The following is a 72,089-nucleotide window of genomic DNA, read 5'->3' as shown; positions in this document are numbered from 1 at the left end:
GGACCCTGAACCTAAACTTGACTCTGACATTACCGTCACCTTGACTCATACCTAACAACGACCCTGATCCTGAGCCTAATCCTAACCCTGACGCTGACCTAAACCTGGCCCTAACCATCACCCTGAAATGACTGTGAGCCTGACCGTAACCTTAAACCTAATGGTAACTCTAACCATGACCCTTATACAGACCCTGAATCTTCACCTCATGCTGACCCTGACCCTAACACTAACCCCTACTCTAAACCAAACATTAACCCTGTCCTTACGCTGTCTTACCCTATCCCTAAACATAACCCTACTTCTAAATCTAACCCTAACCCTAATCCCAAACCCTAACTGTGACACTGAACCGAACATTGACCCTAAACCAAAGCCTGACCCTAAACCTGACCCTGGCCCAGGACTTCACCTGACCCTGACTCTGACCCTAATCCTAACCATGACACTAACACTGACCACGATATAACCCTATCCCTGACCTGAATGTGGACTTTAAACCAATACCTGAACCTGACCCAAAACCGGACATTGGCGCTAAACTTCACCCTGACCCTGACCCAGACCATGACCATAATAAACCTAACCCTGACCCTAAGAGTGATCCCAACCCTCACCTGAACACTCAACCTGACCCTGACTGTGAGCCAGACCCTAACTCTAACCCTAAATGTAATCCTGACCCTGACACTAACACGGGCCCTCCCCCGAATCCTTTCGCTGAACCTAACCTTAACACTAACCACTAACCCTACCACGGACCTTGACCCTAACAAGTTCTAAGCCTAACCGTCAACCTAATGCTAACCCTAACACTAAGCCTAAACTTAACAATAACCCTGACCCTATACCTGACTATGACCATAACCCTAACCCTGATATTTGCCTACACAAGACCGTGAGCCTAAATTTGACTCTGGCCCTGACCCTAAACCTAAGCATGACACTAACAATGACTACTACATAACCCTGTCCCTGACACGAATGTGGACTTTAAACCAATACCTGATCCTGCCCGTAAACCTGACACTGGCCCTAGACTTCACCCTGACCCCGACCCAGGCAAAGACCCAAACCCTGACCCTAACAGTGACCCTGACCCTGACCCTAACATTAACTGTTACACTGAATGTGAGCCTGACCCTAACTCTATCCCTAAACGTAACCCTGGCCCTGACACTAACACGGGCCCTGACTCGAAACCTAACGCTGAACCTAACCCTAAAACTAACCCCTAACATTATCCCTGACACTGACCCTAACCCGGTCTAACCCCAACCCGCAACCTACCTCTAACCCTAACCCTAACCCCACTTTAACAATAACCCTGCCCTCTACGGGACCCTGATCATAACCCTAACTCTGAACTTTGCCTACGTCAGACCTTAACCTTAACCAGACCCTGGCCTTGACCTTAACACTGACCCTAGCCCTGACTGTAAACCTAAATCTGACCCCATCCCTGATCATGAGCAGTATCGTAACCCTAAAGCTCACCCTGTTTCTGAACCTACTCATAAAACAGAACCTACACCTAAAGCTGACCTTACCATAACCATGAACCTAACCCTGACCCTGACCCTATCCCTGACACTAAACCTGTGCCAAACCTATCCCTGACCCTGACATGAAACTTGCCCCCAAACCAAAACTTGAACCGGACCCTAAATCTGACCATGACCCTGCCTGAACCTAAACCTAACCGTTACCCTAACACTGACCCTGACCCTGACTCTGACCGTAACCCTAACCGTGACCCTACTGTGAGCCTGACCCTAAACCTAACCATGAACCTAACCCTAACCCTGACCCCTACCCTAAGCCTAACGCTAACCCTGACCCAAAGACGTCTAACCCTAACCGTGACCCTAAGTCTTTCTTAAACCTAACCCTAACACTAACCTGTTCTAAACCCAGCTCTGTTCCCTCTGTCAGGGACAACAGCTGCACCCAGGCCTCCCAGGGGTTTGAGGGAGGCTATATGGGGGTCACTGGATGGGCACTGCATTGAGTGGAGTGTGAGCCTTGAGCAGCTTAGGGACCAGCGGCTCAGGGAGCCCCCAGGCAGTGGTGACCACACTTCCCTGAAGACAGAGCCCAACGGAATTGGATCCGAAGTATACAGGCACCGCATAACAGAGAAAACACCCCTGCCCAGCTCATTTCCAGGCACATCCTAAATAAAGCGACATGTTCTTCTGCTGTACTGAAGCCAAAAGGATGCAGGGAGAAGAGAGCTCACCCGCCAGACACGTCCACTCCCTGGCAGGTCATATCTGGATTTCCCCAACGCCTCAGGCCCTTTGGCTAATAAAATAAAAAGGTGACACCAGGGGGCACAGAGTCAGAGAGTCCCACAACTTCTGATCCACTGGTTAGCCCTAGGTGTCTTCCCAGTCTCTGTGTGTATGTGTGTGTGTGTGCCTCTGGGTGTCTGTGTCTCTGTGTGTAAAGAGGACCTGCCCATGCCATCGTGGGTGGAGATGCCCCAAGCAGGATCAGGCTGAAGAAGGGTTAGACGTCTGGTGCGCAAGTCATGTTCACACCCCAGTTTAAGTGTGGTTAAGAGGGATCAGGTGTAGGGTCTACACCCTTCTGCCCAGGGTTTATCCTGAGACCCTGAAAGGATGGGTCCATGGCACAAGCGCGGGGCTAACCCTAACAGTAACCACTAACCCTGACTCTGACACTGATTGTGAAACATCCCCAAACACTAACCCAAGCCATGAACTAGACCCTGACCCTGACCCTGACTGTGATCTTGACCTTAACCCTAAACCTAAACCTAAGCCTGACACTGACCCTGATGTGGACCCTGAACCTAAACTTGACTCTGACATTACCGTCACCTTGACTCATACCTAACAACGACCCTGATCCTGAGCCTAATCCTAACCCTGACGCTGACCTAAACCTGGCCCTAACCATCACCCTGAAATGACTGTGAGCCTGACCGTAACCTTAAACCTAATGGTAACTCTAACCATGACCCTTATACAGACCCTGAATCTTCACCTCATGCTGACCCTGACCCTAACACTAACCCCTACCCTAAACCAAACATTAACCCTGACCTTACGCTGTCTTACCCTATCCCTAAACATAACCCTACTTCTAAATCTAACCCTAACCCTAATCCCAAACCCTAACTGTGACACTGAACCGAACATTGACCCTAAACCAAAGCCTGACCCTAAACCTGGCCCTGGCCCAGGACTTCACCTGACCCTGACTCTGACCCTAATCCTAACCATGACACTAACACTGACCACGATATAACCCTATCCCTGACCTGAATGTGGACTTTAAACCAATACCTGAACCTGACCCAAAACCGGACATTGGCGCTAAACTTCACCCTGACCCTGACCCAGACCATGACCATAATAAACCTAACCCTGACCCTAAGAGTGATCCCAACCCTCACCTGAACACTCAACCTGACCCTGACTGTGAGCCAGACCCTAACTCTAACCCTAAATGTAATCCTGACCCTGACACTAACACGGGCCCTCCCCCGAATCCTTTCGCTGAACCTAACCTTAACACTAACCACTAACCCTACCACGGACCTTGACCCTAACAAGTTCTAAGCCTAACCGTCAACCTAATGCTAACCCTAACACTAAGCCTAAACTTAACAATAACCCTGACCCTATACCTGACTATGACCATAACCCTAACCCTGATATTTGCCTACACAAGACCGTGAGCCTAAATTTGACTCTGGCCCTGACCCTAAACCTAAGCATGACACTAACAATGACTACTACATAACCCTGTCCCTGACACGAATGTGGACTTTAAACCAATACCTGATCCTGCCCGTAAACCTGACACTGGCCCTAGACTTCACCCTGACCCCGACCCAGGCAAAGACCCAAACCCTGACCCTAACAGTGACCCTGACCCTGACCCTAACATTAACTGTTACACTGAATGTGAGCCTGACCCTAACTCTATCCCTAAACGTAACCCTGGCCCTGACACTAACACGGGCCCTGACTCGAAACCTAACGCTGAACCTAACCCTAAAACTAACCCCTAACATTATCCCTGACACTGACCCTAACCCGGTCTAACCCTAACGCGCAACCTACCTCTAACCCTAACCCTAACCCCACTTTAACAATAATCCTGCCCTCTACGGGACCCTGATCATAACCCTAACTCTGAACTTTGCCTACGTCAGACCTTAACCTAAACCAGACCCTGGCCTGGACCTTAACACTGACCCTAGCCCTGACTGTAAACCTAAATCTGACCCCATTCCTGATCATGAACAGAATCGTAACCCTAAAGCTCACCCTGTTTCTGAACCTACTCATAAAACAGAACCTACACCTAAAGCTGACCTTACCATAACCATGAACCTAACCCTGACCCTGACCCTAACCCTGACACGAAACCTGTGCCAAACCTATCCCTGACCCTGACATGAAACTTGCCCCCAAACCAAAACTTGAACCGGACCCTAAATCTGACCATGACCCTGCCTGAACCTAAACCTAACCGTTACCCTAACACTGACCCTGACCCTGACTCTGACCGTAACGCTAACCGTGACCCTACTGTGAGCCTGACCCTAAACCTAACCATGAACTTAACCCTAACCCTGACCCCTACCCTAAGCCTAACGCTAACCCTGACCCAAAGACGTCTAACCCTAACCGTGACCCTAAGTCTTTCTTAAACCTAACCCTAACACTAACCTGTTCTAAACCCAGCTCTGTTCCCTCTGTCAGGGACAACAGCTGCACCCAGGCCTCCCAGGGGTTTGAGGGAGGCTATATGGGGGTCACTGGATTGGCACTGCATTGAGTGGAGTGTGAGCCTTGAGCAGCTTAGGGACCAGCGGCTCAGGGAGCCCCCAGGCAGTGGTGACCACACTTCCCTGAAGACAGAGCCCAACGGAATTGGATCCGAAGTATACAGGCACCGCATAACAGAGAAAACACCCCTGCCCAGCTCATTTCCAGGCACATCCTAAATAAAGCGACATGTTCTTCTGCTGTACTGAAGCCAAAAGGATGCAGGGAGAAGAGAGCTCACCCGCCAGACACGTCCACTCCCTGGCAGGTCATATCTGGATTTCCCCAACGCCTCAGGCCCTTTGGCTAATAAAATAAAAAGGTGACACCAGGGGGCACAGAGTCAGAGAGTCCCACAACTTCTGATCCACTGGTTAGCCCTAGGTGTCTTCCCAGTCTCTGTGTGTATGTGTGTGTGTGTGCCTCTGGGTGTCTGTGTCTCTGTGTGTAAAGAGGACCTGCCCATGCCATCGTGGGTGGAGATGCCCCAAGCAGGATCAGGCTGAAGAAGGGTTAGACGTCTGGTGCGCAAGTCATGTTCACACCCCAGTTTAAGTGTGGTTAAGAGGGATCAGGTGTAGGGTCTACACCCTTCTGCCCAGGGTTTATCCTGAGACCCTGAAAGGATGGGTCCATGGCACAAGCGCGGGGCTAACCCTAACAGTAACCACTAACCCTGACTCTGACACTGATTGTGAATCATCCCCAAACACTAACCCAAGCCATGAACTAGACCCTGACCCTGACCCTGACTGTGATCTTGACCTTAACCCTAAACCTAAACCTAAGCCTGACACTGACCCTGATGTGGACCCTGAACCTAAACTTGACTCTGACATTAGCGTCACCTTGACTCATACCTAACAACGACCCTGATCCTGAGCCTAATCCTAACCCTGACGCTGACCTAAACCTGGCCCTAACCATCACCCTGACCGTGACTGTGAGCCTGACCGTAACCTTAAACCTAATGGTAACTCTAACCATGACCCTTATACAGACCCTGAATCTTCACCTCATGCTGACCCTGACCCTAACACTAACCCCTACCCTAAACCAAACATTAACCCTGACCTTACACTGTCTTACCCTATCCCTAACCATAACCCTACTTCTAAATCTAACCCTAACCCTAATCCCAAACCCTAACTGTGACACTGAACCGAACATTGACCCTAAAGCAAAGCCTGACCCTATACCTGACCCTGGCCCTGGACTTCACCTGACCCTAACTCTGACCCTAATCCTAACCATGACACTAACACTGACCACGACATAACCCTATCCCTGACCTGAATGTGGACTTTAAACCAATACCTAACCTGACCCTACACCGGACATTGGCGCTAAACTTCACCCTGACCCTGACCCAGACCATGACCATAATAAACCTAACCCTGACCCTAAGAGTGATCCCAACCCTCACCTGAACACTCAACCTGAACCTGACTGTGAGCCAGACCCTATCTCTAACCCTAAATGTAATCCTGACCCTGACACTAACACGGGCCCTCCCCCGAATCCTTTCGCTGAACCTAACCTTAACACTAACCACTAACCCTACCACGGACCTTGACCCTAACAAGTTCTAACCCTAACCGTCAACCTAATGCTAACCCTAACACTAAGCCTAAACTTAACAATAACCCTGACCCTATACCTGACTATGACCATAACCCTAACCCTGATATTTGACTACACAAGACCGTGAGCCTAAATTTGACTCTGGCCCTGACCCTAAACCTAACCATGACACTAACAATGACTACTACATAACCCTGTCCCTGACACGAATGTGGACTTTAAACCAATACCTGATCCTGCCCGTAAACCTGTCACTGGCCCTAGACTTCACCCTGACCCCGACCCAGGCAAAGACCCAAACCCTGACCCTAACAGTGACCCTGACCCAGACCCTAACATTAACTGTTACACTGAATGTGAGCCTGACCCTATCTCTATCCCTAAACGTAACCCTGGCCCTGACACTAACACGGGCCCTGACTCGAAACCTAACGCTGAACCTAACCCTAAAACTAACCCCTAACATTATCCCTGACACTGACCCTAACCCGGTCTACCCCTAACCCGCAACCTACCTCTAACCCTAACCCTAACCCCACTTTAACAATAATCCTGCCCTCTACGGGACCCTGATCATAACCCTAACTCTGAACTTTGCCTACGTCAGACCTTAACCTTAAACCAGACCCTGGCCTTGACCTTAACACTGTCCCTAGCCCTGACTGTAAACCTAAATCTGACCCAATCCGTGATCATGAACAGAATCGTAACCCTAAAGCTCACCCTGTTCCTGAACCTACTCATAAAACAGAACCTACACCTAAAGCTGACCTTACCATAACCATGAACCTAACCCTGACCCTGACCCTAACCCTGACACTAAACCTGTGCCAAACCTATCCCTGACCCTGACATGAAACTTGCCCCCAAACCAAAACTTGAACCGGACCCTAAATCTGACCATGACCCTGCCTGAACCTAAACCTAACCGTTACCCTAACACTGACCCTGACCCTGACTCTGACCGTAACGCTAACCGTGACCATACTGTGAGCCTGAACCTAAACCTAACCATGAACCTAACCCTAACCCTGACCCCTACCCTAAGCCTAACGCTAACCCTGACCCAAAGACGTCTAACCCTAACAGTGACCCTAAGTCTTTCTTAAACCTAACCCTAACACTAACCTGGTCTAAACCCAGCTCTGTTCCCTCTGTCAGGGACAACAGCTGCACCCAGGCCTCCCAGGTGTTTGGGGGAGGCTATATGTGGGTCACTGGATGGGCACTGCATTGAGTGGCGTGTGAGCCTTGAGCAGCTAGGGACCAGCGGCTCAGGGAGCCCCCAGGCAGTGGTGACCACACTTCCCTGAAGACAGAGCCCAACGGAATTGGATCCGACGTATACAGGCACCCCATAACAGAGAAAACACCCCTGCCCAGCTCATTTCCAAGGACATCCTAAAGGAAGCGACATGTTCTTCTGCTGTACTGTAGCCAAAAGGATGCAGGGAGAAGAGAGCTCGCCCGCCAGACACGTCCCCTCCCTGGCAGGTCATATCTGGATTTCTTCAACGCCTCAGGCCCTTTGGCTAATAAAATCAAAAGGTGACACCAGGGGGCACAGAGTCAGAGAGTCCCACACCTTCTGATCCACTGGTGTAGCCCTAGGTGTCTTCACAGTCTCTGTGTGTGTGTGTGTGTGTGTGTGTGTGTGTGTGTGTGTGTGTGCCTCTGGGTGTCTGTGTCTCTGTGTTTAAAGAGGACCTGCCCATGCCATCGTGGGTGGAGATGCCCCAAGCAGGATCAGGCTGATGAGGGGTTAGACGTCTGGTGCGCAAGTCATGTTCACACCCCAGTTTAAGTGTGGTTAAGAGGGATCAGGTGTAGGGTCTACACCCTTCTGCCCAGGGTTTATCCTGAGACCCTGAAAGGATGGGTCCATGGCTCAAGCGCGGGGCTAACCCTAACAGTAACCACTAACCCTGACTCTGACACTGATTGTGAAACATCCCCAAACACTAACCCAAGCCATGAACATGACCCTGACCCTGACCCTTAATGTGATCCTGACCTTAACCCTAAACCTAAACCTAAGCCTGACACTGACCCTGATGTGGACCCTGAACCTAAACTTGACTCTAACATTACCGTCCTTTTGACTCATACCTAAAAACGACCCTGATCCTGAGCCTAATCCTAACCCTGACGCTGAACTAAACCTGGCCCTAACCATCACCCTGACCGTGACTGTGAGCCTGACCGTAACCTTAAACCTAATGGTAACTCTAACCATGACCCTTATACAGACCCTGAATCTTCTCCTCATGCTGACTCTGACCCTAACACTAACCCCTACCCTAAACCAAACATTAACCCTGACCTTACGCTGTCTTACCCTATCCCTAACCATAACCCTACTTCTAAATCTAACCCTAACACTAATCCCAAACCCTAACTGTGACACTGAACCGAACATTGACCCTAAACCAAAGCCTGACCCTAAACCTGACCCTGGCCCAGGACTTCACGTGACCCTGACTCTGACCCAAATCCTAACCATGACACTAACACTGACCACGTCATAACCCTATCCCTGACCTGAATGTGGACTTTAAACCAATACCTGAACCTGACCCTAAACCGGACATTGGCGCTAAACTTCACCCTGACCCTGACCCAGACGATGACCATAATAAACCTAACCCTGACCCTAAGAGTGATCCCAACCCTCACCTGAACACTCAACCTGAACCTGACTGTGAGCCAGACCCTAACTCTAACCCTAAATGAAACCCTGACCCTGACACTAACACGGGCCCTCCCCCGAATCCTTTCGCTGAACCTAACCTTAACACTAACCACTAACCCTACCACGGACCTTGACCCTAACAAGTTCTAACCCTAACCGTCAACCTAATGCTAACCCTAACACTAAGCCTAAACTTAACAATAACCCTGACCCTATACCTGACTATGACCATAACCCTAACCCTGATATTTGCCTACACAAGACCGTGAGCCTAAATTTGACTCTGGCCCTGACCCTAAACCTAACCATGACACTAACAATGACTACTACATAACCCTGTCCCTGACACGAATGTGGACTTTAAACCAATACCTGATCCTGCCCGTAAACCTGACACTGGCCCTAGACTTCACCCTGACCCCGACCCAGGCAAAGACCCAAACCCTGACCCTAACAGTGACCCTGACCCTGACCCTAACATTAACTGTTACACTGAATGTGAGCCTGACCCTAACTCTATCCCTAAACGTAACCCTGGCCCTGACACTAACACGGGCCCTGACTCAAAACCTAACGCTGAACCTAACCCTAAAACTAACCCCTAACATTATCCCTGACACTGACCCTAACCCGGTCTAACCCTAACCCGCAACCTACCTCTAACCCTAACCCTAACCCCACTTTAACAATAATCCTGCTCTCTACGGGACCCTGATCATAACCGTAACTCTGAACTTTGCCTATGTCAGACCTTAACCTTAAACCAGACCCTGGCCTTGACCTTAACCCTGACCCTAGCCCTGACTGTAAACCTAAATCTGACCCCATCCCTGATCATGAACAGAATCGTAACCCTAAAGCTCACCCTGTTCCTGAACCTACTCATAAAACAGAACCTACACCTAAAGCTGACCTTACCATAACCATGAACCTAACCCTGACCCTGACCCTAACCCTGACACTAAACCTCTGCCAAACCTATCCCTGACCCTGACATGAAACTTGCCCCCAAACCAAAACTTGAACCGGACCCTAAATCTGACCATGACCCTGCCTGAACCTAAACCTAATTGTTACCCTAACACTGACCCTGACCCTGACTCTGACCGTAACGCTAACCATGACCCTACTGTGAGCCTGACCCTAAACCTAACCATGAACCTAACCCTAACCCTGACCCCTACCCTAAGCCTAACGCTAACCCTGACCCAAAGGCGTCTAACCCTAACCGTGACCCTAAGTCTTCTTAAACCTAACCCTAACACTAACCTGGTCTAAACCCAGCTCTGTTCTGTCTGTCAGGGACAACAGCTGCACCCAGGCCTCCCATTGGTTTGGGGGAGGCTATATGGGGGTCACTGGATGGGCACTGCATTGAGTGGAGTGTGAGCCTTGAGCAGCTTAGGGACCAGCGGCTCAGGGAGCCCCCAGGCAGTGGTGACCACACTTCCCTGAACACAGAGCCCAACGGAATTGGATCCGACGTATACAGGCACCCCATAACAGAGAAAACACCCCTGCCCAGCTCATTTCCAGGCACATCCTAAAGGAAGCGACATGTTCTTCTGCTGTACTGAAGCCAAAAGGATGCAGGGAGAAGAGAGCTCGCCCTCTAGACACATCCCCTACCTGGCAGGTCATATCTGGATTTCCCCAACGCCTCAGGCCCTTTGGCTAATAAAATCAAAAGGTGACACCAGGGGGCACAGAGTCAGAGAGTCCCACACCTTTTGATCGACTTGTGTAGCCCTAGGTGTCTTCCCAGTCTGTGTGTGTGTGTGTGTGTGTGTGTTTGTGTGTGTGTGTGTGTGCCTCTGGGTGTCTGTGTCTCTGTGTGTAAAGAGGACCTGGCCATGCCATCGTGGGTGGAGATGCCCCAAGCAGGATCAGGCTGATGAGGGGTTAGACGTCTGGTGCGCAAGTCATGTTCACACCCCAGTTTAAGTGTGGTTAAGAGGGATCAGGTGTAGGGTCTACACCCTTCTGCCCAGGGTTTATCCTGAGACCCTGAAAGGATGGGTCCATGGCACAAGCGCGGGGCTAACCCTAACAGTAACCACTAACCCTGACTCTGACACTGATTGTGAAACATCCCCAAACACTAACCCAAGCCATGAACATGACCCTGACCCTGACCCTGACTGTGATCCTGACCTTAACCCTAAACCTAAACCTAAGCCTGACACTGACCCTGATGTGGACCCTGAACCTAAACTTGACTCTGACATTACCGTCACCTTGACTCATACCTAACAACGAACCTGATCCTGAGCCTAATCCTAACCCTGACGCTGACCTAAACCTGGCCCTAACCATCACCCTGACCGTGACTGTGAGCCTGACCGTAACCTCAAACCTAATGGTAACTCTAACCATGACCCTTATACAGACCCTGAATCTTCTCCTCATGCTGACCCTGACCCTAACACTAACCCCTACCCTAAACCAAACATTAACCCTGACCTTACGCTGTCTTACCCTATCCCTAACCATAACCCTACTTCTAAATCTTACCCTAACCCTAATCCCAAACCCTACCGCCAAATTCGAACTGTGACACTGAACCGAACATTGACCCTAAACCAAAGCCTGACCCTAAACCTGACCCTGGCCCAGGACTTCACCTGACCCTGACTCTGACCCAAATCCTAACCATGACACCTACACTGACCATGACATAACCCTATCCCTGACCTGAATGTGGACTTTAAACCAATACCTGAACCTGACCCTAAACCGGACATTGGCGCTAAACTTCACCCTGACCCTGACCCAGACGATGACCATAATAAACCTAACCCTGACCCTAAGAGTGATCCCAACCCTCACCTGAACACTCAACCTGACCCTGACTGTGAGCCAGACCCTAACTCTAACCCTAAATGTAACCCTGACCCTGACACTAACACGGGCCCTCCCCCGAATCCTTTCGCTGAACCTAACCTTAACACTAACCACTAACCCTACCACGGACCTTGACCCTAACAAGTTCTAACCCTAACCGTCAACCTAATGCTAACCCTAACACTAAGCCTAAACTTAACAATAACCCTGACCCTATACCTGACTATGACCATAACCCTAACCCTGATATTTGCCTACACAAGACCGTGAGCCTAAATTTGACTCTGGCCCTGACCCTAAACCTAACCATGACACTAACAATGACTACTACATAACCCTGTCCCTGACACGAATGTGGACTTTAAACCAATACCTGATCCTGCCCGTAAACCTGACACTGGCCCTAGACTTCACCCTGAACCCGACCCAGGCAAAGACCCAAACCATGACCCTAACAGTGACCCTGACCCTGACCCTAACATTAACTGTTACACTGAATGTGAGCCTGACCCTAACTCTATCCCTAAACGTAACCCTGGCCCTGACACTAACACGAGCCCTGACTCGAAACCTAATGCTGAACCTAACCCTAAAACTAACCCCTAACATTATCCCTGACACTGACCCTAACCCGGTCTACCCCTAACCCGCAACCTACCTCTAACCCTAACCCTAACCCCACTTTAACAATAATCCTGCCCTCTACGGGACCCTGATCATAACCCTAACTCTGAACTTTGCCTATGTCAGTCTTTAACCTTAAACTAGACAATGGCCTTGACCTTAGCACTGACCCTAGCCCTGACTGTAAACCTAAATCTGACCCCATCCCTGATCATGAACAGAATCGTAACCCTAAAGCTCACCCTGTTTCTGAACCTACTCATAAAACAGAACCTACACCTAAAGCAGACCTTACCATAACCATGAACCTAACCCTGACCCTGACCCTAACCCTGACACTAAACCTGTGCCAAACCTAATCCTGACCCTGACATGAAACTTGCCCCCAAACCAAAACTTGAACCGGACCCTAAATCTGACCATGACCCTGCCTGAACCTAAACCTAACTGTTACCCTAACACTGACCCTGACCCTGACTCTGACCGTAACGGTAACCGTGAACCTACTGTGAGCCTGACACTAAACCTAACCATGAAACTAACCCAACCTTGACCCCTACCCTAAGCCTAACGCTAACCCTGACCCAAAGATGTCTAACCCTAACCGTGACCCTAAGTCTTTCTTAAACTTAACCCTAACACTAACCTGGTCTAAACCCAGCTCTGTTCCCTCTGTCAGGGACAACAGCTGCACCCAGGCCTCCCAGGGGTTTGGGGGATGCTATATGTGGGTCACTGGATGGGCACTGCATTGTGTGGAGTGTGAGCCTTGAGTAGGTTAGGGACCAGCGGCTCAGGGAGCCCCCAGGCAGTGGTGAACACACTTCCCTGAAGACAGAGCCCAACGGAATTGGATCCGACGTATACAGGCACCCCATAACAGAGAAAACACCCGTGCCCAGCTCATTTCCAGGCACATCCTAAAGGAAGCGACATGTTCTTCTGCTGTACTGAACCCAAAAGGATGCAGGGAGAAGAGAGCTTGCCTGCCAGACACATCCCCTCCCTGGCAGGTCATATCTGGATTTCCCCAACGCCTCAGGCCCTTTGGCTAATAAAATCAAAAGGTGACACCAGAGGGCACAGAGTCAGAGAGTCCCACACCTTCTGATCCACTGGTTAGCCCTAGGTGTCTTCCAAGTCTCTCTCTCTGTGTGTGTGTGTGTGTGTGTGTGTGTGTGTGTGTGCCTCTGGGTGTCTGTGTCTCTGTGTGTAAAGAGGACCTGTCCATGCCATCGTGGGTGGAGATCCCCGAAGCAGGATCAGGCTGATGAGGGGTTAGACGTCTGGTGCGCAAGTCATGTTCACACCCCAGTTTAAGTGTGGTTAAGAGGGATCAGGTGTAGGGTCTACACCCTTCTGCCCAGGGTTTATCCTGAGACCCTGAAAGGATGGGTCCATGGCACAAGCGCGGGGCTAACCCTAACAGTAACCACTAACCCTGACTCTGACACTGATTGTGAAACATCCCCAAACACTAACCCAAGCCATGAACATGACCCTGACCCTGACCCTGACTGTGATCCTGACCTTAACCCTAAACCTAAACCTAAGCCTGACACTGACCCTGATGTGGACCCTGAACCTAAACTTGACTCTGACATTACCGTCCTTTTGACTCATACCTAAAAACGACCCTGATCCTGAGCCTAATCCTAACCTTGACGCTGAACTAAACCTGGCCCTAACCATCACCCTGACCGTGACTGTGAGCCTGACCGTAACCTTAAACCTAATGGTAACTCTAACCATGACCCTTATACAGACCCTGAATCTTCACCTCATGCTGACCCTGACCCTAACACTAACCCCTACCCTAAACCAAACATTAACCCTGACCTTACGCTGTCTTCCCCTATCCCTAACCATAACCCTACTTCTAAATCTTACCCTAACCCTAATCCCAAACCCTACCGCCAAAACCGAACTGTGACACTGAACCGAACATTGACCCTAAACCAAAGCCTGACCCTAAACCTGACCCTGGCCCAGGACTTCACCTGACCCTGACTCTGACCCAAATCCTAACCATGACACTAACACTGACCACGACATAACCCTATCCCTGACTTGAATGTGGACTTTAAACCAATACCTGAACCTGACCCTAAACCGGACATTGGCGCTAAACTTCACCCTGACCCTGACCCAGACGATGACCATAATAAACCTAACTCTGACACTAAGAGTGATCCCAACCCTCACGTGAACACTCAACCTGACCCTGACTGTGAGCCAGACCCTAACTCTAACCCTAAATGTAACCCTGACCCTGACACTAACACGGGCCCTCCCCCGAATCCTTTCGCTGATCCTAACCTTAACACTAACCACTAACCCTACCACGGACCTTGACCCTAACAAGTTCTAACCCTAACCGTCAACCTAATGCTAACCCTAACACTAAGCCTAAAATTAACAATAACCCTGACCCTATACCTGACTATGACCATAACCCTAACCCTGATATTTGCCTACACAAGACCGTGAGCCTAAATTTGACTCTGGCCCTGACCCTAAACCTAACCATGACACTAACAATGACTACTACATAACCCTGTCCCTGACACGAATGTGGACTTTAAACCAATACCTGATCCTGCCCGTAAACCTGACACTGGCCCTAGACTTCACCCTGACCCCGAACCAGGCAAAGACCCAAACCCTGACCCTAACATTGACCCTGACCCTGACCCTAACATTAACTGTTACACTGAATGTGAGCCTGACCCTAACTCTATCCCTAAACGTAACCCTGGCCCTGACACTAACACGGGCCCTGACTCGAAACCTAACGCTGAACCTAACCCTAAAACTAACCCCTAACGTTATCCCTGACACTGACCCTAACCCGGTCTACCCCTAACCCGCAACCTACCTCTAACCCTAACCCTAACCCCACTTTAACAATAATCCTGCCCTCTACGGGACCCTGATCATAACCCTAACTCTGAACTTTGCCTATGTCAGACCTTAACGTTAAACCAGACCCTGGCCTTGACCTTAGCACTGACCCTAGCCCTGACTGTAAACCTAAATCTGACCCCATCCCTGATCATGAACAGAATCGTAACCCTAAAGCTCACCCTGTTTCTGAACCTACTCATAAAAAAGAACCTACACATAAGCAGACCTTACAATAACCATGAACCTAACCCTGACCCTGACCCTAACCCTGACACTAAACCTGTGCCAAACCTATCCCTGACCCTGACATGAAACTTGCCCCCAAACCAAAACTTGAACCGGACCCTAAATCTGACCATGACCCTGCCTGAACCTAAACCTAACTGTTACCCTAACACTGATCCTGACCCTGACTCTGACCGTAACGGTAACCGTGAACCTACTGTGAGCCTGACACTAAACCTAACCATGAAACTAACCCAACCTTGACCCCTACCCTAAGCCTAACGCTAACCCTGACCCAAAGATGTCTAACCCTAACCGTGACCCTAAGTCTTTCTTAAACTTAACCCTAACACTAACCTGGTCTAAACCCAGCTCTGTTCCCTCTGTCAGGGACAACAGCTGCACCCAGGCCTCCCAGGGGTTTGGGGGATGCTATATGTGGGTCACTGGATGGGCACTGCATTGTGTGGAGTGTGAGCCTTGAGCAGGTTAGGGACCAGCGGCTCAGGGAGCCCCCAGGCAGTGGTGACCACACTTCCCTGAAGACAGAACCCAAAGGAATTGGATCCGACGTATACAGGCACCCCATAACAGAGAAAACACCCGTGCCCAGCTCATTTCCAGGCACATCCTAAAGGAAGCGACATGTTCTTCTGCTGTACTGAACCCAAAAGGATGCAGGGAGAAGAGAGCTTGCCTGCCAGACACATCCCCTCCCTGGCAGGTCATATCTGGATTTCCCCAACGCCTCAGGCCCTTTGGCTAATAAAATCAAAAGGTGACACCAGGGGGCACAGAGTCAGAGAGTCCCACACCTTCTGATCCACTGGTTAGCCCTAGGTGTCTTCCAAGTCTCTCTCTCTCTGTGTGTGTGTGGGTGTGTGTGTGTGTGTGTGTGTGTGTGTGCCTCTGGGTGTCTGTGTCTCTGTGTGTAAAGAGGACCTGGCCATGCCATCGTGGGTGGAGATCCCCGAAGCAGGATCAGGCTGATGAGGGGTTAGACGTCTGGTGCGCAAGTCATGTTCACACCCCAGTTTAAGTGTGGTTAAGAGGGATCAGGTGTAGGGTCTACACCCTTCTGCCCAGGGTTTATCCTGAGACCCTGAAAGGATGGGTCCATGGCACAAGCGCGGGGCTAACCCTAACAGTAACCACTAACCCTGACTCTGACACTGATTGTGAAACATCCCCAAACACTAACCCAAGCCATGAACATGACCCTGACCCTGACCCTGACTGTGATCCTGACCTTAACCCTAAACCTAAACCTAAGCCTGACACTGACCCTGATGTGGACCCTGAACCTAAACTTGACTCTGACATTACCGTCCTTTTGACTCATACCTAAAAACGACCCTGATCCTGAGCCTAATCCTAACCCTGATGCTGACCTACCTGGCCCTAACCATCACCCTGACCGTGACTGTGAGCCTGACCGTAACCTTAAACCTAATGGTAACTCTAACCATGACCCTTATACAGACCCTGAATCTTCACCTCATGCTGACCCTGACCCTAACACTAACCCCTACCCTAAACCAAACATTAACCCTGACCTTACGCTGTCTTCCCCTATCCCTAACCATAACCCTGCTTCTAAATCTTACCCTAACCCTAATCCCAAACCCTACCGCCAAAACCTAACTGTGACACTGAACCGAACATTGACCCTAAACCAAAGCCTGACCCTAAACCTGACCCTGGCCCATGACTTCACCTGACCCTGACTCTGACCCAAATCCTAACCATGACACTAACACTGACCACGACATAACCCTATCCCTGACCTGAATGTGGACTTTAAACCAATACCTGAACCTGACCCTAAACCGGACATTGGCGCTAAACTTCACCCTGACCCTGACCCAGACGATGACCATAATAAACCTAACCCTGACCCTAAGAGTGATCCCAAGCCTCACCTGAACACTCAACCTGACCCTGACTGTGAGCCAGACCTTAACTCTAACCCTAAATGTAACCCTGACCCTGACACTAACACGGGCCCTCCCCCAAATCCTTTCGCTGAACCTAACCTTAACACTAACCACTAACCCTACCACGGACCTTGACCCTAACAAGTTCTAACCCTAACCGTCAACCTAATGCTAACCCTAACACTAAGCCTAAACTTAACAATAACCCTGACCCTATACCTGACTATGACCATAACCCTAACCCTGATATTTGCCTACACAAGACCGTGAGCCTAAATTTGATTCTGGCCCTGACCCTAAACCTAACCATGACACTAACAATGACTACTACATAACCCTGTCCCTGACACGAATGTGGACTTTAAACCAATACCTGATCATGCCCGTAAACCTGACACTGGCCCTAGACTTCACCCTGAACCCGACCCAGGCAAAGACCCAAACCCTGACCCTAACAGTGACCCTGACCCTGACCCTAACATTAACTGTTACACTGAATGTGAGCCTGACCCTAACTCTATCCCTAAACGTAACCCTGGCCCTGACACTAACACGAGCCCTGACTCGAAACCTAACGCTGAACCTAACCCTAAAACTAACCCCTAACGTTATCCCTGACACTGACCCTAACCCGGTCTACCCCTAACCCGCAACCTACCTCTAACCCTAACCCTAACCCCACTTTAACAATAATCCTGCCCTCTACGGGACCCTGATCATAACCCTAACTCTGAACTTTGCCTATGTCAGACCTTAACGTTAAACCAGACCCTGGCCTTGACCTTAGCACTGACCCTAGCCCTGACTGTAAACCTAAATCTGACCCCATCCCTGATCATGAACAGAATCGTAACCCTAAAGCTCACCCTGTTTCTGAACCTACTCATAAAACAGAACCTACACCTAAAGCAGACCTTACCATAACCATGAACCTAACCCTGACCCTGACCCTAACCCTGACACTAAACCTGTGCCAAACCTATCCCTGACCCTGACATGAAACTTGCCCCCAAACCAAAACTTGAACCGGACCCTAAATCTGACCATGACCCTGCCTGAACCTAAACCTAACTGTTACCCTAACACTGACCCTGACCCTGACTCTGACCGTAACGGTAACCGTGAACCTACTGTGAGCCTGACACTAAACCTAACCATGAAACTAACCCAACCTTGACCCCTACCCTAAGCCTAACGCTAACCCTGACCCAAAGATGTCTAACCCTAACCGTGACCCTAAGTCTTTCTTAAACTTAACCCTAACACTAACCTGGTCTAAACCCAGCTCTGTTCCCTCTGTCAGGGACAACAGCTGCACCCAGGCCTCCCAGGGGTTTGGGGGATGCTATATGTGGGTCACTGGATGGGCACTGCATTGTGTGGAGTGTGAGCCTTGAGCAGGTTAGGGACCAGCGGCTCAGGGAGCCCCCAGGCAGTGGTGACCACACTTCCCGGAAGACAGAGCCCAACGGAATTGGATCCGACGTATACAGGCACCCCATAACAGAGAAAACACCCGTGCCCAGCTCATTTACAGGCACATCCTAAAGGAAGCGACATGTTCTTCTGCTGTACTGAACCCAAAAGGATGCAGGGAGAAGAGAGCTTGCCTGCCAGACACATCCCCTCCCTGGCAGGTCATATCTGGATTTCCCCAACGCCTCAGGCCCTTTGGCTAATAAAATCAAAAGGTGACACCAGGGGGCACAGAGTCAGAGAGTCCCACACCTTCTGATCCACTGGTGTAGCCCTAGGTGTCTTCCCAGTCTCTGTGTGTGTGTGTGTGTGTGTGTGTGTGTGTGTGTGTGCCTCTGGGTGTCTGTGTCTCTGTGTGTAAAGAGGACCTGGCCATGCCATCGTGGGTGGAGATCCCCGAAGCAGGATCAGGCTGATGAGGGGTTAGACGTCTGGTGCGCAAGTCATGTTCACACCCCAGTTTAAGTGTGGTTAAGAGGGATCAGGTGTAGGGTCTACACCCTTCTGCCCAGGGTTTATCCTGAGACCCTGAAAGGATGGGTCCATGGCACAAGCGCGGGGCTAACCCTAACAGTAACCACTAACCCTGACTCTGACACTGATTGTGAAACATCCCCAAACACTAACCCAAGCCATGAACATGACCCTGACCCTGACCCTGACTGTGATCCAGACCTTAACCCTAAACCTAAACCTTAGCCTGACACTGACCCTGATGTGGACCCTGAACCTAAACTTGACTCTGACATTACCGTCACCTTGACTCATACCTAAAAACGACCCTGATCCTGAGCCTAATCCTAACCCTGACGCTGACCTAAACCTGGCCCTAACCATCACCCTGACCATGACTGTGAGCCTGACCTTAACCTTAAACCTAATGGTAACTCTAACCATGGCCCTTATACAGAACCTGAATCTTCACCTCATGCTGACCCTGACCCTAACACTAACCCCTACCCTAAACCAAACATTAACCCTGACCTTACGCTGTCTTCCCCTATCCCTAACCATAACCCTACTTCTAAATCTAACCCTAACACTAATCCCAAACCCTAACTGTGACACTGAACCGAACATTGACCCTAAACCAAAGCCTGACCCTAAACCTGACCCTGGCCCAGGACTTCACCTGACCCTGACTCTGACCCTAATCCTAACCATGACACTAACACTGACCACGACATAACCCTATCCCTGACCTGAATGTGGACTTTAAACCAATACCTGAACCTGACCCTAAACCGGACATTGGCGCTAAACTTCACCCTGACCCTACCCAGACGATGACCATAATAAACCTAACCCTGACCCTAAGAGTGATCCCAACCCTCACCTGAACACTCAACCTGACCCTGACTGTGAGCCAGACCCTAACTCTAACCCTAAATGTAACCCTGACCCTGACACTAACACGGGCCCTCCCCCGAATACTTTCGCTGAACCTAACCTTAACACTAACCACTAACCCTACCACGGACCTTGACCCTAACAAGTTCTAACCCTAACCGTCAACCTAATGCTAACCCTAACACTAAGCCTAAACTTAACAATAACCCTGACCCTATACCTGACTATGACCATAACCCTAACCCTGATATTTGCCTACACAAGACCGTGAGCCTAAATTTGACTCTGGCCCTGACCCTAAACCTAACCATGAAACTAACAATGACTACTACATAACTCTGTCCCTGACACGAATGTGGACTTTAAACCAATACCTGATCCTGCCCGTAAACCTGACACTGGCCCTAGACTTCACCCTGACCCCGACCCAGGCAAAGACCCAAACCCTGACCCTAACAGTGACCCTGACCCTGACCCTAACATTAACTGTTACACTGAATGTGAGCCTGACCCTAACTCTATCCCTAAACGTAACCCTGGCCCTGACACTAACACGGGCCCTGACTCGAAATCTAACGCTGAACCTAACCCTAAAACTAACCCCTAACATTATCCCTGACACTGACCCTAACCCGGTCTACCCCTAACCCGCAACCTACCTCTAACCCTAACCCTAACCCCACTTTAACAATAATCCTGCACTCTACGGGACCCTGATCATAACCCTATATCTGAACTTTGTCTATGTCAGACCTTAACCTTAAACCAGACGCTGGTCTTGACCTTAACACTGACCCTAGCCCTGACTGTAAACCTAAATCAGACCCCATCCCTGATCATGAACAGAATCGTAAACCTAAAGCTCACCCTGTTTCTGAACCTACTCATAAAACAGAACCTACACCTAAAGCTGACCTTACCATAACCATGAACCTAACCCTGACCCTGACCCTAACCCTGACACTAAACCTGTGCCAAACCTATCCCTGACCCTGACATGAAACTTGCCCCCAAACCAAAACTTGAACCGAACCCTAAATCTGACCATGACCATGCCTGAACCTAAACCTAACCGTTACCCTAACACTGACCCTGACCCTGACTCTGACCGTAACGCTAACCGTGACCCTACTGTGAGCCTGACACTAAACCTAACCATGAACCTAACCATAAACCTGACCCCTACCCTAAGCCTAACGCTAACCCTGACCCAAAGACGTCTAACCCTAACCGTGACCTTAAGTCTTTCTTAAACCTAACCCTAACACTAACCTGGTCTAAACCCAGCTCTGTTCCCTCTGTCAGGGACAACAGCTGCACCAAGGCCTCCCAGGGGTTTGGGGGAGGCTATATGGGGGTCACTGGATGGGCACTGCATTGAGTGGCGTGTGAGCCTTGAGCAGCTTAGGGACCAGCGGCTCAGGGAGCCCCCAGGCAGTGGTGACCACACTTCCCTGAAGACAGAGCCCAACGGAATTGGATCCGATGTATACAGGCACCCCATAACAGAGAAAACACCCCTGCCCAGCTCATTTCCAGGCACATCCTAAAGGAAGCGACATGTTCTTCTGCTGTAATGAAGCCAAAAAGATGCAGGGAGAAGAGAGCTCGCCCGCCAGACACATCCCCTCCCTGGCAGGTCATATCTGGATTTCCTCAACGCCTCAGGCCCTTTGGCTAATAAAATCAAAAGGTGACACCAGGGGGCACAGAGTCAGAGAGTCCCACACCTTCTGATCCACTGGTGTAGCCCTAGGTGTCTTCCCAGTCTCTGTGTGTGTGTGTGTGTGTGTGTGTGTGTGTGTGTGCCTCTGGGTGTCTGTATCTCTGTGTGTAAAGAGGACCTGGCCATGCCATCGTGGGTGGAGATGCCCCAAGCAGGATCAGGCTGATGAGGGGTTAGACGTCTGGTGCGCAAGTCATGTTCACACCGCAGTTTAAGTGTGGTTAAGAGGGATCAGGTGTAGGGTCTACACCCTTCTGCCCAGGGTTTATCCTGAGACCCTGAAAGGATGGGTCCATGGCACAAGCGCGGGGCTAACCCTAACAGTAACCACTAACCCTGACTCTGACACTGATTGTGAAACATCCCCAAACACTAACCCAAGCCATGAACATGACCCTGACCCTGACCCTGACTGTGATCCTGACCTTAACCCTAAACCTAAACCTAAGCCTGACACTGACCCTGATGTGGACCCTGAACCTAAACTTGACTCTGACATTACCGTCACCTTGACTCATACCTAACAACGACCCTGATCCTGAGCCTAATCCTAACCCTGACGATGACCTAAACCTGGCCCTAACCATCACCCTGAACATGACTGTGAGCCTGACCGTAACCTTAAACCTAATGGTAACTCTAACCATGACCCTTATACAGACCCTGAATCTTCACCTCATGCTGACCCTGACCCTAACACTAACCCCTACCCTAAACCAAACATTAACCCTGACCTTACGCTGTCTTACCCTATCCCTAAATATAACCCTACTTCTAAATCTAACCCTAACCCTAATCCCAAACCCTAACTGTGACACTGAACCGAACATTGACCCTAAACCAAAGCCTGACCCTAAACCTGACCCTGGCCCAGGACTTCACCTGACCATGACTCTGACCCTAATCCTAACCATGACACTAACACTGACCACGACATAACCCTATCCCTGACCTGAATGTGGACTTTAAACCAATACCTGAACCTGACCCTAAACCGGACATTGGAGCTAAACTTCACCCTGACCCTGACCCAGACCATGACCATAATAAAACTAACCCTGACCCTAAGAGTGATCCCAACCCTCACCTGAACACTCAACCTGACCCTGACTGTGAACCAGACCCTAACTCTAACCCTAAATGTAATCCTGACCCTGACACTAACACGGGCCCTCCCCCGAATCCTTTCGCTGAACCTAACCTTAACACTAACCACTAACCCTACCACGGACCTTGACCCTAACAAGTTCTAAGCCTAACCGTCAACCTAATGCTAACCCTAACACTAAGCCTAAACTTAACAATAACCCTGACCCTATACCTGACTATGACCATAACCCTAACCCTGATATTTGCCTACACAAGACCGTGAGCCTAAATTTGACTCTGGCCCTGACCCTAAACCTAACCATGACACTAACAATGACTACTACATAACCCTGTCCCTGACACGAATGTGGACTTTAAACCAATACCTGATCCTGCCCGTAAACCTGACACTGGCCCTAGAATTCACCCTGACCCCGACCCAGGCAAAGACCCAAACCCTGACCCTAACAGTGACCCTGACCCTGACCCTAACATTAACTGTTACACTGAATGTGAGCCTGACCCTAACTCTATCCCTAAACGTAACCCTGGCCCTGACACTAACACGGGCCCTGACTCGAAACCTAACGCTGAACCTAACCCTAAAACTAACCCCTAACATTATCCCTGACACTGACCCTAACCTGGTCTACCCCTAAGCCGCAACCTACCTCTAACCCTAACCCTAACCCCACTTTAACAATAATCCTGCCCTGTACGGGACCCTGATCATAACCCTAACTCTGAACTTTGCCTATTTCAGACCTTAACCTTAAACCAGACCCTGGCCTTGACCTTAACACTGACCCTAGCCCTGACTGTAAACCTAAATCTGACCCCATCCCTGATCATGAACAGAATCGTAACCCTAAAGCTCACCCTGTTTCTGAACCTACTCATAAAACAGAACCTACACCTAAAGCTGACCTTACCATAACCATGAACCTAACCCTGACCCTGACCCTAACCCTGACACTAAACCTGTGCCAAACCTATCCCTGACCCTGACATGAAACTTGCCCCCAAACCAAAACTTGAACCGGACCCTAAATCTGACCATGACCCTGCCTGAACCTAAACCTAACCGTAACCCTAACACTGACCCTGACCCTGACTCTGACCGTAACGCTAACCGTGACCCTACTGTGAGCCTGACCCTAAACCTAACCATGAACCTAACCCTAACCCTGACCCCTACCCTAAGCCTAACGCTAACCCTGACCCAAAGACGTCTAACCCTAACCGTGACCCTAAGTCTTTCTTAAACCTAACCCTAACACTAACCTGGTCTAAACCCAGCTCTGTTCCCTCTGTCAGGGACAACAGCTGCACCCAGGCCTCCCAGGGGTTTGAGGGAGGCTATATGGGGGTCACTGGATGGGCACTGCATTGAGTGGAGTGTGAGCCTTGAGCAGCTTAGGGACCAGCGGCTCAGGGAGCCCCCAGGCAGTGGTGACCACACTTCCCTGAAGACAGAGCCCAACGGAATTGGATCCGACGTATACAGGCACCCCATAACAGAGAAAACACCCCTGCCCAGCTCATTTCCAGGCACATCCTAAAGCAAGCGACATGTTCTTCTGCTGTACTGAAGCCAAAAGAATGCAGGGAGAAGAGAGCTCGCCCGCCAGACACGTCCCCTCCCTGGCAGGTCATATCTGGATTTCCCCAACGCCCCAGGCCCTTTGGCTAATAAAATAAAAAGGTGACACCAGGGGGCACAGAGTCAGAGAGTCCCACACCTTCTGATCCACTGGTTAGCCCTAGGTGTCTTCCCAGTCTCTGTGTGTGTGTGTGTGTGTGTGTGTGTGTGTGTGCCTCTGGGTGTCTGTGTCTCTGTGTGTAAAGAGGACCTGCCCATGCCATCGTGGGTGGAGATGCCCCAAGCAGGATCAGGCTGATGAGGGGTTAGACGTCTGGTGCGCAAGTCATGTTCACACCCCAGTTTAAGTGTGGTTAAGAGGGATCAGGTGTAGGTTCTACACCCTTCTGCCCAGGGTTTATCCTGAGACCCTGAAAGGATGGGTTCATGGCACAAGCGCGGGGCTAACCCTAACAGTAACCACTAACCCTGACTCTGACACTGATTGTGAAACATCCCCAAACACTAACCCAAGCCATGAACATGACCCTGACCCTGACCCTGACTGTGATCCTGACCTTAACCCTAAACCTAAACCTAAGCCTGACACTGACCCTGATGTGGACCCTGAACCTAAACTTGACTCTGACATTACCGTCACCTTGACTCATACCTAACAACGACCCTGATCCTGAGCCTAATCCTAACCCTGACGATGACCTAAACCTGGCCCTAACCATCACCCTGAACATGACTGTGAGCCTGACCGTAACCTTAAACCTAATGGTAACTCTAACCATGACCCTTATACAGACCCTGAATCTTCACCTCATGCTGACCCTGACCCTAACACTAACCCCTACCCTAAACCAAACATTAACCCTGACCTTACGCTGTCTTACCCTATCCCTAAATATAACCCTACTTCTAAATCTAACCCTAACCCTAATCCCAAACCCTAACTGTGACACTGAACCGAACATTGACCCTAAACCAAAGCCTGACCCTAAACCTGACCCTGGCCCAGGACTTCACCTGACACTGACTCTGACCCTAATCCTAACCATGACACTAACACTGACCACGACATAACCCTATCCCTGACCTGAATGTGGACTTTAAACCAATACCTGAACCTGACCCTAAACCGGACATTGGAGCTAAACTTCACCCTGACCCTGACCCAGACCATGACCATAATAAAACTAACCCTGACCCTAAGAGTGATCCCAACCCTCACCTGAACACTCAACCTGACCCTGACTGTGAACCAGACCCTAACTCTAACCCTAAATGTAATCCTGACCCTGACACTTACACGGGCCCTCCCCCGAATCCTTTCGCTGAACCTAACCTTAACACTAACCACTAACCCTACCACGGACCTTGACCCTAACAAGTTCTAAGCCTAACCGTCAACCTAATGCTAACCCTAACACTAAGCCTAAACTTAACAATAACCCTGACCCTATACCTGACTATGACCATAACCCTAACCCTGATATTTGCCTACACAAGACCGTGAGCCTAAATTTGACTCTGGCCCTGACCCTAAACCTAACCATGACACTAACAATGACTACTACATAACCCTGTCCCTGACACGAATGTGGACTTTAAACCAATACCTGATCCTGCCCGTAAACCTGACACTGGCCCTAGAATTCACCCTGACCCCGACCCAGGCAAAGACCCAAACCCTGACCCTAACAGTGACCCTGACCCTGACCCTAACATTAACTGTTACACTGAATGTGAGCCTGACCCTAACTCTATCCCTAAACGTAACCCTGGCCCTGACACTAACACGGGCCCTGACTCGAAACCTAACGCTGAACCTAACCCTAAAACTAACCCCTAACATTATCCCTGACACTGACCCTAACCTGGTCTACCCCTAAGCCGCAACCTACCTCTAACCCTAACCCTAACCCCACTTTAACAATAATCCTGCCCTCTACGGGACCCTGATCATAACCCTAACTCTGAACTTTGCCTATTTCAGACCTTAACCTTAAACCAGACCCTGGCCTTGAACTTAACACTGACCCTAGCCCTGACTGTAAACCTAAATCTGACCCCATCCCTGATCATGAACAGAATCGTAACCCTAAAGCTCACCCTGTTTCTGAACCTACTCATAAAACAGAACCTACACCTAAAGCTGACCTTACCATAACCATGAACCTAACCCTGACCCTGACCCTAACCCTGACACTAAACCTGTGCCAAACCTATCCCTGACCCTGACATGAAACTTGCCCCCAAACCAAAACTTGAACCGGACCCTAAATCTGACCATGACCCTGCCTGAACCTAAACCTAACCGTTACCCTAACACTGACCCTGACCCTGACTCTGACCGTAACGCTAACCGTGACCCTACTGTGAGCCTGACCCTAAACCTAACCATGAACCTAACCCTAACCCTGACCCCTACCCTAAGCCTAACGCTAACCCTGACCCAAAGACGTCTAACCCTAACCGTGACCCTAAGTCTTTCTTAAACCTAACCCTAACACTAACCTGGTCTAAACCCAGCTCTGTTCCCTCTGTCAGGGACAACAGCTGCACCCAGGCCTCCCAGGGGTTTGAGGGAGGCTATATGGGGGTCACTGGATGGGCACTGCATTGAGTGGAGTGTGAGCCTTGAGCAGCTTAGGGACCAGCGGCTCAGGGAGCCCCCAGGCAGTGGTGACCACACTTCCCTGAAGACAGAGCCCAACGGAATTGGATCCGACGTATACAGGCACCCCATAACAGAGAAAACACCCCTGCCCAGCTCATTTCCAGGCACATCCTAAAGCAAGCGACATGTTCTTCTGCTGTACTGAAGCCAAAAGAATGCAGGGAGAAGAGAGCTCGCCCGCCAGACACGTCCCCTCCCTGGCAGGTCATATCTGGATTTCCCCAACGCCCCAGGCCCTTTGGCTAATAAAATAAAAAGGTGACACCAGGGGGCACAGAGTCAGAGAGTCCCACACCTTCTGATCCACTGGTTAGCCCTAGGTGTCTTCCCAGTCTCTGTGTGTGTGTGTGTGTGTGTGTGTGTGTGTGCCTCTGGGTGTCTGTGTCTCTGTGTGTAAAGAGGACCTGCCCATGCCATCGTGGGTGGAGATGCCCCAAGCAGGATCAGGCTGATGAGGGGTTAGACGTCTGGTGCGCAAGTCATGTTCACACCCCAGTTTAAGTGTGGTTAAGAGGGATCAGGTGTAGGTTCTACACCCTTCTGCCCAGGGTTTATCCTGAGACCCTGAAAGGATGGGTTCATGGCACAAGCGCGGGGCTAACCCTAACAGTAACCACTAACCCTGACTCTGACACTGATTGTGAAACATCCCCAAACACTAACCCAAGCCATGAACATGACCCTGACCCTGACCCTGACTGTGATCCTGACCTTAACCCTAAACCTAAACCTAAGCCTGACACTGACCCTGATGTGGACCCTGAACCTAAACTTGACTCTGACATTACCGTCACCTTGACTCATACCTAACAACGACCCTGATCCTGAGCCTAATCCTAACCCTGACGATGACCTAAACCTGGCCCTAACCATCACCCTGAACATGACTGTGAGCCTGACCGTAACCTTAAACCTAATGGTAACTCTAACCATGACCCTTATACAGACCCTGAATCTTCACCTCATGCTGACCCTGACCCTAACACTAACCCCTACCCTAAACCAAACATTAACCCTGACCTTACGCTGTCTTACCCTATCCCTAAATATAACCCTACTTCTAAATCTAACCCTAACCCTAATCCCAAACCCTAACTGTGACACTGAACCGAACATTGACCCTAAACCAAAGCCTGACCCTAAACCTGACCCTGGCCCAGGACTTCACCTGACCATGACTCTGACCCTAATCCTAACCATGACACTAACACTGACCACGACATAACCCTATCCCTGACCTGAATGTGGACTTTAAACCAATACCTGAACCTGACCCTAAACCGGACATTGGAGCTAAACTTCACCCTGACCCTGACCCAGACCATGACCATAATAAAACTAACCCTGACCCTAAGAGTGATCCCAACCCTCACCTGAACACTCAACCTGACCCTGACTGTGAACCAGACCCTAACTCTAACCCTAAATGTAATCCTGACCCTGACACTTACACGGGCCCTCCCCCGAATCCTTTCGCTGAACCTAACCTTAACACTAACCACTAACCCTACCACGGACCTTGACCCTAACAAGTTCTAACCCTAACCGTCAACCTAATGCTAACCCTAACACTAAGCCTAAACTTAACAATAACCCTGACCCTATACCTGACTATGACCATAACCCTAACCCTGATATTTGCCTACACAAGACCGTGAGCCTAAATTTGACTCTGGCCCTGACCCTAAACCTAACCATGACACTAACAATGACTACTACATAACCCTGTCCCTGACACGAATGTGGACTTTAAACCAATACCTGATCCTGCCCGTAAACCTGACACTGGCCCTAGAATTCACCCTGACCCCGACCCAGGCAAAGACCCAAACCCTGACCCTAACAGTGACCCTGACCCTGACCCTAACATTAACTGTTACACTGAATGTGAGCCTGACCCTAACTCTATCCCTAAACGTAACCCTGGCCCTGACACTAACACGGGCCCTGACTCGAAACCTAACGCTGAACCTAACCCTAAAACTAACCCCTAACATTATCCCTGACACTGACCCTAACCTGGTCTACCCCTAAGCCGCAACCTACCTCTAACCCTAACCCTAACCCCACTTTAACAATAATCCTGCCCTCTACGGGACCCTGATCATAACCCTAACTCTGAACTTTGCCTATTTCAGACCTTAACCTTAAACCAGACCCTGGCCTTGAACTTAACACTGACCCTAGCCCTGACTGTAAACCTAAATCTGACCCCATCCCTGATCATGAACAGAATCGTAACCCTAAAGCTCACCCTGTTTCTGAACCTACTCATAAAACAGAACCTACACCTAAAGCTGACCTTACCATAACCATGAACCTAACCCTGACCCTGACCCTAACCCTGACACTAAACCTGTGCCAAACCTATCCCTGACCCTGACATGAAACTTGCCCCCAAACCAAAACTTGAACCGGACCCTAAATCTGACCATGACCCTGCCTGAACCTAAACCTAACCGTTACCCTAACACTGACCCTGACCCTGACTCTGACCGTAACGCTAACCGTGACCCTACTGTGAGCCTGACCCTAAACCTAACCATGAACCTAACCCTAACCCTGACCCCTACCCTAAGCCTAACGCTAACCCTGACCCAAAGACGTCTAACCCTAACCGTGACCCTAAGTCTTTCTTAAACCTAACCCTAACACTAACCTGGTCTAAACCCAGCTCTGTTCCCTCTGTCAGGGACAACAGCTGCACCCAGGCCTCCCAGGGGTTTGAGGGAGGCTATATGGGGGTCACTGGATGGGCACTGCATTGAGTGGAGTGTGAGCCTTGAGCAGCTTAGGGACCAGCGGCTCAGGGAGCCCCCAGGCAGTGGTGACCACACTTCCCTGAAGACAGAGCCCAACGGAATTGGATCCGACGTATACAGGCACCCCATAACAGAGAAAACACCCCTGCCCAGCTCATTTCCAGGCACATCCTAAAGCAAGCGACATGTTCTTCTGCTGTACTGAAGCCAAAAGAATGCAGGGAGAAGAGAGCTCGCCCGCCAGACACGTCCCCTCCCTGGCAGGTCATATCTGGATTTCCCCAACGCCCCAGGCCCTTTGGCTAATAAAATAAAAAGGTGACACCAGGGGGCACAGAGTCAGAGAGTCCCACACCTTCTGATCCACTGGTTAGCCCTAGGTGTCTTCCCAGTCTCTCTGTGTGTGTGTGTGTGTGTGTGTGTGTGCCTCTGGGTGTCTGTGTCTCTGTGTGTAAAGAGGACCTGCCCATGCCATCGTGGGTGGAGATGCCCCAAGCAGGATCAGGCTGATGAGGGGTTAGACGTCTGGTGCGCAAGTCATGTTCACACCCCAGTTTAAGTGTGGTTAAGAGGGATCAGGTGTAGGGTCTACACCCTTCTGCCCAGGGTTTATCCTGAGACCCTGAAAGGATGGGTTCATGGCACAAGCGCGGGGCTAACCCTAACAGTAACCACTAACCCTGACTCTGACACTGATTGTGAAACATCCCCAAACACTAACCCAAGCCATGAACATGACCCTGACCCTGACCCTGACTGTGATCCTGACCTTAACCCTAAACCTAAACCTAAGCCTGACACTGACCCTGATGTGGACCCTGAACCTAAACTTGACTCTGACATTACAGTCACCTTGACTCATACCTAACAACGACCCTGATCCTGAGCCTAATCCTAACCCTGACGATGACCTAAACCTGGCCCTAACCATCACCCTGACCGTGACTGTGAGCCTGACCGTAACCTTAAACCTAATGGTAACTCTAACCATGACCCTTATACAGACCCTGAATCTTCACCTCATGCTGACCCTGACCCTAACACTAACCACTACCCTAAACCAAACATTAACCCTGACCTTACGCTGTCTTACCCTATCCCTAAATATAACCCTACTTCTAAATCTAACCCTAACCCTAATCCCAAACCCTAACTGTGACACTGAACCGAACATTGACCCTAAACCAAAGCCTGACCCTAAACCTGTCCCTGGCCCAGGACTTCACCTGACCCTGACTCTGACCCTAATCCTAACCATGACACTAACACTGACCACGACATAACCCTATCCCTGACCTGAATGTGGACTTTAAACCAATACCTGAACCTGACCCTAAACCGGACATTGGAGCTAAACTTCACCCTGACCCTGACCCAGACCATGACCATAATAAAACTAACCCTGACTCTAAGAGTGATCCCAACCCTCACCTGAACACTCAACCTGACCCTGACTGTGAGCCAGACCCTAACTCTAACCCTAAATGTAATCCTGACCCTGACACTAACACGGGCCCTCCCCCGAATCCTTTCGCTGAACCTAACCTTAACACTAACCACTAACCCTACCACGGACCTTGACCCTAACAAGTTCTAAGCCTAACCGTCAACCTAATGCTAACCCTAACACTAATCCTAAACTTAATAATAACCCTGACCCTATACCTGACTATGACCATAACCCTAACCCTGATATTTGCGTACACAAGACCGTGAGCCTAAATTTGACTCTGGCCCTGACCATAAACCTAACCATGACACTAACAATGACTACTACATAACCCTGTCCCTGACACGAATGTGGACTTTAAACCAATACCTGATCCTGCCCGTAAACCTGACACTGGCCCTAGAATTCACCCTGACCCCGACCCAGGCAAAGACCCAAACCCTGACCCTAACAGTGACCCTGAACCTGACCCTAACATTAACTGTTTCACTGAATGTGAGCCTGACCCTAACTCTATCCCTAAACGTAACCCTGACCCTGACACTAACACGGGCCCTGACTCGAAACCTAACGCTGAACCTAACCCTAAAACTAACCCCTAACATTATCCCTGACACTGACCCTAACCTGGTCTACCCCTAAGCCGCAACCTACCTCTAACCCTAACCCTAACCCCACTTTAACAATAATCCTGCCCTGTACGGGACTCTGATCATAACCCTAACTCTGAACTTTGCCTATTTCAGACCTTAACCTTAAACCAGACCCTGGCCTTGATCTTAACACTGACCCTAGCCCTGACTGTAAACCTAAATCTGACCCCATCCCTGATCATGAACAAAATCGTAACCCTAAAGCTCACCCTGTTTCTGAACCTACTCATAAAACAGAACCTACACCTAAAGCTGACCTTACCATAACCATGAACGTAACCCTGACCCTGACCCTAACCCTGACACTAAACTTGTGCCAAACCTATCCCTGACCCTGACATGAAACTTGCCCCCAAACCAAAACTTGAACCGAACCCTAAATCTGACCATGACCCTGCCTGACCCTAAACCTAACCGTTACCCTAACACTGACCCTGACCCTGACTCTGACCGTAACGCTAACCGTGACCCTACTGTGAGCCTGACCCTAAACCTAACCATGAACCTAACCCTAACCCTGACCACTACCCTAAGCCTAACGCTAACCCTGACCCAAAGACGTCTAACCCTAACCGTGACCCTAAGTCTTTCTTAAACGTAACCCTAATACTAACCTGGTCTAAAGCCAGCTCTGTTCCCTCTGTCAGGGACAACAGCTGCACCCAGGCCTCCCAGGGGTTTGAGGGAGGCTATATGTGGGTCACTGGATGGGCACTGCATTGAGTGGAGTGTGAGCCTTGAGCAGCTTAGGGACCAGCGGCTCAGGGAGCCCCCAGGCAGTGGTGACCACACTTCCCTGAAGACAGAGCCCAACGAAATTGGATCCGACGTATACAGGCACCCCATAACAGAGAAAACACCCCTGCCCAGCTCATTTCCAGGCACATCCTAAAGCAAGCGACATGTTCTTCTGATGTACTGAAGTCAAAAGGATGCAGGGAGAAGAGAGCTCGCCCGCCAGACACGCCCCCTCCCTGGCAGGTCATATCTGGATTTCCCCAACGCCCCAGGCCCTTTGGCTAATAAAATAAAAAGGTGACAGCAGGGGGCACAGAGTCAGAGAGTCCCACACCTTCTGATCCACTGGTTAGCCCTAGGTGTCTTCCCAGTCTCTCTGTGTGTGTGTGTGTGTGTGTGTGTGCCTCTGGGTGTCTGTGTCTCTGTGTGTAAAGAGGACCTGCCCATGCCATCGTGGGTGGAGATGCCCCAAGCAGGATCAGGCTGATGAGGGGTTAGACGTCTGGTGCGCAAGTCATGTTCACACCCCAGTTTAAGTGTGGTTAAGAGGGATCAGGTGTAGGGTCTACACCCTTCTGCCCAGGGTTTATCCTGAGACCCTGAAAGGATGGGTCCATGGCACAAGCGCCGGGCTAACCCTAACAGTAACCACTAACCCTGACTCTGACACTGATTGTGAAACATCCCCAAACACTAACCCAAGCCATGAACATGACCCTGACCCTGACCCTGACTGTGATCCTGACCTTAACCCTAAACCTAAACCTAAGCCTGACACTGACCCTGATGTGGACCCTGAACCTAAACTTGACTCTGACATTACCGTTCCCTTGACTCATACCTAAAAACGACCCTGATCCTGAGCCTATTCCTAACCATGACGCAGACCTAAACCTGGCCCTAACCATCACCCTGACCGTGACTGTGAGCCTGACCGTAACCTTAAACCTAATGGTAACTCTAACCATGACCCTTATACAGACCCTGAATCTTCACCTCATGCTGACCCTGACCCTAACACTAACCCCTACCCTAAACCAAACATTAACCCTGACCTTACGCTGTCTTACCCTATCCCTAACCATAACCCTACTTCTAAATCTAACCCTAACCCTAATCCCAAAACGTAACAGTGACACTGAACCGAACATTGACCCTAAACCAAAGCCTGACCCTAAACCTGACCCTGGCCCAGGACTTCACCTGACCCTGACTCTGACCCAAATCCTAACCATGACACTAACACTGACCACGACATAACCCTATCCCTGACCTGAATGTGGACTTTAAACCAATACCTGAACCTGACCCTAAACCGGACATTGGCGCTAAACTTCACCCTGACCCTGACCCAGACGATGACCATAATAAACCTAACCCTGACCCTAAGAGTGATCCCAACACTCACCTGAACACTCAACCTGACCCTGACTGTGAACCAGACCCTAACTCTAACCCTAAATGTAACCCTGACCCTGACACTAACACGGGCCCTCCCCCGAATCCTTTCGCTGAACCTAACCTTAACACTAACCACTAACCCTACCACGGACCTTGACCCTAACAAGTTCTAACCCTAACCGTCAACCTAATGCTAACTCTAACACTAAGCCTAAACTTAACAATAACCCTGACCCTATACCTGACTATGACCATAACCCTAACCCTGATATTTGCCTACACAAGACCGTGAGCCTAAATTTGACTCTGGCCCTGACCATAAACCTAACCATGACACTAACAATGACTACTACATAACCCTGTCCCTGACACGAATGTGGACTTTAAACCAATACCTGATCCTGCCCGTAAACCTGACACTGGCCCTAGACTTCACCCTGACCCCGACCCAGGCAAAGACCCAAACCCTGACCCTAACAGTGACCCTGACCCTAACATTAACTGTTACACTGAATGTGTGCCTGACCCTAACTCTATCCCTAAACGTAACCCTGGCCCTGACACTAACACGGGCCCTGATTCGAAACCTAACGCTGAACCTAACCCTAAAACTAACCCCTAACGTTATCCCTGACACTGACCCTAACCCCGTCTACCCCTAACCCGCAACCTACCTCTAACCCTAACCCTAACCCCACTTTAACAATAATCCTGCCCTCTACGGGACCCTGATCATAACCCTAACTCTGAACTTTGCCTATGTCAGACCTTAACGTTAAACCAGACCCTGGCCTTGACCTTAGCACTGACCCTAGCCCTGACTGTAAACCTAAATCTGACCCCATCCCTGATCATGAACAGAATCGTAACCCTAAAGCTCACCCTGTTTCTGAACCTACTCATAAAACAGAACCTACACATAAGCAGACCTTATAATAACCATGAACCTAACCCTGACCCTGACCCTAACCCTGACACTAAACCTGTGCCAAACCTATCCCTGACCCTGACATGAAACTTGCCCCCAAACCAAAACTTGAACCGGACCCTAAATCTGACCATGACCCTGCCTGGACCTAAACCTCACTGTTACCCAAACACTGACCCTGACCCTGACTCTGACCGTAACGGTAACCGTGAACCTACTGTGAGCCTGACACTAAACCTAACCATGAAACTAACCCAACCTTGACCCCTACCCTAAGCCTAACGCTAACCCTGACCCAAAGATGTCTAACCCTAACCGTGACCCTAAGTGTTTCTTAAACTTAACCCTAACACTAACCTGGTCTAAACCCAGCTCTGTTCCCTCTGTCAGGGACAACAGCTGCACCCAGGCCTCCCAGGGGTTTGGGGGATGCTATATGTGGGTCAATGGATGGGCACTGCATTGTGTGGAGTGTGAGCCTTGAGCAGCTTAGGGACCAGCGGCTCAGGGAGCCCCCAGGCAGTGGTGACTTCACTTCCCTGAAGACAGAGCCCAACGGAATTGGATCCGACGTATACAGGCACCCCATAACAGAGAAAACACCCCTGCCCAGCTCATTTCCAGGCACATCCTAAAGCAAGCGACATGTTCTTCTGATGTACTGAAGTCAAAAGGATGCAGGGAGAAGAGAGCTCGCCCGCCAGACACGCCCCCTCCCTGGCAGGTCATATCTGGATTTCCCCAACGCCCCAGGCCCTTTGGCTAATAAAATAAAAAGGTGACAGCAGGGGGCACAGAGTCAGAGAGTCCCACACCTTCTGATCCACTGGTTAGCCCTAGGTGTCTTCCCAGTCTCTCTGTGTGTGTGTGTGTGTGTGTGTGTGCCTCTGGGTGTCTGTGTCTCTGTGTGTAAAGAGGACCTGCCCATGCCATCGTGGGTGGAGATGCCCCAAGCAGGATCAGGCTGATGAGGGGTTAGACGTCTGGTGCGCAAGTCATGTTCACACCCCAGTTTAAGTGTGGTTAAGAGGGATCAGGTGTAGGGTCTACACCCTTCTGCCCAGGGTTTATCCTGAGACCCTGAAAGGATGGGTCCATGGCACAAGCGCCGGGCTAACCCTAACAGTAACCACTAACCCTGACTCTGACACTGATTGTGAAACATCCCCAAACACTAACCCAAGCCATGAACATGACCCTGACCCTGACCCTGACTGTGATCCTGACCTTAACCCTAAACCTAAACCTAAGCCTGACACTGACCCTGATGTGGACCCTGAACCTAAACTTGACTCTGACATTACCGTTCCCTTGACTCATACCTAAAAACGACCCTGATCCTGAGCCTATTCCTAACCATGACGCAGACCTAAACCTGGCCCTAACCATCACCCTGACCGTGACTGTGAGCCTGACCGTAACCTTAAACCTAATGGTAACTCTAACCATGACCCTTATACAGACCCTGAATCTTCACCTCATGCTGACCCTGACCCTAACACTAACCCCTACCCTAAACCAAACATTAACCCTGACCTTACGCTGTCTTACCCTATCCCTAACCATAACCCTACTTCTAAATCTAACCCTAACCCTAATCCCAAAACGTAACAGTGACACTGAACCGAACATTGACCCTAAACCAAAGCCTGACCCTAAACCTGACCCTGGCCCAGGACTTCACCTGACCCTGACTCTGACCCAAATCCTAACCATGACACTAACACTGACCACGACATAACCCTATCCCTGACCTGAATGTGGACTTTAAACCAATACCTGAACCTGACCCTAAACCGGACATTGGCGCTAAACTTCACCCTGACCCTGACCCAGACGATGACCATAATAAACCTAACCCTGACCCTAAGAGTGATCCCAACACTCACCTGAACACTCAACCTGACCCTGACTGTGAGCCAGACCCTAACTCTAACCCTAAATGTAACCCTGACCCTGACACTAACACGGGCCCTCCCCCGAATCCTTTCGCTGAACCTAACCTTAACACTAACCACTAACCCTACCACGGACCTTGACCCTAACAAGTTCTAACCCTAACCGTCAACCTAATGCTAACTCTAACACTAAGCCTAAACTTAACAATAACCCTGACCCTATACCTGACTATGACCATAACCCTAACCCTGATATTTGCCTACACAAGACCGTGAGCCTAAATTTGACTCTGGCCCTGACCATAAACCTAACCATGACACTAACAATGACTACTACATAACCCTGTCCCTGACACGAATGTGGACTTTAAACCAATACCTGATCCTGCCCGTAAACCTGACACTGGCCCTAGACTTCACCCTGACCCCGACCCAGGCAAAGACCCAAACCCTGACCCTAACAGTGACCCTGACCCTAACATTAACTGTTACACTGAATGTGTGCCTGACCCTAACTCTATCCCTAAACGTAACCCTGGCCCTGACACTAACACGGGCCCTGATTCGAAACCTAACGCTGAACCTAACCCTAAAACTAACCCCTAACGTTATCCCTGACACTGACCCTAACCCCGTCTACCCCTAACCCGCAACCTACCTCTAACCCTAACCCTAACCCCACTTTAACAATAATCCTGCCCTCTACGGGACCCTGATCATAACCCTAACTCTGAACTTTGCCTATGTCAGACCTTAACGTTAAACCAGACCCTGGCCTTGACCTTAGCACTGACCCTAGCCCTGACTGTAAACCTAAATCTGACCCCATCCCTGATCATGAACAGAATCGTAACCCTAAAGCTCACCCTGTTTCTGAACCTACTCATAAAACAGAACCTACACATAAGCAGACCTTATAATAACCATGAACCTAACCCTGACCCTGACCCTAACCCTGACACTAAACCTGTGCCAAACCTATCCCTGACCCTGACATGAAACTTGCCCCCAAACCAAAACTTGAACCGGACCCTAAATCTGACCATGACCCTGCCTGGACCTAAACCTCACTGTTACCCAAACACTGACCCTGACCCTGACTCTGACCGTAACGGTAACCGTGAACCTACTGTGAGCCTGACACTAAACCTAACCATGAAACTAACCCAACCTTGACCCCTACCCTAAGCCTAACGCTAACCCTGACCCAAAGATGTCTAACCCTAACCGTGACCCTAAGTGTTTCTTAAACTTAACCCTAACAATAACCTGGTCTAAACCCAGCTCTGTTCCCTCTGTCAGGGACAACAGCTGCACCCAGGCCTCCCAGGGGTTTGGGGGATGCTATATGTGGGTCAATGGATGGGCACTGCATTGTGTGGAGTGTGAGCCTTGAGCAGCTTAGGGACCAGCGGCTCAGGGAGCCCCCAGGCAGTGGTGACTTCACTTCCCTGAAGACAGAGCCCAACGGAATTGGATCCGACGTATACAGGCACCCCATAACAGAGAAAACACCCCTGCACAGCTCATTTCCAGGCACATCCTAAAGGAAGCGACATGTTCTTCTGCTGTACTGAACCCAAAAGAATGCAGGGAGAAGAGAGCTCGCCTGCCAGACACATCCCATCCCTGGCAGGTCATATCTGGATTTCCCCAACGCCTCAGGCCCTTTGACTAATAAAATCAAAAGGTGACACCAGGGGACACAGAGTCAGAGAGTCCCACACCTTCTGATCCACTGGTGTAGCCCTAGGTGTCTTCCCAGTCTCTGTGTGTGTGTGTGTGTGTGTGTGTGTGTGTGTGTGTGTGCCTCTGGTTGTCTGTGTCTCTGTGTGTAAAGAGGACCTGCCCATGCCATCGTGGGTGGAGATGCCCCAAACAGGATCAGGCGGATGAGGGGTTAGACGTCTGGTGCGCAAGTCATGTTCACACCCCAGTTTAAGTGTGGTTAAGAGGGATCAGGTGTAGAGTCTACACCCTTCTGCCCAGGGTTTATCCTGAGACCCTGAAAGGATGGGTCCATGGCACAAGCGCGGGGCTAACCCTAACAGTAACCACTAACCCTGACTCTGACACTGATTGTGAAACATCCCCAAACACTAACCCAAGCCATGAACATGACCCTGACCCTGACCCTGACTGTGATCCAGACCTTAACCCTAAACCTAAACCTATGCCTGACACTGACCCTGATGTGGACCCTGAACCTAAACAAGACTCTGACATTACCGTCACCTTGACTCATACCTAAAAACGACCCTGATCCTGAGCCTAATCCTAACCCTGACGCTGACCTAAACCTGGCCCTAACCATCACCCTGACCGTGACTGTGAGCCTGACCGTAACCTTAAACCTAATAGTAACTCTAACCATGACCCTTATACAGACCCTGAATCTTCACCTCATGCTGACCCTGACCCTAACACTAACCCCTACCCTAAACCAAACATTAACCCTGACCTTACGCTGTCTTACCCTATCCCTAAATATAACCCTACTTCTAAATCTAACCCTAACCCTAATCCCAAACCCTAACTGTGACACTGAACCGAACATTGACCCTAAACCAAAGCCTGACCCTAAACCTGTCCCTGGCCCAGGACTTCACCTGACCCTGACTCTGACCCTAATCCTAACCATGACACTAACACTGACCACGACATAACCCTATCCCTGACCTGAATGTGGACTTTAAACCAATACCTGAACCTGACCCTAAACCGGACATTGGAGCTAAACTTCACCCTGACCCTGACCCAGACCATCACCATAATAAAACTAACCCTGACCCTAAGAGTGATCCCAACCCTCACCTGAACACTCAACCTGACCCTGACTGTGAGCCAGACCCTAACTCTAACCCTAAATGTCATCCTGACCCTGACACTAACATGGGCCCTCCCCCGAATCCTTTCGCTGAACCTAACCTTAACACTAACCACTAACCCTACCACGGACCTTGACCCTAACAAGTTCTAAGCCTAACCGTCAACCTAATGCTAACCCTAACACTAAGCCTAAACTTAACAATAACCCTGACCCTATACCTGACTATGACCATAACCCTAACCTGATATTTGCCTACACAAGACCGTGAGGCTAAATTTGACTCTGGACTGACCCTAAACCTAACCATGACACTAACAATGACTACTACATAACTCTGTCCCTGACACGAATGTGGACTTTAAACCAATACCTGATCCTGCCCGTAAACCTGACACTGGCCCTAGACTTCACCCTGACCCCGACCCAGGCAAAGACCCAAACCCTGACCCTAACAGTGACCCTGACCCTAACATTAACTGTTACACTGAATGTGTGCCTGACCCTAACTCTATCCCTAAACGTAACCCTGGCCCTGACACTAACACGGGCCCTGATTCGAAACCTAACGCTGAACCTAACCCTAAAACTAACCCCTAACGTTATCCCTGACACTGACCCTAACCCCGTCTACCCCTAACCCGCAACCTACCTCTAACCCTAACCCTAACCCCACTTTAACAATAATCCTGCCCTCTACGGGACCCTGATCATAACCCTAACTCTGAACTTTGCCTATGTCAGACCTTAACGTTAAACCAGACCCTGGCCTTGACCTTAGCACTGACCCTAGCCCTGACTGTAAACCTAAATCTGACCCCATCCCTGATCATGAACAGAATCGTAACCCTAAAGCTCACCCTGTTTCTGAACCTACTCATAAAACAGAACCTACACATAAGCAGACCTTATAATAACCATGAACCTAACCCTGACCCTGACCCTAACCCTGACACTAAACCTGTGCCAAACCTATCCCTGACCCTGACATGAAACTTGCCCCCAAACCAAAACTTGAACCGGACCCTAAATCTGACCATGACCCTGCCTGGACCTAAACCTCACTGTTACCCAAACACTGACCCTGACCCTGACTCTGACCGTAACGGTAACCGTGAACCTACTGTGAGCCTGACACTAAACCTAACCATGAAACTAACCCAACCTTGACCCCTACCCTAAGCCTAACGCTAACCCTGACCCAAAGATGTCTAACCCTAACCGTGACCCTAAGTGTTTCTTAAACTTAACCCTAACAATAACCTGGTCTAAACCCAGCTCTGTTCCCTCTGTCAGGGACAACAGCTGCACCCAGGCCTCCCAGGGGTTTGGGGGATGCTATATGTGGGTCAATGGATGGGCACTGCATTGTGTGGAGTGTGAGCCTTGAGCAGCTTAGGGACCAGCGGCTCAGGGAGCCCCCAGGCAGTGGTGACTTCACTTCCCTGAAGACAGAGCCCAACGGAATTGGATCCGACGTATACAGGCACCCCATAACAGAGAAAACACCCCTGCACAGCTCATTTCCAGGCACATCCTAAAGGAAGCGACATGTTCTTCTGCTGTACTGAACCCAAAAGAATGCAGGGAGAAGAGAGCTCGCCTGCCAGACACATCCCATCCCTGGCAGGTCATATCTGGATTTCCCCAACGCCTCAGGCCCTTTGACTAATAAAATCAAAAGGTGACACCAGGGGACACAGAGTCAGAGAGTCCCACACCTTCTGATCCACTGGTGTAGCCCTAGGTGTCTTCCCAGTCTCTGTGTGTGTGTGTGTGTGTGTGTGTGTGTGTGTGTGTGTGCCTCTGGTTGTCTGTGTCTCTGTGTGTAAAGAGGACCTGCCCATGCCATCGTGGGTGGAGATGCCCCAAACAGGATCAGGCGGATGAGGGGTTAGACGTCTGGTGCGCAAGTCATGTTCACACCCCAGTTTAAGTGTGGTTAAGAGGGATCAGGTGTAGAGTCTACACCCTTCTGCCCAGGGTTTATCCTGAGACCCTGAAAGGATGGGTCCATGGCACAAGCGCGGGGCTAACCCTAACAGTAACCACTAACCCTGACTCTGACACTGATTGTGAAACATCCCCAAACACTAACCCAAGCCATGAACATGACCCTGACCCTGACCCTGACTGTGATCCAGACCTTAACCCTAAACCTAAACCTATGCCTGACACTGACCCTGATGTGGACCCTGAACCTAAACAAGACTCTGACATTACCGTCACCTTGACTCATACCTAAAAACGACCCTGATCCTGAGCCTAATCCTAACCCTGACGCTGACCTAAACCTGGCCCTAACCATCACCCTGACCGTGACTGTGAGCCTGACCGTAACCTTAAACCTAATAGTAACTCTAACCATGACCCTTATACAGACCCTGAATCTTCACCTCATGCTGACCCTGACCCTAACACTAACCCCTACCCTAAACCAAACATTAACCCTGACCTTACGCTGTCTTACCCTATCCCTAAATATAACCCTACTTCTAAATCTAACCCTAACCCTAATCCCAAACCCTAACTGTGACACTGAACCGAACATTGACCCTAAACCAAAGCCTGACCCTAAACCTGTCCCTGGCCCAGGACTTCACCTGACCCTGACTCTGACCCTAATCCTAACCATGACACTAACACTGACCACGACATAACCCTATCCCTGACCTGAATGTGGACTTTAAACCAATACCTGAACCTGACCCTAAACCGGACATTGGAGCTAAACTTCACCCTGACCCTGACCCAGACCATCACCATAATAAAACTAACCCTGACCCTAAGAGTGATCCCAACCCTCACCTGAACACTCAACCTGACCCTGACTGTGAGCCAGACCCTAACTCTAACCCTAAATGTCATCCTGACCCTGACACTAACATGGGCCCTCCCCCGAATCCTTTCGCTGAACCTAACCTTAACACTAACCACTAACCCTACCACGGACCTTGACCCTAACAAGTTCTAAGCCTAACCGTCAACCTAATGCTAACCCTAACACTAAGCCTAAACTTAACAATAACCCTGACCCTATACCTGACTATGACCATAACCCTAACCTGATATTTGCCTACACAAGACCGTGAGGCTAAATTTGACTCTGGACTGACCCTAAACCTAACCATGACACTAACAATGACTACTACATAACTCTGTCCCTGACACGAATGTGGACTTTAAACCAATAACTGATCCTGCCCGTAAACCTGACACTGGCCCTAGACTTCACCCTGACCCCGACCCAGGCAAAGACCCAAACCCTGACCCTAACAGTGACCCTGACCCTGACCCTAACATTAACTGTTACACTGAATGTGAGCCTGACCCTAACTCTATCCCTAAACGTTATCCTGGCCCTGACATTAACACGGGCCCTGACTCGAAACCTAACGCTGAACCTAACCCTAAAACTAACCCCTAACATTATCCCTGACACTGACCCTAACCCAATCTACCCCTAACCCGCAACCTACCTCTAACCCTAACCCTAACCCCACTTTAACAATAATCCTGCACTCTACGGGACCCTGATCATAACCCTAACTCTGAACTTTGCCTATGTCAGACCTTAACCTTAAACCAGACGCTGGCCTTGACCTTAACACTGACCCTAGCCCTGACTGTAAACCTAAATCTGACCCCATCCCTGATCATGAACAGAATCGTAACCCTAAAGCTCACCCTGTTTCTGAACCTACTCATAAAACAGAACCTACACCTAAAGCTGACCTTACCATAACCATGAACCTAACCCTGACCCTGACCCTAACCTTGACACTAAACCTGTGCCAAACCTATCCCTGACCCTGACATGAAACTTGCCCCCAAACCAAAACTTGAACCGAACCCTAAATCTGACCATGACCCTGCCTGAACCTAAACCTAACCGTTACCCTAACACTGACCCTGACCCTGACTCTGACCGTAACGCTAACCGTGACCCTACTGTGAGCCTGACACTAAACCTAACCATGAACCTAACCCTAACCCTGACCCCTACCCTAAGCCTAACGCTAACCCTGACCCAAAGACGTCTAACCCTAACCGTGACCCTAAGTCTTTCTTAAACCTAACCCTAACACTAACCTGGTCTAAACCCAGCTCTGTTCCCTCTGTCAGGGACAACAGCTGCACCCAGGCCTCCCAGGGGTTTGGGGGAGGCTATATGGGGGTCACTGGATGGGCACTGCATTGAGTGGCGTGTGAGCCTTGAGCAGCTTAGGGACCAGCGGCTCAGGGAGCCCCCAGTTAGTGGTAACCACACTTCCCTGAAGACAGAGCCCAACGGAATTGGATCCGACGTATACAGGCACCCCATAACAGAGAAAACACCCCTGCCCAGCTCATTTCCAGGCACATCCTAAAGGAAGCGACATGTTCTTCTGCTGTAATGAAGCCAAAAGGATGCAGGGAGAAGAGAGCTCGCCCGCCAGACACATCCCCTCCCTGGCAGGTCATATCTGGATTTCCCCAACGCCTCAGGCCCTTTGGCTAATAAAATCAAAAGGTGACACCAGGGGGCACAGAGTCAGAGAGTCCCACACTTCTGATCCACTGGTGTAGCCCTAGGTGTCTTCCCAGTCTCTCTCTCTGTGTGTGTGTGTGTGTGTGTGTGTGTGTGTGCCTCTGGGTGTCTGTGTCTCTGTGTGTAAAGAGGACCTGCCCATGCCATCGTGGGTGGAGATGCCCCAAGCAGGATCAGGCTGATGAGGGGTTAGACGTCTGGTGCGCAAGTCATGTTCACACCCCAGTTTAAGTGTGGTTAAGAGGGATCAGGTGTAGAGTCTACATTCTTCTGCCCAGGGTTTATCCTGAGACCCTGAAAGGATGGGTCCATGGCACAAGCGCGGGGCTAACCCTAACAGTAACCACTAACCCTGACTCTGACACTGATTGTGAAACATCCCCAAACACTAACCCAAGCCATGAACATGACCCTGACCCTGACCCTGACTGTGATCCTGACCTTAACCCTAAACCTAAACCTAAGCCTGACACTGACCCTGATGTGGACCCTGAACCTAAACTTGACTCTGACATTACCGTCACCTTGACTCATACCTAACAACGACCCTGATCCTGAGCCTAATCCTAACCCTGACGCTGACCTAAACCTGGCCCTAACCATCACCCTGAACATGACTGTGAGCCTGACCGTAACCTTAAACCTAATGGTAACTCTAACCATGACCCTTATACAGACCCTGAATCTTCACCTCATGCTGACCCTGACCCTAACACTAACCCCTACCCTAAACCAAACATTAACCCTGACCTTACGCTGTCTTACCCTATCCCTAAATATAACCCTACTTCTAAATCTAACCCTAACCCTAATCCCAAACCCTAACTGTGACACTGAACCGAACATTGACCCTAAACCAAAGCCTGACCCTAAACCTGACCCTGGCCCAGGACTTCACCTGACCCTGACTCTGACCCTAATCCTAACCATGACACTAACACTGACCACGACATAACCCTATCCCTGACCTGAATGTGGACTTTAAACCAATACCTGAACCTGACCCTAAACCGGACATTGGAGCTAAACTTCACCCTGACCCTGACCCAGACCATCACCATAATAAAACTAACCCTGACCCTAAGAGTGATCCCAACCCTCACCTGAACACTCAACCTGACCCTGACTGTGAGCCAGACCCTAACTCTAACCCTAAATGTCATCCTGACCCTGACACTAACACGGGCCCTCCCCCGAATCCTTTCGCTGAACCTAACCTTAACACTAACCACTAACCCTACCACGGACCTTGACCCTAACAAGTTCTAAGCCTAACCGTCAACCTAATGCTAACCCTAACACTAAGCCTAAACTTAACAATAACCCTGACCCTATACCTGACTATGACCATAACCCTAAACTGATATTTGCCTACACAAGACCGTGAGCCTAAATTTGACTCTGGCCCTGACCCTAAACCTAACCATGACACTAACAATGACTACTACATAACTCTGTCCCTGACACGAATGTGGACTTTAAACCAATAACTGATCCTGCCCGTAAACCTGACACTGGCCCTAGACTTCACCCTGACCCCGAACCAGGCAAAGACCCAAACCCTGACCCTAACAGTGACCCTGACCCTGACCCTAACATTAACTGTTACACTGAATGTGAGCCTGACCCTAACTCTATCCCTAAACGTTACCCTGGCCCTGACACTAACACGGGCCCTGACTCGAAACCTAACGCTGAACCTAACCCTAAAACTAACCCCTAACATTATCCCTGACACTGACCCTAACCCGGTCTACCCCTAACCCGCAACCTACCTCTAACCCTAACCCTAACCCCACTTTAACAATAATCCTGCACTCTACGGGACCCTGATCATAACCCTAACTCTGAACTTTGCCTATGTCAGACCTTAACCTTAAACCAGACGCTGGCCTTGACCTTAACACTGACCCCTAGCCCTGACTGTAAACCTAAATCTGACCCCATCCCTGATCATGAACAGAATCGTAACCCTAAAGCTCACCCTGTTTCTGAACCTACTCATAAAACTGAACCTACACCTAAAGCTGACCTTACCATAACCATGAAGCTAACCCTGACCCTGACCCTAACCCTGACACTAAACCTGTGCCAAACCTATCCCTGACCCTGACATGAAACTTGCCCCCAAACCAAAACTTGAACCGAACCCTAAATCTGACCATGACCCTGCCTGAACCTAAACCTAACCGTTACCCTAACACTGACCCTGACCCTGACTCTGACCGTAACGCTAACCGTGACCCTACTGTGAGCCTGACCCTAAACCTAACCATGAACCTAACCCTAACCCTGACCCCTACCCTAAACCTAACGCTAACCCTGACCCAAAGACGTCTAACCCTAACCGTGACCCTAAGTCTTTCTTAAACGTAACCCTAATACTAACCTGGTCTAAACCCAGCTCTGTTCCCTCTGTCAGGGACAACAGCTGCACCCAGGCCTCCCAGGTGTTTGGGGGAGGCTATATGGGGGTCACTGGATGGGCACTGCATTGAGTGGAGTGTGAGCCTTGAGCAGCTTAGGGACCAGCGGCTCAGGGAGCCCCCAGGCAGTGGTGACCACACTTCCCTGAAGACAGAGCCCAACGGAATTGGATCCGACGTATACAGGCACCCCATAACAGAGAAAACACCCCTGCCCAGCTCATTTCCAGGCACATCCTAAAGGAAGCGACATGTTCTTCTGCTGTACTGAAGCCAAAAGAATGCAGGGAGAAGAGAGCTCGCCCGCCAGACACGTCCCCTCCCTGGCAGGTCATATCTGGATTTCCCCAATGCCCCAGGCCCTTTGGCTAATAAAATAAAAAGGTGACACCAGGGGGCACAGAGTCAGAGAGTCCCACACCTTCTGATCCACTGGTTAGCCCTAGGTGTCTTCCAAGTCTGTGTGTGTGTGTGTGTGTGTGTGTGTGTGTGTGTGCCTCTGGGTGTCTGTGTCTCTGTGTGTAAAGAGGACCTGCCCATGCCATCGTGGGTGGAGATGCCCCAAGCAGGATCAGGCTGATGAGGGGTTAGACGTCTGGTGCGCAAGTCATGTTCACACCCCAGTTTAAGTGTGGTTAAGAGGGATCAGGTGTAGGGTCTACACCCTTCTGCCCAGGGTTTATCCTGAGACCCTGAAAGGATGGGTCCATGGCACAAGCGCGGGGCTAACCCTAACAGTAACCACTAACCCTGACTCTGACACTGATTGTGAAACATCCCCAAACACTAACCCAAGCCATGAACATGACCCTGACCCTGACCCTGACTGTGATCCTGACCTTAACCCTAAACCTAAACCTAAGCCTGACACTGACCCTGATGTGGACCCTGAATCTAAACTTGACTCTGACATTACCGTTCCCTTGACTCATACCTAAAAACGACCCTGATCCTGAGCCTAATCCTAACCATGACGCAGACCTAAACCTGGCCCTAACCATCACCCTGTCCGTGACTGTGAGCCTGACCGTAACCTTAAACCTAATAGTAACTCTAACCATGACCCTTATACAGACCCTGAATCTTCACCTCATGCTGACCCTGACCCTAACACTAACCCCTACCCTAAACCAAACATTAACCCTGACCTTACGCTGTCTTACCCTATCCCTAAATATAACCCTACTTCTAAATCTAACCCTAACCCTAATCCCAAACCCTAACTGTGACACTTCACCGAACATTGACCCTAAACCAAAGCCTGACCCTAAACCTGTCCCTGTCCCAGGACTTCACCTGACCCTGACTCTGACCCTAATCCTAACCATGACACTAACACTGACCACGACATAACCCTATCCCTGACCTGAATGTGGACTTTAAACCAATACCTGAACCTGACCCTAAACCGGACATTGGAGCTAAACTTCACCCTGACCCTGACCCAGACCATGACCATAATAAAACTAAACCTGACACTAAGAGTGATCCCAACCCTCACCTGAACACTCAACCTGACCCTGACTGTGAGCCAGACCCTAACTCTAACCCTTAATGTAATCCTGACCCTGACACTAACACGGGCCCTCCCCCGAATCCTTTCGCTGAACCTAACCTTAACACTAACAACTAACCCTACCACGGACCTTGACCCTAACAAGTTCTAAGCCTAACCGTCAACCTAATGCTAACCCTAACACTAAGCCTAAATTAACAATAACCCTGACCCTATACCTGACTATGACCATAACCCTAACCCTGATATTTGCCTACACAAGACCGTGAGCCTAAATTTGACTCTGGCCCTGACCATAAACCTAACCATGACACTAACAATGACTACTACATAACCCTGTCCCTGACACGAATGTGGACTTTAAACCAATACCTGATCCTGCCCGTAAACCTGACACTGGCCCTAGAATTCACCCTGACCCCGACCCAGGCAAAGACCCAAACCCTGACCCTAACAGTGACCCTGACCCTGACCCTAACATTAACTGTTACACTGAATGTGAGCCTGACCCTAACTCTATCCCTAAACGTAACCCTGGCCCTGACACTAACACGGGCCCTGACTCGAAACCTAACGCTGAACCTAACCCTAAAACTAACCCCTAACATTATCCCTGACACTGACCCTAACCTGGTCTACCCCTAAGCCGCAACCTACCTCTAACCCTAACCCTAACCCCACTTTAACAATAATCCTGCCCTCTACGGGACCCTGATCATAACCCTAACTCTGAACTTTGCCTATTTCAGACCTTAACCTTAAACCAGACCCTGGCCTTGACCTTAACACTGACCCTAGCCCTGACTGTAAACCTAAATCTGACCCCATCCCTGATCATGAACAGAATCGTAACCCTAAAGCTCACCCTGTTTCTGAACCTACTCATAAAACAGAACCTACACCTAAAGCTGACCTTACCATAACCATGAACCTAACCCTGACCCTGACCCTAACCCTGACACTAAACCTGTGCCAAACCTATCCCTGACCCTGACATGAAACTTGCCCCCAAACCAAAACTTGAACCGAACCCTAAATCTGACCATGACCCTGCCTGAACCTAAACCTAACCGTTACCCTAACACTGACCCTGACCCTGACTCTGACCGTAACGCTAACCGTGACCCTACTGTGAGCCTGACCCTAAACCTAACCATGAACCTAACCCTAACCCTGACCCCTACCCTAAGCCTAACGCTAACCCTGACCCAAAGACGTCTAACCCTAACCGTGACCCTAAGTCTTTCTTAAACGTAACCCTAATACTAACCTGGTCTAAACCCAGCTCTGTTCCCCTGTCAGGGACAACAGCTGCACCCAGGCCTCCCAGGGGTTTGAGGGAGGCTATATGTGGGTCACTGGATGGGCACTGCATTGAGTGGAGTGTGAGCCTTGAGCAGCTTAGGGACCAGCGGCTCAGGGAGCCCCCAGGCAGTGGTGACCACACTTCCCTGAAGACAGAGCCCAACGGAATTGGATCCGACGTATACAGGCACCCCATAACAGAGAAAACACCCCTGCCCAGCTCATTTCCAGGCACATCCTAAAGGAAGCGACATGTTCTTCTGCTGTACTGAAGCCAAAAGGATGCAGGGAGAAGAGAGCTCGCCCGCCAGACACGTCCCCTCCCTGGCAGGTCATATCTGGATTTCCCCAACGCCCCAGGCCCTTTGGCTAATAAAATCAAAAGGTGACACCAGGGGGCACAGAGTCAGAGAGTCCCACACCTTCTGATCCACTGGTTAGCCCTAGGTGTCTTCCCAGTCTCTGTGTGTGTGTGTGTGTGTGTGTGTGCCTCTGGGTGTCTGTGTCTCTGTGTGTAAAGAGGACCTGCCCATGCCATCGTGGGTGGAGATGCCCAAGCAGGATCAGGCTGATGAGGGGTTAGACGTCTGGTGCGCAAGTCATGTTCACACCCCAGTTTAAGTGTGGTTAAGAGGGATCAGGTGTAGGGTCTACATTCTTCTGCCCAGGGTTTATCCTGAGACCCTGAAAGGATGGGTCCATGGCACAAGCGCGGGGCTAACCCTAACAGTAACCACTAACCCTGACTCTGACACTGATTGTGAAACATCCCCAAACACTAACCCAAGCCATGAACATGACCCTGACCCTGACCCTGACTGTGATCCTGACCTTAACCCTAAACCTAAACCTAAGCCTGACACTGACCCTGATGTGGACCCTGAACCTAAACTTGACTCTGACATTACCGTTCCCTTGACTCATACCTAAAAACGACCCTGATCCTGAGCCTAATCCTAACCATGACGCAGACCTAAACCTGGCCCTAACCATCACCCTGACCGTGACTGTGAGCCTGACCGTAACCTTAAACCTAATGGTAACTCTAACCATGACCCTTATACAGACCCTGAATCTTCACCTCATGCTGACCCTGACCCTAACACTAACCCCTACCCTAAACCAAACATTAACCCTGACCTTACGCTGTCTTACCCTATACCTAAATGTAACCCTACTTCTAAATCTAACCCTAACCCTAATCCCAAACCCTAACTGTGACACTGAACTGAACATTGACCCTAAACCAAAGCCTGACCCTAAACCTGTCCCTGGCCCAGGACTTCACCTGACCCTGACTCTGACCCTAATCCTAACCATGACACTAACACTGACCACGACATAACCCTATCCCTGACCTGAATGTGGACTTTAAACCAATACCTGACCTGACCCTAAACCGGACATTGGAGCTAAACTTCACCCTGACCCTGACCCAGACCATGACCATAATAAAACTAACCCTGACACTAAGAGTGATCCCAACCCTCACCTGAACACTCAACCTGACCCTGACTGTGAGCCAGACCCTAACTCTAACCCTTAATGTAATCCTGACCCTGACACTAACACGGGCCCTCCCCCGAATCCTTTTGCTGAACCTAACCTTAACACTAACCACTATCCCTACCACGGACCTTGACCCTAACAAGTTCTAAGCCTAACCGTCAACCTAATGCTAACCCTAACACTAAGCCTAAATTAACAATAACCCTGACCCTATACCTGACTATGACCATAACCCTAACCCTGATATTTGCCTACACAAGACCGTGAGCCTAAATTTGACTCTGGCCCTGACCATAAACCTAACCATGACACTAACAATGACTACTACATAACCCTGTCCCTGACACGAATGTGGACTTTAAACCAATACCTGATCCTGCCCGTAAACCTGACACTGGCCCTAGAATTCACCCTGACCCCGACCCAGGCAAAGACCCAAACCGTGACCCTAACAGTGACCCTGACCCTGACCCTAACATTAAATGTTACACTGAATGTGAGCCTGACCCTAACTCTATCCCTAAACGTAACCCTGGCCCTGACACTAACACGGGCCCTGACTCGAAACCTAACACTGAACCTAACCCTAAAACTAACCCCTAACATTATCCCTGACACTGACCCTAACCTGGTCTACCCCTAAGCCGCAACCTACCTCTAACCCTAACCCTAACCCCACTTTAACAATAATCATGCCCTCTACGGGACCCTGATCATAACCCTAACTCTGAACTTTGCCTATTTCAGACCTTAACCTTAAACCAGACCCTGGCCTTGACCTTAACACTGACCCTAGCCCTGACTGTAAACCTAAATCTGACCCCATCCCTGATCATGAACAGAATCGTAACCCTAAAGCTCACCCTGTTTCTGAACCTACTCATAAAACAGAACCTACACCTAAAGCTGACCTTACCATAACCATGAACCTAACCCTGACCCTGACCCTAACCTTGACACTAAACCTGTGCCAAACCTATCCCTGACCCTGACATGAAACTTGCCCCCAAACCAAAACTTGAACCGAACCCTAAATCTGACCATGACCCTGCCTGAACCTAAACCTAACCGTTATCCTAACACTGACCCTGACCCTGACTCTGACCGTAACGCTAACCGTGACCCTACTGTGAGCCTGACACTAAACCTAACCATGAACCTAACCCTAACCCTGACCCCTACCCTAAGCCTAACGCTAACCCTGACCCAAAGACGTCTAACCCTAACCGTGACCCTAAGTCTTTCTTAAACCTAACCCTAACACTAACCTGGTCTAAACCCAGCTCTGTTCCCTCTGTCAGGGACAACAGCTGCACCCAGGCCTCCCAGGGGATTGGGGGAGGCTATATGGGGGTCACTGGATGGGCACTGCATTGAGTGGCGTGTGAGCCTTGAGCAGCTTAGGGACCAGCGGCTCAGGGAGCCCCCAGGCAGTGGTGACCACACTTCCCTGAAGACAGAGCCCAACGGAATTGGATCCGACGTATACAGGCACCCCATAACAGAGAAAACACCCCTGCCCAGCTCATTTCCAGGCACATCCTAAAGGAAGCGACATGTTCTTCTGCTGTAATGAAGCCAAAAGGATGCAGGGAGAAGAGAGCTCGCCCGCCAGACACATCCCCTCCCTGGCAGGTCATATCTGGATTTCCCCAACGCCTCAGGCCCTTTGGCTAATAAAATCAAAAGGTGACACCAGGGGGCACAGAGTCAGAGAGTCCCACACCTTCTGATCCACTGGTGTAGCCCTAGGTGTCTTCCCAGTCTCTGTGTGTGTGTGTGTGTGTGTGTGTGTGCCTCTGGGTGTCTGTGTCTCTGTGTGTAAAGAGGACCTGCCCATGCCATCGTGGGTGGAGATGCCCCAAGCAGGATCAGGCTGATGAGGGGTTAGACGTCTGGTGCGCAAGTCATGTTCACACCCCAGTTTAAGTGTGGTTAAGAGGGATCAGGTGTAGAGTCTACACCCTTCTGCCCAGGGTTTATCCTGAGACCCTGAAAGGATGGGTCCATGGCACAAGCGCGGGGCTAACCCTAACAGTAACCACTAACCCTGACTCTGACACTGATTGTGAAACATCCCCAAACACTAACCCAAGCCATGAACATGACCCTGACCCTGACCCTGACTGTGATCCTGACCTTAACCCTAAACCTAAACCTAAGCCTGACACTGACCCTGATGTGGACCCTGAACCTAAACTTGACTCTGACATTACCGTCACCTTGACTCATACCTAACAACGACCCTGATCCTGAGCCTAATCCTAACCCTGACGCTGACCTAAACCTGGCCCTAACCATCACCCTGAACATGACTGTGAGCCTGACCGTAACCTTAAACCTAATGGTAACTCTAACCATGACCCTTATACAGACCCTGAATCTTCACCTCATGCTGACCCTGACCCTAACACTAACCCCTACCCTAAACCAAACATTAACCCTGACCTTACGCTGTCTTACCCTATCCCTAAATATAACCCTACTTCTAAATCTAACCCTAACCCTAATCCCAAACCCTAACTGTGACACTGAACCGAACATTGACCCTAAACCAAAGCCTGACCCTAAACCTGACCCTGGCCCAGGACTTCACCTGACCCTGACTCTGACCCTAATCCTAACCATGACACTAACACTGACCACGACATAACCCTATCCCTGACCTGAATGTGGACTTTAAACCAATACCTGAACCTGACCCTAAACCGGACATTGGAGCTAAACTTCACCCTGACCCTGACCCAGACCATGACCATAATAAAACTAACCCTGACCCTAAGAGTGATCCCAACCCTCACCTGAACACTCAACCTGACCCTGACTGTGAGCCAGACCCTAACTCTAACCCTAAATGTCATCCTGACCCTGACACTAACACGGGCCCTCCCCCGAATCCTTTCGCTGAACCTAACCTTAACACTAACCACTAACCCTACCACGGACCTTGACCCTAACAAGTTCTAAGCCTAACCGTCAACCTAATGCTAACCCTAACACTAAGCCTAAACTTAACAATAACCCTGACCCTATACCTGACTATGACCATAACCCTAAACTGATATTTGCCTACACAAGACCGTGAGCCTAAATTTGACTCTGGCCCTGACCCTAAACCTAACCATGACACTAACAATGACTACTACATAACTCTGTCCCTGACACGAATGTGGACTTTAAACCAATAACTGATCCTGCCCGTAAACCTGACACTGGCCCTAGACTTCACCCTGACCCCGAACCAGGCAAAGACCCAAACCCTGACCCTAACAGTGACCCTGACCCTGACCCTAACATTAACTGTTACACTGAATGTGAGCCTGACCCTAACTCTATCCCTAAACGTTACCCTGGCCCTGACACTAACACGGGCCCTGACTCGAAACCTAACGCTGAACCTAACCCTAAAACTAACCCCTAACATTATCCCTGACACTGACCCTAACCCGGTCTACCCCTAACCCGCAACCTACCTCTAACCCTAACCCTAACCCCACTTTAACAATAATCCTGCACTCTACGGGACCCTGATCATAACCCTAACTCTGAACTTTGCCTATGTCAGACCTTAACCTTAAACCAGACGCTGGCCTTGACCTTAACACTGACCCCTAGCCCTGACTGTAAACCTAAATCTGACCCCATCCCTGATCATGAACAGAATCGTAACCCTAAAGCTCACCCTGTTTCTGAACCTACTCATAAAACAGAACCTACACCTAAAGCTGACCTTACCATAATCATGAACCTAACCCTGACCCTGACCCTAACCCTGACACTAAACCTGTGCCAAACCTATCCCTGACCCTGACATGAAACTTGCCCCAAAACCAAAACTTGAACCGAACCCTAAATCTGACCATGACCCTGCCTGAACCTAAACCTAACCGTTACCCTAACACTGACCCTGACCCTGACTCTGACCGTAACGCTAACCGTGACCCTACTGTGAGCCTGACCCTAAACCTAACCATGAACCTAACCCTAACCCTGACCCCTACCCTAAACCTAACGCTAACCCTGACCCAAAGACGTCTAACCCTAACCGTGACCCTAAGTCTTTCTTAAACGTAACCCTAATACTAACCTGGTCTAAACCCAGCTCTGTTCCCTCTGTCAGGGACAACAGCTGCACCCAGGCCTCCCAGGTGTTTGAGGGAGGATATATGGGGGTCACTGGATGGGCACTGCATTGAGTGGAGTGTGAGCCTTGAGCAGCTTAGGGACCAGCGGCTCAGGGAGCCCCCAGGCAGTGGTGACCACACTTCCCTGAAGACAGAGCCCAACGGAATTGGATCCGACGTATACAGGCACCCCATAACAGAGAAAACACCCCTGCCCAGCTCATTTCCAGGCACATCCTAAAGGAAGCGACATGTTCTTCTGCTGTACTGAAGCCAAAAGGATGCAGGGAGAAGAGAGCTCGCCCGCCAGACACGTCCCCTCCCTGGCAGGTCATATCTGGATTTCCCCAACGCCCCAGGCCCTTTGGCTAATAAAATCAAAAGGTGACACCAGGGGGCACAGAGTCAGAGAGTCCCACACCTTCTGATCCACTGGTTAGCCCAGGTGTCTTCCCAGTCTCTGTGTGTGTGTGTGTGTGTGTGTGTGTGCCTCTGGGTGTCTGTGTCTCTGTGTGTAAAGAGGACCTCCCCATGCCATCGTGGGTGGAGATGCCCCAAGCCGGATCAGGCTGATGAGGGTTTAGACGTCTGGTGCGCAAGTCATGTTCACACCCCAGTTTAAGTGTGGTTAAGAGGGATCAGGTGTAGGGTCTACATTCTTCTGCCCAGGGTTTATCCTGAGACCCTGAAAGGATGGGTCCATGGCACAAGCGCGGGGCTAACCCTAACAGTAACCACTAACCCTGACTCTGACGCTGATTGTGAAACATCCCCAAACACTAACCCAAGCCATGAACATGACCCTGACCCTGACCCTGACTGTGATCCTGACCTTAACCCTAAACCTAAACCTAAGCCTGACACTGACCCTGATGTGGACCCTGAACCTAAACTTGACTCTGACATTACCGTTCCCTTGACTCATACCTAAAAACCACCCTGATCCTGAGCCTAATCCTAACCATGACGCAGACCTAAACCTGGCCCTAACCATCACCCTGACCGTGACTGTGAGCCTGACCGTAACCTTAAACCTAATGGTAACTCTAACCATGACCCTTATACAGACCCTGAATCTTCACCTCATGCTGACCCTGACCCTAACACTAACCCCTACCCTAAACCAAACATTAACCCTGACCTTACGCTGTCTTACCCTATCCCTAAATATAACCCTACTTCTAAATCTAACCCTAACCCTAATCCCAAACCCTAACTGTGACACTGAACCGAACATTGACCCTAAACCAAAGCCTGACCCTAAACCTGTCCCTGGCCCAGGACTTCACCTGACCCTGACTCTGACCCTAATCCTAACCATGACACTAACACTGACCACGACATAACCCTATCCCTGACCTGAATGTGGACTTTAAACCAATATCTGAACCTGACCCTAAACCGGACATTGGAGCTAAACTTCACCCTGACCCTGACCCAGACCATGACCATAATAAAACTAACCCTGACACTAAGAGTGATCCCAACCCGCACCTGAACACTCAACTTGACCCTGACTGTGAGCCAGACCCTAACTCTAACCCTAAATGTAACCCTGACCCTGACACTAACACGGGCCCTCCCCCGAATCCTTTCGCTGAACCTAACCTTAACACTAACCACTAACCCTACCACGGACCTTGACCCTAACAAGTTCTAAGCCTAACCGTCAACCTAATGCTAACCCTAACACTAAGCCTAAATTAACAATAACCCTGACCCTATACCTGACTATGACCATAACCCTAACCCTGATATTTGCCTACACAAGACCGTGAGCCTAAATTTGACTCTGGCCCTGACCATAAACCTAACCATGACACTAACAATGACTACTACATAACCCTGTCCCTGACACGAATGTGGACTTTAAACCAATACCTGATCCTGCCCGTAAACCTGACACTGGCCCTAGACTTCACCCTGACCCCGACCCAGGCAAAGACCCAAACCCTGACCCTAACAGTGACCCTGACCCATGACCCTAACATTAACTGTTACACTGAATGTGAGCCTGACCCTAACTCTATCCCTAAACGTAACCCTGGCCCTGACACTAACACGGGCCCTGACTCGAAACCTAACGCTGAACCTAACCCTAAAACTAACCCCTAACATTATCCCTGACACTGACTCTAACCTGGTCTACCCCTAAGCCGCAACCTACCTCTAACCCTAACCCTAACCCCACTTTAACAATAATCATGCCCTCTACGGGACCCTGATCATAACCCTAAACTGAACTTTGCCTATTTCAGACCTTAACCTTAAACCAGACCCTGGCCTTGACCTTAACACTGACCCTAGCCCTGACTGTAAACCTAAATCTGACCCCATCCCTGATCATGAACAGAATCGTAACCCTAAAGCTCACCCTGTTTCTGAACCTACTCATAAAACAGAACCTACACCTAAAGCAGACCTTACCATAACCATGAACCTAACCCTGACCCTGACCCTAACCCTGACACTAAACCTGTGCCAAACCTATCCCTGACCCTGACATGAAACTTGCCCCCAAACCAAAACTTGAACCGAACCCTAAATCTGACCATGACACTGCCTGAACCTAAACCTAACCGTTACCCTAACACTGACCCTGACCCTGACTCTGACCGTAACGCTAACCGTGACCCTACTGTGAGCCTGACCCTAAACCTAACCATGAACCTAACCCTAACCCTGACCCCTACCCTAAGCCTAACGCTAACCCTGACCCAAAGACGTCTAACCCTAACCGTGACCCTAAGTCTTTCTTAAACGTAACCCTAATACTAACCTGGTCTAAACCCAGCTCTGTTCCCTCTGTCAGGGACAACAGCTGCACCCAGGCCTCCCAGGGGTTTGAGGGAGGCTATATGTGGGTCACTAGATGGGCACTGCATTGAGTGGAGTGTGAGCCTTGAGCAGCTTAGGGACCAGCGGCTCAGGGAGCCCCCAGGCAGTGGTGACCACACTTCCCTGAAGACAGAGCCCAACGGAATTGGATCCGACGTATACAGGCACCCCATAACAGAGAAAACACCCCTGCCCAGCTCATTTCCAGGCACATCCTAAAGGAAGCGACATGTTCTTCTGCTGTAATGAAGCCAAAAGGATGCAGGGAGAAGAGAGCTCGCCCGCCAGACACGTCCCCTCCCTGGCAGGTCATATCTGGATTTTCCCAACGCCTCAGGCCCTTTGGCTAATAAAATCAAAAGGTGACACCAGGGGGCACAGAGTCAGAGAGTCCCACACCTTCTGATCCACTGGTTAGCCCTAGGTGTCTTCCCAGTCTCTGTGTGTGTGTGTGTGTGTGTGTGTGTGCCTCTGGGTGTCTGTGTCTCTGTGTGTAAAGAGGACCTGCCCATGCCATCGTGGGTGGAGATGCCCCAAGCAGGATCAGGCTGATGAGGGGTTAGACGTCTGGTGCGCAAGTCATGTTCACACCCCAGTTTAAGTGTGGTTAAGAGGGATCAGGTGTAGGGTCTACACCCTTCTGCCCAGGGTTTATCCTGAGACCCTGAAAGGATGGGTCCATGGCACAAGCGCGGGGCTAACCCTAACAGTAACCACTAACCCTGACTCTGACACTGATTGTGAAACATCCCCAAACACTAACCCAAGCCATGAACATGACCCTGACCCTGACCCTGACTGTGATCCTGACCTTAACCCTAAACCTAAACCTAAGCCTGACACTGACCCTGATGTGGACCCTGAACCTAAACTTGTCTCTGACATTACCGTCACCTTGACTCATACCTAAAAACGACCCTGATCCTGAGCCTAATCCAAACCCTGACGCTGACCTAAACCTGGCCGTAACCATCACCCTGACCGTGACTGTGAGCCTAACCGTAACCTTAAACCTAATGGTAACTCTAACCATGACCCTTATACAGACCCTGAATCTTCACCTCATGCTGACCCTGACCCTAACACTAACCCCTACCCTAAACCAAACATTAACCCTGACCTTACGCTGTCTTACCCTTTCCCTAACCATAACCCTACTTCTAAAAATAACCCTAACCCTAATCCAAAACTCTAACTTGACACTGAACCGAACATTGACCCTAATCCAAAGCCTGACCCTAAACCTGACCCTGGCCCAGGACTTCACCTGACCCTGACTCTGACCCTAATCCTAACCATGACACTAACACTGACCACGACATAACCCTATCCCTGACCTGAATGTGGACTTTAAACCAATACCTGAACCTGACCCTAAACCGGACATTGGCGCTAAACTTCACCCTGACCCTGACCCAGTCCATGACCATAATAAACCTAACCCTGACCCTAAGAGTGATCCCAACCCTCACCTGAACACTCAACCTGACCGTGACTGTGAGCCAGACCCTAACTCTAACCCTAAATGTAATCCTGACCCTGACACTAACACGGGCCCTCCCCCGAAACCTTTCGCTGAACCTAACCTTAACACTAACCACTAACGCTACCACGGACCTTGACCCTAACAAGTTCTAACCCTAACCGTCAACCTAATGCTAACCCTAACACTAAGCCTAAACTTAACAATAACCCTGACCCTATACCTGACTATGACCATAACCCTAACCCTGATATTTGACTACACAAGACCGTGAGCCTAAATTTGACTCTGGCCCTGACCCTAAACCTAACCATGACACTAACAATGACTACTACATAACCCTGTCCCTGACACGAATGTGGACTTTAAACCAATACCTGATCCTGCCCGTAAACCTGACACTGGCCCTAGATTACACCCTGACCCCGACCCAGGCAAAGACTCAAACCCTGACCCTAAGAGTGACCCTGACCCTGACCCTAACATTAACTGTTACACTGAATGTGAGCCTGACCCTAACTCTATCCCTAAACGTAACCCTGGCCCTGACACTAACACGGGCCCTGACTCGAAACCTAACGCTGAACCTAACCCTAAAACTAACCCCTAACATTATCCCTGACACTGACCCTAACCCGGTCTAACCCTAACCCACAACCTACCTCTAACCCTAACTCTAACCACACTTTAACAATAATCCTGCTCTCTACGGGACCCTGATCATAACCCTAACTCTGAACTTTGCCTATGTCAGACCTTAACCTTAAACCAGACCCTGGCCTTGACCTTAACACTGACCCTAGCCCTGACTGTAAACCTAAATCTGACCCAATCCGTGATCATGAACAGAATCGTAACCCTAAAGCTCACCCTGTTCCTGAACCTACTCATAAAACAGAACCTACACCTAAAGCTGACCTTACCATAGCCATGAAACTAACCCTGACCCTGACCCTAACCCTGACACTAAACCTGTTCCAAACCTATCCCTGACCCTGACATGAAACTTGCCCCCAAACCAAAACTTGAACCGGACCCTAAATCTGACCATGACCCTGTCTGAACCTAAACATAACCGTTACCCTAACACGGACCCTGACCCTGACTCTGACCGTAACGCTAACCGTGACCCTACTGTGAGCCTGACCCTAAACCTAACCATGAACCTAACCCTAACCCTGACCCCTACCCTAAGCCTAACGCTAACCCTGACCCAAAGACGTCTAACCCTAACCGTGACCCTAAGTCTTTCTTAAACCTAACCCTAACACTAACCTGGTCTAAACCCAGCTCTGTTCCCTCTGTCCGGGACAACAGCTGCACCCAGGCCTCCCAGGGGTTTGGGGGAGGCTATATGGGGGTCACTGGATGGGCACTGCATTGAGTGGAGTGTGAGCCTTGAGCAGCTTAGGGACCAGCGGCTCAGGGAGCCCCCAGGCAGTGGTGACCACACTTCCCTGAAGACAGAGCCCAACGGAATTGGATCCGACGTATACAGGCACCCCATAACAGAGAAAACACCCCTGCCCAGCTCATTTCCAGGCACATCCTGAAGGAAGCGACATGTTCTTCTGCTGTACTGAAGCCAAAAGGATGCAGGGAGAAGAGAGCTCGCCCGCCAGACACGTCCCCTCCCTGGCAGGTCATATCTGGATTTCCCCAACGCCTCAGGCCCTTTGGCTAATAAAATCAAAAGGTGACACCAGGGGGCACAGAGTCAGAGAGTCCCACACCTTCTGATCCACTGGTGTAGCCCTAGGTGTCTTCCCAGTCTCTCTCTGTGTGTGTGTGTGTGTGTGTGTGTGTGTGTGTGCGCCTCTGGGTGTCTGTGTCTCTGTGTGTAAAGAGGACCTGGCCATGCCATCGTGGGTGGAGATGCCCCAAGCAGGATCAGGCTGATGAGGGGTTAGACGTCTGGTGCACAAGTCATGTTCACACCCCAGTTTAAGTGTGGTTAAGAAGGATCAGGTGTAAGGTCTACACCCTTCTGCCCAGGGTTTATCCTGAGACCCTGAAAGGATGGGTCCATGGCACAAGCGCGGGGCTAACCCTAACAGTAACCACTAACCCTGACTCTGACACTGATTGTGAAACATCCCCAATCACTAACCCAAGCCATGAACATGACCCTGACCCTGACCCTGACTGTGATCCTGACCTTAACCCTAACCCTAAACCTAAGCCTGACACTGACCCTGATGTGGACCCTGAACCTAAACTTGACTCTGACATTACCGTCACCTTGACTCATACCTAAAAACGACCCTGATCCTGAGCCTAATCCTAACCCTGATGCTGAACTAAACCTGGCCCTAACCATCACCCTGACCGTGACTGTAAGCCTGACCGTAACCTTAAACCTAATGGTAACTCTAACCATGACCCTTATACAGACCCTGAATCTTCACCTCATGCTGACTCTGACCCTAACACTAACCCCAACCCTAAATCAAACATTAACCGTGACCTTACGCTGTCTTACCCTTTCCCTAACCATAACCCTACTTCTAAATCTAACCCTAACCCTAATCCCAAACCCTAACTGTGACACTGAACCGAACATTGACCCTAAACCAAAGACTGACTCTAAACCTGACCATGGCCCAGGACTTCACCTGACCCTGACTCTGACCCTAATCCTAACCATGACACTAACACTGACCACGACATAACCCTATCCCTGACCTGAATGTGGACTTTAAACCAATACCTGAACCTGACCCTAAACCGGACATTGGAGCTAAACTTCACCCCAACCCTGACCCAGACCATGACCATAATAAAACTAACCCTGACCCTAAGAGTGATCCCAACCCTCACCTGAACACTCAACCTAACCCTGACTGTGAGCCAGACCCTAACTCTAACCCTAAATGTAATCCTGACCCTGACACTAACACGGGCCCTCCCCCGAAACCTTTCGCTGAACCTAACCTTAACACTAACCACTAACCCTACCACGGACCTTGACCCTAACAACTTCTAACCCTAACCGTCAACCTAATGCTAACCCTAACACTAAGCCTAAACTTAACAATAACCCTGACCCTATACCTGACTATGACCATAACCCTAACCCTGATATTTGACTACACAAGACCGTGAGCCTAAATTTGACTCTGGCCCTGACCCTAAACCTAACCATGACACTAACAATGACTACTACATAACCCTGTCCCTGACACGAATGTGGACTTTAAACCAATACCTGATCCTGCCCATAAACCTGACACTGGCCCTAGACTTCACCCTGACCCTGACCCAGGCAAAGACCCAAACCCTGACCCTAACAGTGACCCTGACCCTGACCCTAACATTAACTGTTACACTGAATGTGAGCCTGACCCTAACTCTATCCCTAAACGTAACCCTGGCCCTGACACTAACACGGGCCCTGACTCGAAACCTAACGCTGAACCTAACCCTAAAACTAACCCCTAACATTATCCCTGACACTGACCCTAACGCGGTCTAACCCTAACCCGCAACCTACCTCTAACCCTAACCCTAACCCCACATTAACAATAATCCTGCCCTCTACGGGACCCTGATCATAACCCTAACTCTGAACTTTGCCTATGTCAGAACTTAACCTTCAACCAGACCCTGGCCTTGAACTTAACACTGACCCTAGCCCTGACTGTAAACCTAAATCTGACCCCATCCCTGATCATTAACAGAATCGTAACCCTAAAGCTCACCCTGTTTCTGAACCTACTCATAAAACAGAACCTACACCTAAAGCTGACCTTACCATAGCCATGAAACTAACCCTGACCCTGACCCTAACCCTGACACTAAACCTGTTCCAAACCTATCCCTGACCCTGACATGAAACTTGCCCCCAAACCAAAACTTGAACCGGACCCTAAATCTGACCATGACCCTGTCTGAACCTAAACATAACCGTTACCCTAACACGGACCCTGACCCTGACTCTGACCGTAACGCTAACCGTGACCCTACTGTGAGCCTGACCCTAAACCTAACCATGAACCTAACCCTAACCCTGACCCCTACCCTAAGCCTAACGCTAACCCTGACCCAAAGACGTCTAACCCTAACCGTGACCCTAAGTCTTTCTTAAACCTAACCCTAACACTAACCTGGTCTAAACCCAGCTCTGTTCCCTCTGTCAGGGACAACAGCTGCACCCAGGCCTCCCAGGGGTTTGGGGGAGGCTATATGGGGGTCACTGGATGGGCACTGCATTGAGTGGAGTGTGAGCCTTGAGCAGCTTAGGGACCAGCGGCTCAGGGAGCCCCCAGGCAGTGGTGACCACACTTCCCTGAAGACAGAGCCCAACGGAATTGGATCCGACGTATACAGGCACCCCATAACAGAGAAAACACCCCTGCCCAGCAAATTTCCAGGAACATCCTAAAGGAAGCGACATGTTCTTCTGCTGTACTGAAGCCAAAAGGATGCAGGGAGAAGAGAGCTCGCCCGCCAGACACGTCCCCTCCCTGGCAGGTCATATCTGGATTTCCCCAACGCCTCAGGCCCTTTGGCTAATAAAATAAAAAGGAGACACCAGGGGGCACAGAGTCAGAGAGTCCCACACCTTCTGATCCACTGGTTAGCCCTAGGTGTCTTCCCAGTCTCTGTGTGTGTGTGTGTGTGTGTGTGTGTGTGTGTGTGTGCGCCTCTGGGTGTCTGTGTCTCTGTGTGTAAAGAGGACCTGCCCATGCCATCGTGGGTGGAGATGCCCCAAGCAGGATCAGGCTGATGAGGGGTTAGACGTCTGGTGCGCAAGTCATGTTCACACCCCAGTTTAAGTGTGGTTAAGAGGGATCAGGTGTAGGGTCTACACCCTTCTGCCCAGGGTTTATCCTGAGACCCTGAATGGATGGGTCCATGGCACAAGCGCGGGGCTAACCCTAACAGTAACCACTAACCCTGACTCTGACACTGATTGTGAAACATCCCCAAACACTAACCCAAGCCATGAACATGACCCTGACCCTGACCCTGACTGTGATCCTGACCTTAACCCTAAACCTAAACCTAAGCCTGACACTGACCCTGATGTGGACCCTGAACCTAAACTTGACTCTGACATTACCGTCACCTTGACTCATACCTAACAACGACCCTGATCCTGAGCCTAATCCTAACCCTGACGCTGACCTAATCCTGGCCCTAACCATCACCCTGAACATGACTGTGAGCCTGACCGTAACCTTAAACCTAATGGTAACTCTAACCATGACCCTTATACAGACCCTGAATCTTCACCTCATGCTGACCCTGACCCTAACACTAACCCGTACCCTAAACCAAACATTAACCCTGTCCTTACGCTGTCTTACCCTATCCCTAAACATAACCCTACTTCTAAATCTAACCCTAACCCTAATCCCAAACCCTAACTGTGACACTGAACCGAACATTGACCCTAAACCAAAGCCTGACCCTAAACCTGACCCTGGCCCAGGACTTCACCTGACCCTGACTCTGACCCTAATCCTAACCATGACACTAACACTGACCACGACATAACCCAATCCTGACCTGAATGTGGACTTTAAACCAATACCTGAACCTGACCCTAAACCGGACATTGGCGCTAAACTTCACCCTGACCCTGACCCAGACCATGACCATAATAAAACTAACCCTGACCCTAAGTGTGATCCCAACCCTCACCTGAACACTCAACCTGACCCTGACTGTGAGCCAGACCCTAACTCTAACCCTAAATGTAATCCTGACCCTGACACTAACACAGGCCCTCCCCCGAATCCTTTCGCTGAACCTAACCTTAACACTAACCACTAACCCTACCACGGACCTTGACCCTAACAAGTTCTAACCCTAACCGTCAACCTAATGCTAACCCTAACACTAAGCCTAAACTTAACAATAACCCTGACCCTATACCTGACTATGACCATAACCCTAACCCTGATATTTGCCTACACAAGACCGTGAGCCTAAATTTGACTCTGGCCCTGACCCTAAACCTAACTATGACACTAACAATGACTACTACATAACCCTGTCCCTGACACGAATGTGGACTTTAAACCAATACCTGATCCTGCCCGTAAACCTGACACTGGCCCTAGATTACACCCTGACCCCGACCCAGGCAAAGACTCAAACCCTGACCCTACGAGTGACCCTGACCCTGACCCTAACATTAACTGTTACACTGAATGTGAGCCTGACCCTAACTCTATCCCTAAACGTAACCCTGGCCCTGACACTAACACGGGCCCTGACTCGAAACCTAACGCTGAACCTAACCCTAAAACTAACCCCTAACATTATCCCTGACACTGACCCTAACGCGGTCTAACCCTAACCCGCAACCTACCTCTAACCCTAACCCTAACCCCACATTAACAATAATCCTGCCCTCTACGGGACCCTGATCATAACCCTAACTCTGAACTTTGCCTATGTCAGAACTTAACCTTCAACCAGACCCTGGCCTTGAACTTAACACTGACCCTAGCCCTGACTGTAAACCTAAATCTGACCCCATCCCTGATCATGAACAGAATCGTAACCCTAAAGCTCACCCTGTTTCTGAACCTACTCATAAAACAGAACCTACACCTAAAGCTGACCTTACCATAACCATGACCCTAACCCTGACCCTGACCCTAACCCTGACACTAAACCTGTGCCAAACCTATCCCTGACCCTGACATTAAACTTGCCCCAAACCAAAACTTGAACCGGACCCTAAATCTGACCATGACCCTGCCTGAACCTAAACCTAACCATTACCCTAACACTGACCTTGACCCTGACTCTGACCGTAACGCTAACCATGACTCTACTGTGAGCCTGATCCTAAACCTAACCATGAACCTAATCCTAACCCTGACCCCTACCCTAAGCCTAACGCTAACCCTGACCCAAAGACGTCTAACCCTAACCGTGACCCTAAGTCTTTCTTAAACCTAACCCTAACACTAACCTGGTCTAAACCCAGCTCTGTTCCCTCTGTCAGGGACAACAGCTGCACCCAGGCCTCCCAGGGGTTTGAGGGAGGGTATATGGGGGTCACTGGATGGGCACTGCATTGAGTGGAGTGTGAGCCTTGAGCAGCTTAGGGACCAGCGGCTCAGGGAGCCCCCAGGCAGTGGTGACCACACTTCCCTGAAGACAGAGCCCAACGGAATTGGATCCGACGTATACAGGCACCCCATAACAGAGAAAACACCCCTGCCCAGCTCATTTCCAGGCACATCCTGAAGGAAGCGACATGTTCTTCTGCTGTACTGAAGCCAAAAGGATGCAGGGAGAAGAGAGCTCGCCCGCCAGACACGTACCCTCCCTGGCAGGTCATATCTGGATTTCCCCAACGCCTCAGGCCCTTTGGCTAATAAAATCAAAAGGTGACACCAGGGGGAACAGAGTCAGAGAGTCCCACACCTTCTGATCCACTGGTTAGCCCTAGGTGTCTTCCCAGTCTCTGTGTGTGTCTGTGTGTGTGTGCGCCTCTGGGTGTCTGTGTCTCTGTGTGTAAAAAGGACCTGGCCATGCCATCTTGGGTGGAGATGCCCCAAGCAGGATCAGGCTGATGAGGGGTTAGACGTCTGGTGCGCAAGTCATGTTCACACCCCAGTTTAAGTGTGGTTAATAGGGATCAGGTGTAGGGTCTACACCCTTCTGCCCAGGGTTTATCCTGAGACCCTGAAAGGATAGGTCCATGGCACAAGCGCGGGGCTAACCCTAACAGTAACCACTAACCCTGACTCTGACACTGATTGTGAAACATCCCCAATCACTAACCCAAGCCATGAACATGACCCTGACCCTGACCCTGACTGTGATCCTGACCTTAACCCTAACCCTAAACCTAAGCCTGACACTGACCCTGATGTGGACCCTGAACCTAAACTTGACTCTGACATTACCGTCACCTTGACTCATACCTAAAAACGACCCTGATCCTGAGCCTAATCCTAACCCTGATGCTGAACTAAACCTGGCCCTAACCATCACCCTGACCGTGACTGTAAGCCTGACCGTAACCTTAAACCTAATGGTAACTCTAACCATGACCCTTATACAGACCCTGAATCTTCACCTCATGCTGACTCTGACCCTAACACTAACCCCTACCCTAAATCAAACATTAACCGTGACCTTACGCTGTCTTACCCTTTCCCTAACCATAACCCTACTTCTAAATCTAACCCTAACCCTAATCCCAAACCCTAACTGTGACACTGAACCGAACATTGACCCTAAACCATAGCCTGACCCTAAAACTGACCCTGGCCCAGGACTTCACCTGACCCTGACTCTGACCCTAATCCTAACCATGACACTAACACTGACCACGCCATAACCCTATCCCTGACCTGAATGTGGACTTTAAACCAATACCTGAACCTGACGCTAAACCGGATTGGCGCTAAACTTCACCCTGACCCTGACCCAGTCCATGACCATAGTAAAACTAACCCTGACACTAAGAGTGATCCCAACCCTCACCTGAACACTCAACCTGACCCTGACTGTGAGCCAGACCCTAACTCTAACCCTAAATGTAATCCTGACCCTGACACTAACACGGGCCCTCCCCCGAATCCTTTCGCTGAACCTAACCTTAACACTAACCACTAACCCTACCACGGACCTTGACCCTAACAAGTTCTAAGCCTAACCGTCAACCTAATGCTAACCCTAACACAAAGCCTAAATTAACAATAACCCTGACCCTATACCTGACTATGACCATAACCCTAACCCTGATATTTGCCTACACAAGACCGTGAGCCTAAATTTGACTCTGGCCCTGACCATAAACCTAACCATGACACTAACAATGACTACTACATAACCCTGTCCCTGACACGAATGTGGACTTTAAACCAATACCTGATCCTGCCCGTAAACCTAACACTGGCCCTAGAATTCACCCTGACCCCGACCCAGGCAAAGACCCAAACCCTGACCCTAACAGTGACCCTGACCCTGACCCTAACATTAACTGTTACACTGAATGTGAGCCTGACCCTAACTCTATCCCTAAACGTAACACTGGCCCTGACACTAACACGGGCCCTGACTCGAAACCTAACGCTGAACCTAACCCTAAAACTAACCCCTAACATTATCCCTGACACTGACCCTAACCTGGTCTACCCCTAAGCCGCAACCTACCTCTAACCCTAACCCTAACCCCACTTTAACAATAATCCTGCCCTCTACGGGACCCTGATCATAACCCTAACTCTGAACTTTGCCTATTTCAGACCTTAACCTTAAACCAGACTCTGGCCTTGACCTTAACACTGACCCTAGCCCTGACTGTAAACCTAAATCTGACCCCATCCCTGATCATGAACAAAATCGTAACCCTAAAGCTCACCCTGTTTCTGAACCTACTCATAAAACAGAACCTACACCTAAAGCTGACCTTACCATAACCATGAACCTAACCCTGACCCTGACCCTAACCCTGACACTAAACCTGTGCCAAACCTATCCCTGACCCTGACATGAAACTTGCCCCCAAACCAAAACTTGAACCGGACCCTAAATCTGACCATGACCCTGCCTGAACCTAAACCTAACCGTTACCCTAACACTGACCCTGACCCTGACTCTGACCGTAACGCTAACCGTGACCCTACTGTGTGCCTGACCCTAAACCTAACCATGAACCTAACCCTAACCCTGACCCCTACCCTAAGCCTAACGCTAACCCTGACCCAAAGACGTCTAACCCTAACCGTGACCCTAAGTCTTTCTTAAACCTGACCCTAACACTATCCTTGTCTATACCTAGCTCTGTTCCCTCTGTCAGGGACAACAGCTGCACCCAGGCCTCCCAGGGGTTTGAGGGAGGCTATATGGGGGTCACTAGATGGGCACTGCATTGAGTGGAGTGTGAGCCTTGAGCAGCTTAGGGACCAGCGGCTCAGGGAGCCCACAGGCAGTGGTGACCACACTTCCCTGAAGACAGAGCCCAACGGAATTGGATCCGACGTATACAGGCACCCCATAACAGAGAAAACACCCCTGCCCAGCTCATTTCCAGGCACATCCTAAAGGAAGCGACATGTTCTTCTGCTGTACTGAAGCCAAAAGGATGCAGGGAAAAGAGAGCTCGCCCGCCAGACAGGTCCCCTCCCTGGCAGGTCATATCTGGATTTCCCCAACGCCTCAGGCCCTTTGGCTAATAAAATCAAAAGGTGACACCAGGGGGAACAGAGTCAGAGAGTCCCACACCTTCTGATCCACTGGTTAGCCCTAGGTGTCTTCCCAGTCTGTGTGTGTGTGTGTGTGTGTGTGTGTGTGTGTGTGTGTGTGTGCCTCTGGGTGTCTGTGTCTCTGTGTGTAAAGAGGACCTGCCCATGCCATCGTGGGTGGAGATGCCCCAAGCAGGATCAGGCTGATGAGGGGTTAGACGTCTGGTGCGCAAGTCATGTTCACACCCCAGTTTAAGTGTGGTTAAGAGGGATCAGGTGTAGGGTCCAAACCCTTCTGCCCAGGGTTTATCCTGAGACCCTGAAAGGATGGGTCCATGGCACAAGCGCGGGGCTAACCCTAACAGTAACCACTAACCCTGACTCTGACACTGATTGTGAAACATCCCCAAACACTAACCCAAGCCATGAACATTACCCTGACCCTGACCCTGACTGTGATCCTGACCTTAACCCTAAACCTAAACCTAAGCCTGACACTGACCCTGATGTGGACCCTGAACCTAAACTTGACTCTGACATTACCGTCACCTTGACTCATACCTAACAACGACCCTGATCCTGAGCCTAATCCTAACCCTGACGCTGACCTAATCCTGGCCCTAACCATCACCCTGAACATGACTGTGAGCCTGACCGTAACCTTAAACCTAATGGTAACTCTAACCATGACCCTTATACAGACCCTGAATCTTCACCTCATGCTGACCCTGACCCTAACACTAACCCGTACCCTAAACCAAACATTAACCCTGTCCTTACGCTGTCTTACCCTATCCCTAAACATAACCCTACTTCTAAATCTAACCCTAACCCTAATCCCAAACCCTAACTGTGACACTGAACCGAACATTGACCCTAAACCAAAGCCTGACCCTAAACCTGACCCTGGCCCAGGACTTCACCTGACCCTGACTCTGACCCTAATCCTAACCATGACACTAACACTGACCACGACATAACCCAATCCTGACCTGAATGTGGACTTTAAACCAATACCTGAACCTGACCCTAAACCGGACATTGGCGCTAAACTTCACCCTGACCCTGACCCAGACCATGACCATAATAAAACTAACCCTGACCCTAAGTGTGATCCCAACCCTCACCTGAACACTCAACCTGACCCTGACTGTGAGCCAGACCCTAACTCTAACCCTAAATGTAATCCTGACCCTGACACTAACACGGGCCCTCCCCCGAATCCTTTCGCTGAACCTAACCTTAACACTAACCACTAACCCTACCACGGACCTTGACCCTAACAAGTTCTAAGCCTAACCGTCAACCTAATGCTAACCCTAACACTAAGCCTAAACTTAACAATAACCCTGACCCTATACCTGACTATGACCATAACCCTAACCCTGATATTTGCCTACACAAGACCGTGAGCCTAAATTTGACTCTGGCCCTGACCCTAAACCTAACCATGACACTAAAAATGACTACTACATAACCCTGTCCCTGACACGAATGTGGACTTTAAACCAATACCTGATCCTGCCCGTAAACCTGACACTGGCCCTAGACTTCACCTGACCCCGACCCAGGCAAACCCAAACCCTGACCCTAACAGTGACCCTGACACTGACCCTAACATTAACTGTTACACTGAATGTGAGCCTGACCCTAACTCTATCCCAAAACGTAACCCTGGCCCTGACACTAACACGGTCCCTGACTCGAAACCTAACGCTGAACCTAACCCTAAAACTAACCCCTAACATTATCCCTGACACTGACCCTAACCCGGTCTAACCCTAACCCACAACCTACCTCTAACCCTAACCCTAACCCCACTTTAACAATAATCCTGCCCTCTACGGGACCCTGATCATAACCCTAACTCTGAACTTTGCCTATGTCAGAACTTACCCTTAAACCAGACCCTGGCCTGGACCTTAACACTGACCCTAGCCCTGACTGTAAACCTAAATCTGACCCCATCCCTGATCATGAACAGAATCGTAACCCTAAAGC

The sequence above is a fragment of the Mustela nivalis genome, assembly GCF_964662115.1.
Source record: "Mustela nivalis genome assembly, chromosome: 4".
Taxonomy (NCBI): Eukaryota; Metazoa; Chordata; class Mammalia; order Carnivora; family Mustelidae; genus Mustela; species Mustela nivalis.
The sequence above is the reverse complement of the archived record's forward strand: the minus strand, read 5'-3'. Positions refer to the sequence as shown.